This window comes from Ovis canadensis, chromosome 21 (genome assembly GCF_042477335.2).
Source record: "Ovis canadensis isolate MfBH-ARS-UI-01 breed Bighorn chromosome 21, ARS-UI_OviCan_v2, whole genome shotgun sequence".
NCBI lineage: Eukaryota > Metazoa > Chordata > Mammalia > Artiodactyla > Bovidae > Ovis > Ovis canadensis.
Genome location: NC_091265.1, coordinates 47,446,120 through 47,518,208, shown reverse-complemented (window position 1 = coordinate 47,518,208; position 72,089 = coordinate 47,446,120). Strand labels below are relative to the sequence as shown.

The window sequence follows — 72,089 nt, the reverse complement described above, 5'->3', positions numbered from 1 at the left end:
TATCAGTTATCTCTGTTATATATAGTAGTGTGTCAATCCCAGTCTTCCACTTTATCCCTCTCCTCCTTACCCTGTGGTAACCATAAACTTGTTTTGTACATTGTGACTCTATTTCTGGTCACTTTTAAGAAGCCCAGTTTCTATAGGTGATGAAAGAAGAGCCTGGTGACAAAGGTTTGGGGAACGAGTGGGAGGAGAGCGAGAAATGTGGCTGAGAAGAGAAGGTGAGAAGTGAAATAGCAGTTTGTGTGGGAAGCAGATTTGGGGAGAGTTTCTTGAAGATAAGGGAGACCAGAAATTGGAAGTTTTATTCTCACCACCACTAAGTGTTATCTAGAGTTTCAGGATAAAGCAAAGTTTGTTGATTAACTGACTTTGTTGATATCGCATCTTCAATGATTATTAAAATTTGTGGTGTTGTGCATGAAAAGATGACACCTAAGGGCATAGGTTAGAAAATACAATAGGGATCTAAAGCTTTATACTGTTTAAAAACACAGTTAAATCCTCTACAGATGAACCTTCAAGTTGCAAACTTTCAAAGGCGTGAGCATGCATTTGTATGTCCAGTCTCTAAGTTAGTTCGTGTGTCTGACGTGCATGGTCAGGTACGTGCATCCCCTGCAAGTGGTTGCGCTTTTGTTTACTTCCCTGTACAGCACTGTATAGAGTGGGCTTCCCTGGTGGCTCAGCGGTAAAGAATCCACCTGCCAGTGCAGGAGACACAAGGTCAATCCCTGGTTCAGGATGACCCCCTGGAGAAGGAAATGGCAACCCACCCCAGTGTTCTTGCCTGGGAAATCCCATGGACAGAGGAGCCTGGTGGGCTACAGTCCATGGAGTCACAAAAGAGTCGGACACGACTTAGTGACTAAACAACAACAGCTGTATAAGGTACAGTATTGCAGCATCTTTATTTCAAGCCCAGGATGTCTGGAAGCAGTCATAAAAGCAGCGATGATGTAGCTGGTACTACTGTACTTTTCAAGGTTCTGCACTGTAAGATTAAAAAAATATTTTCTTTATTTCTTGTGTTTTTTTTTTTATGTATTACTTGTGTGAAAAATATTATAAACCTATTACAACACAGTACTATATAGCTGATTGAGTTAGTTGGGTACCCAGGCTGACTTTGTTGGATTTCTGAACAAATTGGACTAAGGAACGAAACTCATTCAAATGTAGGAGCTTTTTATTCGCTTTTGCATAACTTACAGATGATTACAGAACTTCAGAGATGCTGGTGAATCGAGCTGTATCCATTTGAACTATCCTAATTTTAACGTTAAAATGCCTACCACATCGAACAGCAAGGTGCTAAGCATGGGTGAGCTAGAGGGTTTGGAGAAGAGCCTGTATTCCCTTTCCCGAGCTCTCATAAGAACTCTTGAATATTTACTCAACGGGATGTCATAGTTTGATTTTGTCCAGGAATATTTAGCTCTACTCAGAGTTCATTAAACCCAGCTGTTTGCTCAAAGCACCAGCTGAAGGAAGTGGCAGAAGTGGTGACAGAAAGGCAGAATTAGAAGACCAGAACAGGTGAGAAAGCAAGTGTAAAACAAGAGGGGTGATCACAGTTTCACGCTGTTTATAGCGTTTGTTTACTCTTGAATTCTCCGAGTAGGTGATTTATTAAATAAGGCGCTTTGCAATTACACCACTGACTTCTTCACCAAAAGTAGGATGGGGCTGGTTTGAACTTTCTGGAAATCTCATATAAATTAGCATCAGATGCCTCTGCTGTCTTCTGACTGTGTGAGGTTTTGGACTCTGTCCGTTCCTACTAAGCTCTTTGGCTTCAGGGCCACTGACACACTCCTCTCACCATCAGCCTGGCAGAGCCCATCAGGGCTCAGTCTCTAGTGGGGTGGGCGAGGCCCCCAATCTCTCTGGTGACAAAGCCAAGTGCCACAAGGAATCACCATGCCATGTGGTGGCCAAATGTCGTGAGACCTAAAGCTGCTTGTGGTAGTCTGCTGTTTGCTAGGATAAGACTAATTAGGGAACAGGATAAACATGCATGTTGCTTTGGGATAAGTGGAGGACAGTCAACTGAGGCCAGGCTTTTAGCCTGTCTCACAGCCATGGCTTACCCCCAGGGCCCGTGTAAACACACACGCTCACTCATGCTTAATGAAAACTTGTCTCCAGCCCGAAATGGAGCCGGCAGAGAGTACAGAAGGCAAACACACAGTAAAATTCCTTTTCTCCAATTCTCAAATTCCGTTACACCATCTAAAGAAACAGATCCTATTATAACCTGTCCTTGAAAGTTGGATAACAGCAAGTTGAAGCAGCAAGTGCATTTCTACTTAGGATGTAAACTGGAGAAAATAGTTAAATAATTTCCCACGTGGAAAAATAGATCAGAATGTATGAATTCTTTCAAGGTTATTCGACAGTGGTGTTACTGTTTCTTTCTAGGGGGCATAGCTATTTTCAACAGTCTGATGAAAAACTATGGATAGTTTTTCCCAGACATATGCATGCATACTTACACACACACAAACATACAGACATACATATAGACGGAGAGAGAACTTTGGATGCTATTTCAAAGGGACTGTTCTTTCTCTGTAGCTTATTTATGAACCAATCTATGGGTTTGGGATAAGATGTCCTGGCATAGTATATCATGATTAGGCACTTGGTGGACATTATTTCTAATTTTTGTAACTATACTGAACAGTAGGGACCATGTGTCGTCAGTCTGACTCTTTGAGACCCCATGAACTGCAGCCCGCCAGGCTCCCCTGTCCATGGGATTTTCCAGGCAGGAATACTGGAGTGGGTTACTGTGCCCTTCTCCAGGGGATCTTCCCGACCCAAGGATCGAACCTGCGTCTCTTGTGTCTAAGCTGCATTGGCAGGTGGGTTCTTTACCATTAACCTCTCTTTTATAGAGGAGAAAGTTGAGGCTAAGGGAGAGAATCTTAGTTGGCAGGAAAGAGTATTTCCTAGTGTTTAGGAGCCCAGACTCTGTGGGCAGATTGCTTGGGTTCAAAGCTTGTTTTCCCTCCACCTATCAGTTAGAAAATTCTGGGTGAGTTTCTCATCCCTTGGTGTCTTTCCTTCCTGAGCCATTAGTGAGCATAACAATGGAAGGTAACTTCGTGAACTCTTGCTGTTGCTGTTTAGTCATTGAGTTGTGTCCGATTCTTTTGTGACCCCGTGGACTATAGCCTACCAGGCTCCTCTGTGCAAGGAATTTCCCAGGCAAGAATACTGGAGTGGGTTGCCATTCCCTTTTCTAGGGGATCTTCCTGACTCAGGGATTGAACCTGGGTCTCCTGCATTGGCAGGTAGATTCTTTCCCACTGAGCCACCAGGGAAGGTCCCATAAGGTCTTATGAAGATTCAATAATACAAGACATGCCAAGGGCTCACTACTTGGCACGTAGTGAGCACTAAATAATTGTTGTAATACCATGGTTAAAGACCACAAAACTAGTAAGTAGAGGATCCAAGAATCAAACTAAGTTCTGTCTCACTGGAGCCAGACCCCTAATGCCACCACACACATTTTCAAACTTGTTTTATGTTTGTCCTTTGGCAAATCATATGTTTCCCAATTTTAGTTTCTGTATCCCTAAGATACAGATGATGATAGTAATAATAAAGCATCTTCTTCCTTTTGGGGAGGATTATATAAGACCTGGCTTCCCTGGTGGCACAGATGGTAAAGAATCTGTCTGCAATGTGGGAGACCTGAGTTCAATTCCTGGTTTGGGAAGATTCCCTGGAGAAGGGAAAGGCTGCCTACTCCAATATTCTTGCCCGAAGATTCCATGGACAGAGGAGCCTGGCGGGCTATAGTCCGGGGGTTGACAAAGAGTTGGATAGGACTGAGTGACTAACACTTTCACTTTCACATATAAGATACCAGTAAGTACAGTTGGGTAAACTGTTAGGCACTGTGCCTATATTCATTATGATTAAAAAACCAATTTGCGGACTGCCCTGGTGATCCAGTGGTTAAGACTTCACCTTCCAGTGCAGGGGGTATGGGTTTGATCCCTGGTTGGGGAACTAAGATCCCATATGCCTCCTGACCAAAAAAATCACAACATAAAACAGAAGCAACATGGTAACATATTCAATAAAACTTTAAAATACAAAAAAGAAAAAAGAAAGAAAAGAATTTGACTCAAAGTAAAGAGTCTTATGTTTTCCCTTCTACGTTTATTGTAAATAAATTAAATTTGCACTCACCTCCAAATCTACTTAAAAGATACAAATCACTGGAGGTGATCACAGTTATGAAATGAGCACTCCATCATCTTAATGTCTCTCAAAGTGGGATAGAAAGGAGAGGTCAGCACTGCTCTGGACCTTCAATAACATTTGCCTAAGGTAGGGAGAAAAAACAAAAAGTGCTTTTATTAGAACAAATATTAGGGAATCACATTTATGTTTATTCCAAAACCAAGAGAACACAGTAGTATCCAGCAAGTTCATTATGTTGGCAGAGAAACTTATATTTTGTTAAACATCGAGTTCATTGTCCTCAGCTGGAATGCATGATTTCAGTTGGTTTTCAAAAGGTCAGTTTATTTCTGGGAGTAATATTTCTGCAATGCTAAGAATCGGAGGCCAAAAGGGGAAAGAGGACATGGCCTGTAGAATAGATTACATCCCTTTCTGGAGTCCCCGAGGGAAGCTTAGAAATGAAAGCTTAGCTGTGCTAAAGTGGAGACTTCCACAACGCAGTGGAATGATGATGTTGCAAGAGACTCATTTAATCAAATTTAGTTCTATCTTGCTCACAGAGTCTAATTCCCTTAGATATCAATTCAGGTCTTTCTGCCAATTCTTGTCCATCAGCCCCTCTGAAAAATAATTCCATTTGATAACCAGGTGTATGCATGCATGCTAAAGTGCTTCAGTCATGTCTGACTCTTTGCAAATCTATGGACTGTAGCCCGCCAGGCTCCTCTGTCCATGGAATTCACCAGGCAAGAATACTGGAGTGGGTTGCCATGCTCTCCTACAGGGGATCTTCCCTACCAAGGGGTTGAACGCACGTCTCCTGTGTTGCAGGCAGATTCTTTACCGCTGAGCCACTGGGGAGGCCCCAACCAGTCGTATATTGGGTGCCTAATACGTACGAGGTGTGTACACTAGTCCAAGAGGAAAGACACTGTTTCTTCCCCAAGTTGTTCAGCCTGATGGAAGAGATCATGCTGCCAAAAGCCCATCTCAGGACTTGCAGTGTGGTAGGGACGCAATACATCTCTGCTGAAGGGTTGAATTCATGGCAATAAAAGTATAATGTGCTATAGGAGAAATGTTGCTGGGAAATGCACTGTTTTTGTGGCAGGTGGTCAGGGAAGAATTACCAAGGGCAGCAATATACGCACAATGTTGGTAGAAATGTAGGAAATTGCTGGGTGAGAAGTGAGTGGGAGTTGGAGGGGGAGAGTGAACCTGCAGATTGGGCTAAATGCCCACCAAGCAGCAAGATATGCCGGAACAAACCATCACTGCGTTAATGTTCTCCATAAAAGAAAGTGCAAGTTTATGCTGTCCTTCAGAGGAGTCCCATGAATCTTCACAAGATTCATCTCTTCCTTTTTTTGTTTTTTGTTTTGGCCACGCCACGTGGTATGCAGAATCTGAGTTCTCTGGAGTACCAGAGGAGTCTCTTTTATTTTTTCTCTTTTTTCATCTCTTTCATTTGTCCTTTTAGCACTTCACATCCACAGGAAACTATTGACGTTCTGTCCACGTGAGCAGAGAGTTTCGGTTCTATGTCTGAGTCGGATATTAAAAGCCAGTCCCCACTCCGCCCCAAGGGTCGAGTTCACACCCTTCATTTCCCCACCTACGAGTTCTTCTCCTCGATGCTGCCCTCTTCCATGAGTGACTAAGGGCTGGGAGGTCGAGTGGCTGAGGCTGGGAGCATCACAGAGCTGGGGCTGCTGAAGGGGCAGGCAACAGGGTTGAGCCAGCACTCACCTGAATGGGGGCCAAGTGGCTGCTGGAACCAGCATCTTCAGGAAAGACAGGCAAGAACCACAGTGGCTGGTCTGCAGCCAGAATACCTGGCCATAAAGTGGATGAAGGAAGGGATCCAAGACGGGAACATAAGTGACCTACGGGAAGTTTGCAGAGGCCATTGGAAAGGATGGCAAGTGTGGATGAATTTCCTGGGCTGGTCTGGATACTTGTGATGCTTTGGAAGAATTGCCTCAGGCCTCCTTCAGGGATGGAGGAGATGAGTAAAGGGATTAATTTATACACTGGATGGTTAGAACCTCTTTTGTGAGCTTCTATGCTATGGTACACTGTGAGTGTCTATCAAGCTAGTAATCAGTTCTTTTTTTTAAACTTTCTATTTTGTATTGGAGTATAGATTAACAATGTTGTGTTAGTTTCAGGTGTATATCAAAGTAATTCAGATCTATATGTATATAAATGTATCTATTCTTTTTCAAATTCTTTCCCTATTTAAGTTACATAATATTGAGTCGAGTTCCCTGTGCTATACATAAGGTCCTGGTTGGTTAGTCATTTTAAACAAAGCGATTTCTTAATGCCTGTACCCCTAACAGCAGGAACTGTGGCTGCTGGACCTTTCAGACTGTGTTAGCTCCATAGGCGCTCAATCAGTATTATTGAACAATTCATGGGATGGGTGGGTGGCTGGCCTGGCTCTCTCGTCTAGCCCTGCAGGTATGTAATTGGTAGCTTTGTTGAGATGGGAAGGAGAGGTGAAATCTTGATTAAAACTTGGATCCGTTGGAGCTCTTTCCCCAAGGAAAGGAAGCTGCTGCCTTTTGAAGTGGTACTGAGGGACCTGAAGAGAACCTTGCCCATTCATCGTTCTACCAGAGAACATGATCCTCCCCTGAACTTCCTGCTCCCACAGATGAGGACTGGGGGTTTTTCTTTGTGTAGCAGACGCTCAGGAAATGCCTGTTGACTTGACTTTTCAATGTGCCATACAAGAAAACAAAAGGCAAGACATTTGAGATTTTTCTGAAATGAAGGAAGCAATTTGGATAAAGGTCATAAGAAGGAAGAGGACTTTTTTTACTAGCACAAATTTAGATTTGGAAGTTAGCCTCACCCTCATTTCATTGATACGTGTGGGGATCCTGAGACCCAGGGGGTGAAATTCTTCTCTCATCCACACAAACACATAATGTTTGTGTGTCTGTGCAACACATCAATGTTGGTTTTTATTTGCACACCCAACGCTTGAACCCAACTCCCTGATTGCCTCTTAGATTCAGACTTTCTCCTTTCTCAGGAGGAAGAAGGTAGGCATGCCTATGACCAAATGTGGAGAAGGTAGCTGAGTAAGAAGCCCAGAATATGCACCTTATTAGCTCTGATTTCCTCTTCACTTTGAAGTCCTCTCCAGGGCTTTGAGAGGTTTCTTTTATTCATCCACATGCAGCTCTGTACCCCCAGACAGCTCTCCAGCTCCACACACATACGTATCTCTGATTCTAAGACAGCTTTGATGGATGTCCGTGAGACCACATGTTCTGCCATTCATGGTTTTCCCTTCTCTTAAATATTTATAAAGGTTCACAAGCAGAAATTAAAGTCCTTCAGATTCAGAGCCAACTAAAAATAGCACCTCCATTCCTTGCCAGGCAATCTGGCATCAATCAAGGCCATCGGAAAGATGCTAGGGAGGAAAGAAGAGGAGCTGATAACCTTTTTATCCAGTTTTTTTTTTAAGTTATCCCCCTCTGTTATTAATAAGTTAGCAGGACAGACAGCTTGGGATGCAACCCAGATGTTTTCTGGGTTCCCACTGCTGAAGATAGCTGTTGCTTCAGGGTTTTTCTGATAAAATGTGTCCATGTGGAGAGAAGGCTTTTGAACTAGCTAACTGCCAGAGGAGTCTAGTTGTTGGGCAAGGGTAAGGATGGGGTGGAATCTTCAGGATGGGGTGGGGACCCTGTGAATTCTCTAGAAAACCACTACTTCTATTTATTGGGTTTAGGCTTGCTTTGGGTCATGTATCTGGAGAAGGGAATGGCAACCCACTCCAGTATTGTTGCCTAGAGAATCCCATGGTCAGGGCAGCTTGGTGGGCTACAGTCGATGGGGTCACAAAGAGTCGGATGCGACTGAGAGACTTTTACTCACTCGCTCACACGCGGGGTCATGTATATGGAGCTGTCGTTGACTCAGTAATAGCTATTTTATAGCTCACTTGTCAGTACTGGGCTTCTTTTCCAGTCTTGCAGTTTCCCAGGGCTCTAACATTGGGAAGCTGGACAGTCATCCCATCTGCTCTGGGGCTCCCCCTTCACTGGCTCTGGCAGACAGTTTTGAGGTTTTCCCTTGGGATTCAGGTCCCTTCCTCTCTCCTTGGGTGCTGATGTAGTTGGTGAAGGCCCTTTTCAGAGAACTACCAACCCTAAATTCCAGCCACCTTTCTCTGAAACATTATTTTTGGATTATGATGCATTCTTTTTTATTTTTTTCTGCTGCTTCTTGAAATTTTGGTTTATGTGTTCAAAAGTTTTGACTTTTGATACATTTATTGCTAACAAGGCTTTTAAGGGCAGATTTGCAAATTTAATGTCTTGAATTTGACTCTTAGATTTGATCTGAATCAACTAGTCTCTGCGAGTGTGCTAAGTCGCTTCAGGTGTGTTCAACTCTTTGAGACCCTATGAATTTGTGGCCCACCAGGCTCCTCTGTCCAGTGGATTCTCCAGGCAAGAATACTGGAGTGGGTTGCCATGCCTTTGTCCAGGGGATCCTTCTGACCTAGGGATTGAGCTCATATCTCATGTCTCCTACATTGGCAGGAGGATTCTTTACCTCTCGTGCCACCGGGGAAGCCCACTCTCGTCAGGAAAGTGCATATAATTATTACTACTGCCTGAATGGTAATAAAACAGCAAGGACAGAGAGTGATGAGTACAGAAGAGAACAACCCTAGGTAATAGCTTGAAGTTTTATCCTGTTATACAATCGATAGTACCTTTCTCTTATCTATTTATTCCTTTTAATTCAGAAATAGTCACTGAGAAGGAGAAAGCAGAAAAACAATTCTTTATATGTGGATGGATATGGGTCTGCAAGTGGGGAAAACAGAGAATTTTGAAACAAATTCAAATCTGAGCCAGGTAAGTGACTTTATTAACCATCTACACCGTCCATACTGTGCACTTGGATTTCCTCTCAGGAACGTTTATTTCTTTGGTTCCAGCTGAATTGACTGAAGGAAAGAAGAGGTGCTTGCAATCTTTTTCACTATTTCATTTTATATATATATATATATTTATATTTTGGTTCAGAAGCTGAATGCCTTTCATGGTCACAAATAAAAGTGGAATAAGTGAGGGGTTCTTAATTATACCCACTTCCCATTTTCCATTACATGAGCTGTTTTAAGCCAGAGAGCACGTGGTTGAGACCTTATCTTTATGGTATTTTCTGTTTGTTTCCCTACAATAGAAAAAAAGTTTACCTAAGCTTATAAAATTCAGGGAAGATATGGGTGGGTGTGAAAATGCGTTAAAAGACCTAGAGAACCATTTCCTTGGGAGAAAAAGTAGTGTGGTTGTTATTGATAAAGCTAATCACGGAAATATGCAGGCTTGAACATATTAGAACTTTTCTCTGTGTCTCCTACTGTCCCCTCACTGATGGATTTCAGCTCACACCACTCCTCAGTGCCTTGGGGTTGTTCCACAACATTACGTGATACTTGCTTTTGTGCAAATACAGGCTTCTATCGTCTCCTTGATGTAGATTGGAAGAGCTGTTTATTGGTTTCACACAGGCCACCTCTCGTGTTGAAGACTCTTAGAATTACTGCCTTTCTCTCTGGCTTGCCTTCAGATTTTTGAAGCAATGTCAAGCAACGTCAGTTTCTTCATGCATCTGTAGGACTCATGAGCAGGTTACGTTCATTTTCCCAATTTTACTGAGAAATAATTGACCTGCATCATTGTATAAATTTAAGGCATACAATATAGTGGTTTGATTTATGCTTATTGTAAAGTGATTACAATAGGTTTAGGTATTCATCAACTCATATAGAAGTGAAAAACTAATTCTCCTCATACTGAGAACTCTGAGTCTACTCTTTAAACAACTTGATACATACCACACAGCAGGGTTAACTATGGTTGCCATGCTACACATCTTAGCATTTATCTTATAACTGGAAGTTGGTGCTTTTGACCACCTTCCTCCAATCTTCCTCTTCCCTCCATTTTACCTTTTGGTTATGTGATCCCTGGATACTTTCTTCTGCTACAGAAACCCATCCACTCGATACACTGTTGTCATTCATTCGCTCAGTCGTGTCTGACTCTTCTGCAACCCCATGCACTGTAGGGTCCTCCGTCCACGGGATTCTCCAGGCAAGAATACTGGAGTGGGTTGCCATTTCCTCCTTCAGGGGATCTTCACAACCCAGGGATTGAACCTGTGTCTCTTAAGTCTCCTGCATTGACAGGCTATTTTTTTTTTTAACCTGGGAAGCCCCTTCTCAACAGTTAACATGTATAATCCTTACTCAGAATTCTCTTGTATCCAGATCTCAACAGGAAACAAAAGGAGTACTTGAACTGGGCAGTTAGAGTGGAGCAGAGGACAGCTCATAAATGTATGCGCAGAGTGTGGGAAAAGCGCAAGAAAGGTCACAATACTATCGGCTTCATAAGAGTAGGCTGTTGGCCTCCCCAGAGGGGTGAAGGTGCTAGTGGGTTCTGGAACTCAGGCACAGAGAGCTGAAGTGGAGGATGATAGACCCTCAGCCCTGCTCCTGTTGACATCACAGGAGTAAAAAGAAATCTTTATCGGGATTTTCCCGGGGGTCCAGTGGTTAAGACTTCACCTTCCGATGCAGGGGGTGTGGGTTTGATTCCTTGTCAGGAAGCTAAGATCCCACATGCTTCACAGCCAGAAAACCAAAACATGAAACAGAAGCTCTGTTGTAACAAATTCAATCAAGACTTTTAAAATGGCCCACATAAAAAAAAATCTTAAAAATAAAAAAAGAATCATTATCTTGGCCTCATTCTCCTCTTCTGTATGAGCTCCCTGATGATCAAACACGAGAGGAAGTCTGAGGGGAGGTGAGCATTGGCAGCAGGGTGCATGGTTCAGCCTTCCAGGGCACAAAATGGGGGAAAATGAAGGGGGAAAATAAAATCCATCTTCATTCCAGCCCAGGGATGGGATGTTCTGGCCTTGAAAAGTCATTTGGCAGAGATATTTACAGTTTCCAGAAAACACACGTGCTCCCCAAATTTCTCAACCCCTTGTTGCCAGGTGAGGTCACGTGGCTAGTTCTGAAAAACGGACAGTGAGTGGACGCTGTGTATGTTACCTCTGGGCTGAAACACATAAGGGATAGCATTGGACCCTGCGGCTTCCTCTTTCTTTGCTCTGCAACGTGGAGGCTGTGTGTGCTGTAGAAGAGTGTTGGAGAAATAGGCTGGAGCCTGAACTACCTCCCGAAGGGGAGTCAGCCTGGAGAGACGCTGGACCTGGAGCAGACTTTGCGTAGTTAGAAATAAAACTTTGTGGGTGGGCTACGGAGATTCTGGGGGCTAATTTCTTCCTGCAGAATAACTTATTCATCCTGACTAACACAGCTAGGAAACTTCTGGCCTCAAACACTGACCTCTCAAAAAAGAAATTGACAGGTACCAAATACTGAAGAAGACTTTACCAGTATAGGAGGCTGTGTGACGCATTAAGAAAGAAGATCGACCACCGCCAGCTGGATACTTCTCTCCGCGAGATTGCCAGCGGCGATTACTGATCCTTGCGTTCTTATCCCTCAGTTTGTTTGATGATCCTGTTTCTGAACGTGCTTCTTCCCCAGTTTCCCCCTCCTCACACTTCCCATCCAGATGTAAGCAAGTTAGGTTCAGAAATCCCACCCTCTTTTTTTTGAGGTTAACAGTTACTATTTTCTTTGTTTAAAATGTATTTTATCAAAGTATAGTTGATTTACAATGTGGTGTTTATTTCTGCTGTACAGCAAAGTGATTCAGTTATACATATGTATATACTCTTTTTCACATTCTTTGCCATTATGATTTCTCACAGAATATTGAATATAGTTGCCTATGCTATACAGTAGGACCTCATTGTTTATCCATTCCGTATATAATAGTTTGCATCTGCTGATCCCAAACTTCCCGTCTGTTCTCCCAGTGCCCCCTCCCCCTTGAGGACTAGAACCACAAGTCTGTTCTCTATGTCTGCAGAATCACTGCCTCTTGAAATATACCTGTCAAATTAACTTCTTGATGATACCCTAGAAACAGATTATCAATATGAAATCATAGAATCTCCCTACAGACTATGGGAAGAACTTGGATTTTGCAGCCAGCCCTCCCAGTGTTTGAGTTTCATTCCAGTCACTTATTAACTCTGTGACCTTGTGTATATTATTTAACTGAGCTTTAATTTCTTTTTCTCATCTGTCAAATGAGGTTTTATTATCACTTTTATCAAAGTAGGATAAAACCTACTTTGCAAGATTATTGTAGGCATTTAAAAAGATAAGACATAGAAAACAGACTTATGGTTACCAAAGGGGAAATGGAGGGGGAGGGATAAATTAGGAGCTTGGGATTGACGTAGACACACTATTTTATATATATATATATATATAATACCAGCTCAATATTTTGTTGTAACCTACAAGAGAAAAGTATCTGAAAAAAATTGTGTAACTGAATCACTTTGCCATACACCTGAAACTCAGGCAGTATTGTAAATTCAATACACTTCAATTGAAAAAAAAAGAAAAAAGAAAATAGCACAGTGGTTGCCTGATATTTAGAAACTAGATGATTGAAAATCTTTATTTTCAGTTTGTGAGAATTCAGCTGAGTTTGTGGCTGACGGTAGTTGAGTTTACCGTAACATCATCACAAGTCTTTACCTCATGTTTGGTTATGTTGGTTGGGCCATGTCATGGAGCTTTGTGGGCTTCTTGGAAATGTAACATAGATGTTTTAACCTTGTGTGCTAGTTTAAAACTGCTGAATTTCTGAGAGCATCATTCCTGTTGGCAAGTTGACTGCAAAGTTATAGCTCCTGACTCACTGCTCTCAATTGAGAGGTTATGGAGAGTATTCTATAATGAATAATGTTCTATTAAAAATGCAAAATACTGTTTTATTGAGGCTATTTGGAATATTGGATTAGAAATTAGTTTGAGAGCCAAAAGATGTGGTTGCTCCCATCTCTCACAAATTTTAGACATGTAATCATTGCTAATGGAGAAGGCAATGGCAACCCACTCCAGTACCCTTGCCTGGAAAGTCCCATGGATGGAGGAACCTGGCAGGCTGCAGTCCATGGGGTCTCGAAGAGTCGGACATGACTGACCGACTTCACTTTCACTTTCCACTTTCATGCTCTGGGGAAGGAAATGGCAACCCACTCCAGTGTTCTTGCTTGGAGAATCTCATGAACGGGGGAGCCTGGTGGGCTGCTGTCTATGGGGTCGCACAGAGTTGGACGCAACTGAAGCAACTTAGCAGCAGTAGCAGCAATCATTGCTAAATCATTTTTTCTCATCAGTTCCTAGTACTATTCTCTTTATTAAAACGTGGAAACAGGCATGTCTGACTTGCCTACATTCACAAGGTTATTAGGAGACTCAGAGAAATAGCACATATGCCAGGCTTTGTAGAATGATTTGCTATCTAGCATAGCGCCTTGCATGTGACTAAATATTTGCTGAATGGCGAAGGTTGGATAATTAAAAACTGAATCAAAAGAAATAGAACAGACTCAAATTACAGTCAGTTTCCCCTGAGGATGGAGAAGCAAACATAGATAGCCTCAAGCCTAGAATATTTAAGTCCTACTAACCTGGCTGAACTTAGTGACTTAGAGCTACAAAATTCCACACTGGAGAGAACTTTGAAAGTCAACAAATTCAATCCTCTTTATCCATGAGTACATCAACGGGAAGGTGGCTTGTGGATAGTGGTAAAGTGGGAGTCCCAGCCTTTATCTTCTAAATGTAAGGTGAGTGCTGGATTCACGCCACCACTTGGCGTCCTTCTAGGCTTGGTGATATCCCCTTGAGTCCGGAGACTGCAGATTCTAAGGGAAGGTGTCTGATTCTTGTGAGCACACATACGGATGAGATTCAATTCACGTGCTTTGCTTTAGATCCACAAACAACACAATCCTTAACCCACACACATTTTGTCCCAAATAAACCCCAAGGGTGTCTATGGTTGTATTCTGAGAATTCAAGGGTGATGGGGAGATTTTACCATTCTCTCAGGCTCCTCCCACACTCTCAAGGTCCCCAGGCTCCTCTTCAAATGAATAGAGGCTTTCACATGTTGACAAAACCTGTTCCATGTGGTCTGGTGTTTCCAGGCATAGACAGAGATTCAGGTGCAGGGATGATGTCACCTTCTGTCACAGGGCTGTCATAAATGCACTCTCCATGGTGAATCACTCTTGCATGAGGGGTCCTGAGACAACACTGCGGCTTGCTTCTGTCTCAGACTGCCCCATAGCCCGTAGGGCTAAAACTTCTGTACCCATAAAAGTTGCTGCTTCTGACAGCATCAATCTTGTTGGCAAATAGGCTGTGAAGTTACCGCTCCTGACTCACCACTGTCAATTGAGAGTGTGAAAGTACATGTGGGTGTGGACACAAGATCATTTGCACCACGCCTGGAAATGGATTATGAATCGGACGGCGCTCTTTCTTGCCATTGGTGGTTCCTTACTATAAATTGGAAGCAGCCCAATGCTGGATTTCAGTATAGCTCTGGAGTATTTGCTACCTGGGAAACAGAAGTTCTGCTCTGTGGGTTCTTTACTTCCTTCAGTGCTGAAGAATGAGGGGAAAATTCAAATTTTTCTTTACCTTCGATAGGATTCCAGATTGTCTGTTCCAATAAAATGCCATGACTTGATTACAAGGGTCTTTACCCTGAAGTGTGGGTTGCACCTGGGTCTCCAAAGCAGAATGCAAGTTGAAAGAATTTCAAACATCCTCGTGGAAAAACAGGTTCACTTTCATTTACTTGTAGGCGTGGGTGTCTTTCATGAAAACATCACAAACAGTTATTCTTGATTATATAATTGCAACAGTACTTTCTATAAAATACCCCTTCTTTGGGTCAAAATTCCCCTTTGGTGTCGATAGGTTTGACATGATAGATGGATAGTGTGTGTGTGTGTGTGTGTGTGTGTGTGTGTGTGTGTGTGTTTGGGGGAAATAAACGTAAAGCTGAACATGGGTCCATTGGGTGAAAAAATTGATGAGAAATGAAGGACCAGAAAAGGAGCAAGGTAGATCTGTGTGTTCCTTATGCCTGGAAGAGAAGAGAGGTGGATTTGAAGAAGTGTGGACATTTTGGTTAAACTGGACAGAAGGTAGATCATTGAACAATCCCCTTTTCTGCTCCCCATCTAAATATTATGAAAACACAATAAATCCAATTCCACTTTCAGCTTTTAACCTTATTTAAAAATTTTTTCTTCTTATCATTATTTCTAACCTTTTACTCAAGTGACTTACTGGAGCTGAGGATAATAAGCTGGTGGTCTTTCATTTTCCCATATTTTGTGTCCCTGGGATCCAGTAGCTATGAGTTTTACTTCCTACCTTTGCTCTCCAGTTGCTGGATGATCTCAGCAACTCTCAGGATCTCTCTTTGGATCTGAAAAAGAAAAACCAATGAAATGAATCTACATCTCAAGTGTTAGGTCCCCCAAAGTAGCAAATTTCAACATTCCCCCTGACAGATAAGTCTGAGGTGAGGCAACTTTATCGTCCACTTTGCAGGGAAACAGGAAGTGTAAAGACAAGGACAGAAAGACAAAAAAGATGAGAGAGTGAATCACACCTTCCTTTAATTTTAACTTTTCAGCAGTTTGAGAATTAGGTGAGCACGCATGTCAGTGCCTTTGGTAGGGACACACGCAAGAGAAAAAGAGCCAGCTTGCGGTGAGTATCTTTTGACAAGAAAAAAAACAAATTCAGGTATCTGTGGTAACACTGTTTGTCTCCTTGTTTATCTCCTGAAACATCCCTTGATCTACACAGAACCACCAGAGAAAAACCACTGCCCCAAATAGGTCTTAGAGAGCTGACCTGAAAATTGAGATGGAAATTCCGTGACTGGACCAGGGTGCAGTGTGCCCAGGGTGATCTTGGTCGTTGTTGGATGCCCCTCCCATCTCAGATATGCACGCATGCTTCCTACTGAGTTTTCTTCAATTTGGGAAAGCTGGCCCGAGCCCTAATTCAGAATCCACCCTCTTTACTCTGTTAACCAGGTCAGGCAATTCACAGAAATGACTCCTGACAATAAAGGGATTATACAAAATATCAAACACATTATCTAATGATTACTCTGCTGTTGAGAACAAAATCTGAAATTCCCTGCAAAGAGTCTGAAAAGATGTTCCTTTGCAGGGTTGAGGCTTAGAATTCTGCCCCTACTTAATAGATGGGATGTGGAGTGCTGACATTTTAGAGCTGAACGTCACCAAAGGCTTAGAGGAGAAAAACATACATGAAGCCCGCTGATTTTCAGTTCTGTGGTTGCATGGCCTGGAAACTCCCATAACTGTGAATTTGATGCCATCCCCCAAAGGGGAGATTCTAGATCTAATATGAATGAATGCTCCCCAAACTTGTTCTGAAACAAACAAACAATAAAGCCCAAAGAAACACACATCAGCTTAGTTTTACTACAGGCATGTTGTCCGGAGCAGAATTTAAGGTTTTTGCAAGTGTCCAGATAGATTCTTTTCCTAATTTTCCCTGAGTCTACAAAGCCATATTCCTTCCACACATACCTATTTTGTGCCTGTTCTGTACCGAGTTGTGATCTAAGGCGTTGGGTACCCAAGGTAACGTGATGATTCCAGGGAGCTTAAAGCTGGCATTATTTTTCTTTCTATAGTGAAGAAAACCCACTGCAGTTTCTGTACCCTTTTCCCTGTCTTGGCCGCATGGACCAAGTTTCACCTTGGTCTCCCATAACTGCCACCATGATGTGAGTGACTCTTAAGTCATTTTCAGGACTTTTGAAATCTCTCCTAAGCTGTGGTCTAAGATTTTCAGCTTTCTGCTGTTTGCACTTACGTTCATCTCAAGCTCAGATTCACTGACACTGTACACGGATCTTCCTTTCTTGCCTGCCAACCAGATCATTCTCATAACTTTTCTCGTTCTCTTAAAGGCACAATATTCCCCAGCTGCCTAGCTGGGCTCCCCTCTGTGGGCCCTTACATGGCAGCATGTCAGATGGTCCTTTTAATTCAGCCTCCCCTAGGTGTTCCCCATCACCCCTTCACTCCCATCACCATCTCATTCTGGTTTGACTTATTATCTCCTGCCAGCTCTGTGGTAGTTCCTCAGTTTGTCCCCCATTTTCCCCTCTCTTTTCTGTTTTTGGCTCTGCTTTGTCTCTTTTGCACGGGCTTTCTCAAGATGCTTCAGGTGGCCTTAGATGCCCCTAGGCATGTGGGATCTTTGTTCCCCCACCAGGGATTGAACTCATGTCCCCAGCTTTGGAATGCAGATTCTTAACCACTGGACCACCAAGGAAGTTCCTCCTCTCTTTCTTCATCTTAAACATAACGCTCACTGCCGATTGCTTTTAACAAAGCATCGTTTCTTCAGCACTCAGCCTTCTTTATGTTCCAGCTCTCACATCCATACATGACTACTGGAAAAACCATAGCTTTGACTATACGGACCTTTATCAATTAAGTGATGTCTCTGCTTTTAATACACTATCTAATTTTGTTGAATAATCATTTTGCTCCTATCGACTTTCTTTTGGCCACAAATAAACCCTAAACTAAGTATTATTCTTTTTTATGTCTATCTTAATTTCATGGTGTCTAGCCAAATATCTTGCCATGTTAGATACTCCAGACTATTTTGTGAATTAAAAAAAAACAGAGAATTCCTTAGTCAATTGATTAATGGGAGATAGTAAGAGAAGGGGTAGATTAGGGCTCTGTGGTCAGATGTCAGGCTTCAAATACATGCTACTAGCCTTGTACTCTTTGGTTGTTCAGTTGCCAAGTCGTGTCTTTCTTTGCAACCTCATGAACTGCAGCACGCCAGGCTTCCTTGTCCTTCACTTTCTCCCTTAGTTTGCCCAAACTCATGTCCATTGAGTCATTGATGCCATCCAATCATCTTATCCTCTGTCACCCCCTTCTCCTCCTGACCTCAGTCTTTCCCAACATCAGGGTCTAAGTTGGCTCTTTGCATCAGGTGGCCAAAGTACTGGAGCTTCAGCTTTAGCATCAGTCCTTCCAATGAATATTCAGGGTTGATTTCTTCTAGGATTGAATGGTTTGATTTCCTTGCAGTCCCAGGGACTCCTAAGAGTCTTCTGTAGCACCACAATTCAAAAGCATCGTTTCGTCCGCATTCAGCCTTCTTTATGGTCCAGCTCTCACATTCATACATGACTACTGGAAAAACCATAGCTTTGACTATATGGACCTTTATCAACAAAGTGATATCTCTGCTTTTAATATGCTATATAGGTTTGTCATAGCTTTTCTTCCAAGGAGGTACTTACATGTTGTTTAATCTCTCCATACTGCAGTATGAAGACCCATGCAAGGAGGATAGCGTTAATAGATTGAGGTTGTTGGGAAGAGCAGTTATGTTCATTTATGTGGAGTGTTTAGAATAATGCCTGGTGCAGGGTGGACACTCAGGAAGCTCTAGTTAGCAATTTCTACTACTGTTGTTTCAAGCGTTGGAATTCAGAGAAGAGCAAATTCCGTGCAAACTGGAGTAACTGGAAGAAGCTTCCTGCAGAAGGTAGGACAGGAGTTGTGATCCTGAATGATGTTCGGGAGGAGAAGGCGCACTGCCCTTTGCTTTCCTCGAGATCACAGAGCGAGGCATGCGGCGCAATAGGTCATCAGCCACAGAAGTGGCGCTGCTTTTCAATCCTTTTGTTCAATAAAACAAGGACTTTTTAGGGCGTTTTTATCTCCTCTGCACCTGGCCCACATTTTCAGTGAAGACCATCAGGACGCAGAGTCCAGGGCCTCCTCCCGGTGCCAAAACCCCTGCTCTCAGCCTTGCTCAGTCCGTCAGCCCAGGAAACATCTGCGAGGGCGGCTGCTCTGTGACACATCTCAGCATCAGCCAGACTGGCCGAGGGCGGCCTGCTGGGCTCACCTCCTCCGGACCACAGCGGGGAGGCCCAGGAAAGAGAGCTGGGAGGCCAGGCTTGTCACCTGGACACAGAGGGCTCCTATGACGTGATCCTATTGTTTAAAGAGCAGCCGTCTAATGCTTTGTTCCTGTTAGTAAAATAAATAGAGCCTCCCATTTCTATGGAAATGCCTGAGCCGCCTGCCCAAAACAGGCCTGATGGTCCCACCTGGACGCAGTTGCCTGGACTCTCTGTGAGGAGCAAGTGGGAGACTAATGACTTGCACAGCTCTGGCCTGATGAATAGCTTTGGAGGGAACTTCCTGGAGTGGGCGGGGGATGCTCCACCCAGGCATCTTGATTGCAGAGGCTATTTTGCAGCTTTTTTCTTTTTGACTCCCAGAGGGACAACCAATTGACAGAGACAGATTTTCTTTGGAGGCTGTTCATGGCTCACTCACCTTTCACCTCAACACCCATCCGCTGGGCCAATGCACCTCCCACTCCATCAATGCTCCCTCATTCCATCAGGGCTCCCCCCACTGCATCAGGGCTCCCTCCACTGCATTAGTGTTCCCCCCACTCCATCAGTGCTCCCCCCACTGCATCAGTGCTCCCCCACTCCATTAGTGCTCCCCCCACTCCATCAGTGATTCCCCCCACTGCATCAGTGCTCCCCCATCCCACCAATGTTCTCTCCACCCCAGCAGTGCTCCCCCATTCCATCAGTGTTCCCCCCACTCCACCAGTATTCCCCCCGCCCCATCGGTGCTCCCCCCCACATCAGTGCTCTCTCCACCCCATCAGTGGGTTCTCCCCAAGGAAGCCTCATCTAGGAGAGTGTCTGGGTGGTACTCTCAGTGGCCTGGTTTCCTGCATCCAGCCTGCTTTCTGCTTCTCTTCCAACTCTTGTCATTCTTACTGTGAATGGGTTCAGCCACAGCTGGAGATGAGGAAAGATTTCTGTGTTCAGAAAATCAATTCCTTCTCCATCTCCAGCATCCCATGCCTGTGAACCGCAGGGGGAAAAGTTTTCTGTTTCCAGTGGCCCTGGAAACCACTAGTTTTCCTTGTGAGAAAGGTAGAACAGAGCTCTGTCTTCTGAGTTGTTTTACCTTGTCTCTGCTCATGGACTATGCCAATCAGTCCTGCAATGCATTTCCTAAAGGGTATGAATGGCAGTGCCAGGGTGGGATGGCCTGATGGGTTGGTCAGTAGATGATTTGTAACTGGGGACGAGAGAAATGAGGTCTGAGGCGCTTGAGCTGGGAGTTCCTTGTAAACATGTACCCAGTAGCCCATCACGCCCTTCTCTCACTGGGGACCCCTGTGATCCGTGTGTGTTTCCCTTTGAAATGGAAATGTGCACATGGCTCCAGGCTGGAGGCCAGGAACTCACAGCTCCAGGAGGAGGCTCAGGTTGAAAGTAGGAGAGCAGAATTCATCTGCTCTCTACTTCCACTTCCTTCCTCCACACTTTGTCTGAAGTTTTGTTTCTCTTCTGGTGTTCTCTTTCCCAGCTCACATTCTTTCTGGTGCTTAGGGATCCCGTCCCATTTTCAAAAGAAAATAAACGAAGCCACAGAACAGGCTTACCCCACTCTTAAAAATACCCAGGGGGTGGGGATGGGGGTAAAAATGTCTAAATCTTAAACCTAAAGTGTGATTTGGGAGATGGGTGCTCTATGCTCTGCCATGAATAATTCAGAGCAATAAGGAGATTCTCCTTTCTGAATGGCTTTAGATGAACTAAAAGAACACATTGGATGGGGTATCAGGCAGCAGAGCCAAGGCAAGGAAACTCAAGAAGACAGTTACCAGGGACTTGCGCAGCATTTCCTCCAGGTGAGAGATACCACATCTGAATTCAGAGGCTTTTACGTAATGGGGCTAAAGGTTGTTTTCTTTGTTAAAAAATTAGGGGATAGTTGCTCTACGGTGTTGTCTTAGTTTCTGCTCTCCAACCACATGGATCAGCTGTGAGTATCCACAAATCGCCTCCCTCTTGAGCCTCCCATTCCCTTTCCCCGTCCCAGTCCTCCAGGTCATCACAGAGGCGAGCTCCCTGTGCTGTGTGGCGGCTTCCCACAAGCTCTCTAGTTTACACACGGTCGTGTGTATCTGTCAGTCCCAATTTCCCTGTTTCATTCCCCACCCTCCACGCCCGCCAGTGTATGTGCGCATCTCTGTTTTTGCCCTGGAAATAGCTTCGTCTGTACCATTTTTCTAGATTCTACATATATGTGTTAATACAGAGATGTGAATGGACCTAGAGCCCATCATACAGAGTGAAATAAGTCAGAAAGAAAAAAAAAAAAAGGTTGTTTTTCAAAGTGCAGTCTTCATTTGGGGAGACTTTCTACTTATTCCAACTGCGGAATTCTAAACTTTTGGGGCCCCTCCTTTGGGTATCACAGTTGTAGTGTCCCTGCAGTCCTAGAGTTTTATAAAGCCCTAGAAGATAATATTTAAGACTAGAAAAAAGTTGCTGTTTCTCCAATTAAAAAATAAGACTGTAAATAAAATAATAAGTTTATTACTTATTATGCCAAATAATCTACAGCAATTCAACACAGAGATGACCTATAAGCTCTAGATATGTAATATGTAGGTACCCTATAATATGTTTGATGTATTATGATGTAGCGTCTCCAGTATTTAATGTTTAATTTGTAGGAAGTTAGTGTGATGACCTGGCTTCAGGCCTGTGTGATGAGACATCAGTTTAAAATTCTGAATTGCAGAGGAATAGAGCAGCATAATAGTAAAGGACTCAGGTCCTGGATTTAAACTCAGTTAAAATTCACAATTTTTAAATGACCTAGGGCAAATTCTTTACCTCTCAAGCTTCTTTTTCTCATTAATCAAGTAGAAATCAAAATAATTGCATTTCTTTTATAGAATTTTTTGAAGGAGAAAAGTCCTTTTGTACAGTAATTGGAACACAGAAAGCATTCAGCAAGCTTTTAATTGCAATTCTTGTTTTTCTGTTGATCAAAAATGGTTTGCCCTAGAGGATTGCTATTAGTACTCTTCACCCTGGGCTCTAATAGAGATTTAGGCTGCCTCTAGAAATCAAATTCACACCTAAAGGAATAAAAATGAACCAGTAGTGGGACTTCCTTGGTGGCCCAGTGATTAAGACTCCTCGCTTCCAGTGCAGGGGGCGTGGGTTCAATCCCTGGCTGAGGAACTAAGATCTACAAGCGACAAGGGATGGCCAAAAAGGTAAAAAAAAAAAAAAAAGAACCAGTAGTAAGAAGATTTAGAACGACGAGGTTCGGATCTTGATGACAATGCTGTTATCATTTCCAACTGCCCTATGTAATGTGAGCATCTCTGAATGACATACCTCGAAGCATGTCTCTTGGACCAGAAATCTCTCACTTGGCTGCTTTATTCTAGCACTTTTGGCTTAAAGAACAAAACTCCACATAAGAAATAAGCTATGTTTATTGTTGCTTGGAAATATTTGGACTAACAGCTGTTTCCATTGTCTAATTGTCCTCTTGAAGTCTAACAGATTCACTACACTATCTCATCACTTTCTCATTACACAGACGTCACAGCCTTCCTGGACTCTTTTTGGACCTATTGCCTTCTTTCTTTATCTGACTTACTCCTCTTCATCCTTCCAAACCCTGCTCAGATGTGTCTCCAAAAAAGCCGTGCCTAACTCCATCAGTTTGCACTGAGGACAGTGTTTTTCAGCTTCCTGTGATATCATCCAGTTTCTCTTATGTCAGACTGTGTCTGAGTTCAGTCAAATCAAAACCGATAAATGCATTACTCAATATCTGTGTTTGTGCATGCTCAGTCACTCAGTCCATGGCATTCTCCAGGCAAGGCTGCTGGAGTGGGTTGTGGTTTTCTCCTCCAGGTGATCTGCCTGACCCAGGGATCAAACCTGCATCTCCTATGTCTCTTGCGTCGGCAAGTGGATTCTTTACCACTGAGCCATGTGTTGTTGTTGTTCACTCACTCACCCGTCTCTGACGCTTTGTGACCCCATCGACTGCAGCACGCCAGGCCTCCCTGTCCATCACCAACTTCTGGAGCTTACTCACACTCATGTCCAGTGAGTCGGTGATGCCATCCAACCATCTCATCCTCTGTCATCCCCTTCTCCTCCCGCCTTCAGTCTTTCCCAGCATCAGGGTCTTTTCCAATGAGTCAGCTCTTCGCATCAGGTGGTCAAAGTATTGAAGTTTCAGCTTCAGCATCAGTCTTTCCAATGAATATTCAGGACTGATTTCCTTTAGGATGGACTGGTTGGATCTCCTTGCAGTCCGAGGGACTCTCAAGAGTCTTCTCCAACACCACAGTTCAAAAGCATCAATTCTTTGGTGCTCAGCCTTTTTTATAGTCCAACTCTCATATCCATATATGACTACTGGAAAAATCATAGCTTAGACTAGACAGACCTTTGTGGGCAAAGTAATGTTTCTGCTTTTTAATATGCTGTCTAGGTTGGTCATAGCTTTTCTTCCAAGGAGCAAGCTTCTTTTAATTTAACGGCTGCAGTCACCATCTGCAGCGACCTGGAGTCACCTGGGAAGCTCAATTAAATACCTGCAAAGTGTTGTATTAATGTTACTTAAACCTAGTCAGTTGCAACTTAATTCACATAGCTCTGTATGTACTATATTCAATGTGTATGATTTATGAGTATTTTAATATGAAACGTAAGAACGAGTCTCTGAAAATAAAAACCTCCCAGGCATGGAAAGATCTTAAAAGACAAAGCTATTAATGATCAAGCCCTTGAGAGTTCTCACAAAGAGTAGTATAGAATAGGGAATATCTCTGTAAGACTAGGGACAACACTGTCTGGGTTTGAATCAGTTTTCTGCTAGTTAGTAACTGTATGAGTTAGGTGAGTCATTTAATTTCTCTAAACCTCAATTTTCCCATCAGGAAAACTGGAAAAATAATAGTAATGAACATTGTGGTTTCTTCTGAGCCTGAGTGCCACATGACATTAATGACCACATCTAATGGACGGAGAGTTCCCAGGAAGCGCTCTGCCAGGAAGACTGTGTCACTCGGCAGACCACTGCATGTACCGGGCCCGGAACCCGGCCTGGGAATGCGGAACTTCTCGTTAGTGTTGGTTGACTGCAGTACTGGTACCCATCAGGCATTCAGTGAAGGGAAGTTCATCTGGGCTGTTCCACAGCCTCCTAGTTGCCTGTCTCACCTCACTTCATTTTTCACTCAAGAATCAGAATGTTTGCTCATTGCAAACTTAGTCCTAGGATTCCTTTTAGCCAGTTATTTCTTGGAGCTCCAGTACCTTGAGGATAATGTTCATGCTCTTGAGCGTGGCGTTCCGGGACGCCACCGGGAGAGCCGTGCTTCTCTCCTGCTCCTCTTGCGCTGCTCTTCTCTTGTCTCTGGGCAATGCGAGACCCCTCTTTCCTCTGCTCCTCCTGTCTGCTGTGTCTCCCAGCTCCCAGCCTACACCCTGGAGCGTGTCATCATGAAAAACTCGCTCTAATACTATTTCCTCTCTGCAGGTATTTTTGATATTCTCCTTGTCCATCCCAAGCAGTTTTAGGCTCTCTGCGTACATCACAATTTTATGTATGTGTGTGTGAACATATATGTATGTGATATATGTATATCAGGCTGTACCGTTTTCAGTGTGTCTGTTATCCCCTGCAAACTGTAAGCTCTAATGTTCAGTCTCAGAAGAATTACCTGACATCTAGTAGAGTGTCTGACATAAAGTGTATTATAAATAAATGTAGATCGAATCTTGCTACATCTCTTTATTGAGTGAAGGATTGGGTTGAGGGAATGACTTGACTCACTGATTGGCTGAATCAGTGAATAGTCTTATATGGTAAAGGCTTCTCTGGTGGCTTAGTTGGTAAAGAATCTGCCTGCAAGGCAGGAGACCTCCTGCAGGAGACCCAGGTTTGATCCCTGGGTCAGAAAGAACCCCTGGACAAGGAAATGGCAACCCACTCCAGTAATCTTGCTTGGCAAACTCCATGGACAGAGGAGCCTGGCGGGCTAAATTCATGGGGTTGCAAGAGTCAGATACGACTTAGTGACTCAGCTACCATATGGCAAGGACTGTACGTACAGTCTAGTTTGAGCTGAGGGCTGTTGGTGTGATTACACAAGTAGGGACATACTTATGGGTTTAATGAGAGTTTTATGGTGGATGGTGTTGTTCTTTTCCTCTTTCTAGTATTTATTGCTATGGCTGTATGACTAGCTTTTTAAACATTTATTTTTAACTGAAGGATAATTGCTTTATGATATTGTGTTGGTTTCTGTCATACAGCAACAGGAATGAGCCATGGGTATACATATGTCCCCTCCCTCTGGAACCTCCCTCCCACCCTATCCTACCCCTCTAAGTTGTCGCAAAGCACCAGTTTGAGCTCCCTGGGCCTCTTTATATAAATTAGATTAGGGTGAGGGGGAGAGGGGAGACTGGTCCCCAGGCCTGGTGCTTCTGGTCTACCTTTTCTTCCCACTTGCAAGTAAGGATGTGTCTATTTGGGTGAGAAGCTCTTTTCTGACATTTTACTCTCTTATTCTTTGGAAGCTAATTTGAGAAACAGGGAGAGCCCAGTGTCAGCAGCTCATACTTGCAACTTGCCCTGTTGCTGCCCAGGGGGGCCTTTTCCAGACACGGGGACATAATGTAGTTGAGGAGGTCACTGGGGTGGGCAGGAGGGTTGGGTGCAGATTCCAGCAGGCCACTTGAGCCCTCTGGACCTTTTCCCCCTCACTTATTAAAGGAGAGGTCACTGTGCCCTCTCCAGCTTGGACCTTCTAGAGTTCTGAGATGACTGCAGTGCTGATAAGTATGATCACCTGTTGGTGGTGACCTTAGGAGGGGGTCAGTGATGGGTTCAAGTCCTCCAGGCAAGCTCTGGCCCTCGTGGCATAAAATCAAAGAGGGTACATTTTGTTAATGTGCTTTATCTTGCCCATCAGCTCTGGGAACTCATTCCACTGGGTGATCACAGCGAGGCGGCCTCCTCATGTAAGGAGACTCGATCCCAGGAGCAGCTGCCCTCTGACCCCAAGCATTACTCACCCTGTCACTAGTCCCCAGACTGGCCCACTGCCTGTCGGGAGCTGCAGCTGGGCCAGAAATGAAACAGGATGCTTGCTGGGAGAGGGGGCAGGGTGGAGACCAATGGGCTGGAGGAAGATGCAGCCTGGACCAAACACACATACATGCTCAGCTTGAGGGCTTGAGGAAATGTGACTGCATCGTGATCTGGGACAAAGACGTGGCCAGACGGGCCCCTGGGAGAAAAGTGTCTGGATGCTGGTACCCAGACAGGAGGAAAAGATCGTAGCTGTGCCAAACCAAACAGTCAAAGCATGAGGGGCAGCCTTGCCTGATGGGTTGGTGGCTCCAGTCACCTTTGCCTGTGTTTCTCTTCTAATGCAGAGATCTGCCTGCAATAACAAACAACAGGGAGCAGCCCAGATCTCAGTTCCTGATGGGCTCCGTGGTGGGAGAGAGAACAAACATTACAAAAAGCCAGCCCGGGCTAGGGCCGCGTTTAACAAGGAGCAAGCTCATTCCAGTGGACGGAGCCTTGAATGTTCTCCAGCAGCTGTGGGTCTGGAGGGCTCAACAATAAATCCTTCCAAGAGGAGGTCATGCACTTTGGTAGACGTTACCCCAGGTACCCTATCCTGCTCCCAGAGACTAATGAACGGTGGGAGGAGGTGATGGGGAGATGCTGGGGACACAGAAGGAAGAAAGGTTTGAATAATATGAAGAAGGAGTCAGCGACCAAAGCTCTAAACCACCATGCTTTCAGGTTGGACCCGGGCTCTGCAACTGGCTCGTGACCTCGAGCAAGTTCATTAATCACATGGACTGAGCGTCAGTTCTCATCTTGCTTGGAAATGGAAGGAAATCCCTATTGAATTAAGTTTGAAAACAGACGGTGAACTGAGACATTTCAAATATGATAGCCACAGATACACAGAAGTACTGCTCTTTCCTTCACTAAAGTATATGACTGAGTTCATTCTTCTCACGTTGCAGACAGTTCTTCTATGGAGAGCAAAGACAAGAACTAGAAAAGAGAGAGATGCCATATTTGTGTAAAGGACATGTTTGCCTTCCCTGGTGTTTGCCCACAAGGGCAGAGATTTTGAGGGGGGCGTTAGAGATCACTCTGGCAGGACACACCCTCAGAGATTCTCTAAACTTGAGAATAAAGTGGAGATGGCCACCAGTTCTATATCCTAGGAAACAGAAGGAAATAGGCTGTGTGTGTTATCTCTCCAAGCCCAACCTCTTTGATTCGGGTGTTGACTCAGGACACCTGCAACTTAACCCAGAGACTGAAACACCTTCTGAGATCCCAGCTCACGACACAGAGGCCCTGCGCTCTTCCTTCTGGTTTGGCGCAGCTGCTCTGCTGGACTGAAGGCAGGGCTGAAGCAGTGCTGGCGGACTCTGCCAGAGGAGAGGCCAGAGAGATGCTCACGGAACACAGTAAACAGGACATGGAGGAAGTCAGGAGCTGGACTTGGGCTGTTACTGAGCCCCCCCACCTCCCCCCAGCTGCCCTGCTCATTGTCAGGAAACGGGGGAGCTGAGAGCCACTGAGCACACATTGATGCTGCGGGAAGTGGCCTTTATAAATACGCAGGGGTCAGGGCCAAGCCCGGCAAACAATAGGGGGAATGGTGATGGAGGGCAGTGGGTGTGGAGTGTAGGGAAGGCCAGGATGACTCCATCAGTGACAATAGCTGAGCAGGCAGTTGGAGCGGGGTGGAAGTGCACAGGGAGGCTGGGGGCTGGGAAACAAACAATGCAAATTGCCCGCGACCCTGTAGCCACAACAAAGGGCAGTGGGTTCTGTAAATAGTCCGCAGAGTGTCCCATTGTTCCTTCGAGAACTTCTCCCTGGCCCCTACACGTCGGAGATCTCTGTTTTGCTCTATTTACTGGAAGCTGCCCCTGATTTAGAGAATGCTGCTCCTTACCAGCGGTTTGGTCACATTTTCTGCCTTGAGTTCGTCCTTTTAAGCAAATAGGCACCAAAGCCAGCTTGGGAAGGCTGGTGTGGAAGGGACAGAGGACAACAGGCAGTGCTCCCTGACATGCTCTTTGATGTAATCTCTCTCGATTCACTTGGAGGGATAGATGGATGGATAGACCCATGGGGATGGATGGATGAGAATGTCACCCTCATTTGCCATATAGGGAGATACAGCTACCAAGTAGAACTTCCCTGGTGGTTCAGTAGTAAATAATCTGCCTACCAGTGCAGGAGACACGGATTCGATCTCTGCATCAGGAAGATCCCCTGGAGAAGGAAATGGCTACCCACTCCAGTAATCTTGCCTGGAGAATCCCATGGACAGAGGAGCCTGACGGGCTACAGTCCATGGGGTCGCAAAGAGTCAGACACAACTTAGTGACTGAACAACAGCAACAACCACCACGTGCAAAGATGGCTTTGTGGTTATGGCTCAAGTCAAAATTGTAAACTCAGCAGATCAAATGTTCTGTCCATCCGTCATTATTCTGTTTTCCAGGGCTTCGTTGTAAATATAATTACACGTTTAATTGGGTAATGAACTATTCCATGGTCACCCCTTTCTCTGAAATGGGAGCTTTTTGAAGGCTGATGCTAGATCTCTCCCGTTGATGTGGTTTTCCCAGGACTCAACATAGTTCCTCTTATGAAATTGGCCCTGAGTTAATATTCATTAACTAGAGGATGCATGCTTTTTTGCTGGTGAGTCCCCTCCCTGTACAGCCTATACTAGGAGCCAGCTGGACCCTGTGACCTGGGCTGGCTTTATCAGAGCAGCCTTGGCACAGGTCATCTAGATCTAGGAAGGCTTGACCATGGGTGTGTCCTCAGGGTGCTCTCTCAGGACAAATGGAGTTGGCTATGCCAGCAAAGGAGGTGCTCCTTAAATATCTTGTAGCATATATAATCAATTAAAATGGTGTCTGAATTGGGGTGAAATAAAAGGTATATGAAATTCAAATGGAGATTAAGCCACTTTTTATCTATTTAATAATTGTTTACAACATACATTAAAAAAAACATAGGGTTTGCCTTTTAGTGAGAAAATACTAAACAAAATGCAAATTTAGAGCTTGCTAAAGGTAGCTTAACTCTAACCTGAACCTTCACATTCTGCTGGTGAAAGTAGAAGCAGCCATATATTTCCTAGCAAGCCATTTTGTATAAGGTATCTCAAAAGCCTGAAAATATTCAGCTTCTTCAACCCAGCAGTTTTATTCCAGGACTCTTTCATGAAAATGCAGACAAAAAATTATAACCAAAGATGTTTATCATAGCTTTATAGTAATAATGCTTAAAGTAGGAAATAATTTTTCTAATAACAGGGGATATTAAATTAAATTACTAGTGTGAAAAAAGAGTAGAATATTATGATGCCACTGAGTTAAGTTAATTACATTAATGGTGTGCTGTGCTGTGTTCAGGCAATGGCACCCCACTCCAGTACTCTTGCCTGGAAAATCCCATGGACAGAGGAGCCTGGTGGGCTGCAGTCCATCGGGTCGCAAAGAGTCAGACACGACTCAGTGATCACTTTCACTTTTCACTTTCATGCATTGGAGAAGGAAATGGCAACCCACTCCAGTGTTCTTGCCTGGAGAATCCCATGGACGGGGGAGCCTGGTGGGCTGCCGTCTATGGGGTCGCACAGAGTCAGACACGACTGGAGCGACTTAGCAGCAGCAGCAGCAGCAGTGCTGTGCTCAGTGGTGTCCGACTCTTTACAATCCTGTGGACTGTGGCCCACCAGGCTCCTTTGTCCATGGGGATTCTCCAGGTAAGAATACTGGAGCCGGTTGCCATTTCCTCCTCCAGGGGATCTTCCCGACCCAGGGATTGAACTCGCGTCCCCTGTGTCTCCTGCATTGACAGGCAGGTTCTTTACCACTAGCGCCATGTGGGAAGCCTCTCAATTAAATTAATGATATCTTGAAAACTTACACATACTTTGGGTCAGTGATCATTATTTGACAAAATGAAAAAATGTAGGTGCAAAATATATAAGCTTATATTCTCCACTATGAAAAAATGCATTTAAATTTAAAAAAGACTGTAAACAATGTTTTAAACTACTAGTGGTGATGCTATCAAGATGTCAGGATAGTGGTTTACTATTTTTTTCTTGATATGTTTTTCTGCTTTTTATAAAAGTGAGAATGTATTTATAAACATGTATTTTATAATTGGTTTTTTGAAAGTTCTGCTCTGGTAAGTTTACTTTTTAAGTTCCAAATTTTCTCTGTGAACCTCTGGAAGGAGTGAAATGTCGGAGTGAGTCTCTCCAAAAAAAAAAAAAAAAAGAGGAAGAGAGAGGCTTAGTTGTTGAAGGAAATATCCTTTTGATTTGGGGGAAGATCATGAGGGAATCTCAATTGTAATATGGGAAGACATTCTAAGTGTCCACATTCTTTTTTTCCCTCCCTGCTGCTAAGCTGTGAGTGAAGAATGTGTTTAGCAGAGGCTGTGGAAAGTGGCAGCCACATGACAACTTGAGCTGAAGAAGGCATGGTCTCAGCTGCTAGAGGTTGTTGTGGTCTTTGATATGAGAAGGCTTTTGGGTAGAAGTCTGTTTTGATGGAAGGGTGAGAGGCAGGCACCATAGGATGAAACTGACAAACCAAAGTCACGTCAAGAAATAAGAGTTAACATTGATTGCATACCCACCACATGCCAGGCACTGTTTTGAGTATTTAGTATGTTAATTCCTTTTATCTTAGTGGCAAATCCATGAGCTGCATCCTATTACTATCCTCATTTTAGAGATTAGTGAGTGGAGGCATAACAGGCAAGTAATTTGCCCAAGGTCACAGGACTAGTGGATAAATCAGGAATTGAATTCAGGAGGTCTATCTGAGAGCCCTAGCTTTTTCATCATGATCTAATCCCTCACTGATAAAAGCTCTGAACAATAGAGAGGTAGTACATTAGTCCCAGGTGTTCACAGTTCTCATAGCCCCGGGACACATTCATCAGAACAAGAAATGACACTTAAATAGAAAATAGTATTGTAAAAGGAAATAGCTAGTGTTCCCTTAAAACCTCAAGTCCCATTCACTACTTGTTTGTTTAATAAATATTTATAGAGGGCAGGATGTCCTGGAAGGGGTGATAAAAGACTGACTCTAGAAAGACAGACACACAAGTAAGTAAATGGTGGCGGGCCCTGAGAGCCCCTGGTGGACTGACACGATTGATGTGATTACGTGGATATTTTAGAGAAGATTTGGGAGCCTGCAGGGAGACAGATCAGAAAGTAATACAGCAATCAGGTCACATGTACTGAGGGCTTGAAGTGCAGTCATCGGAGTTGAATGGAAAACACAGAATTGGTGACTATATAGTAGTTGGGGTACCATCAGGAAAGAGATGGCACAGTCTAGCTGGGAGTTGTTATAAGTTTAATATAGGGATGACATATGATCCAGAAGGATATATGCACTTCAATGCTCATTGCAGCTCTGTTTACAGTAGGCAAGACTTGGAAGTAACATAAATGTCCATCAACAGAGGGATGGATAAAGAAAATGTGGTTGTTGTTCAGTTGTGTCCAACTCTTTGTGAGTCCATGGTACATATATACAGTGGAATATTATGCAGCCATCAAAAAGAATGGAATTTAAAAAAACAAAATAATGTCATTTGCAGCAGCATGGATGCACCCAGAAATTGTCATACTGAATGAAGTAGGTCAGACAGAGAAGGAGAAATATCATATGACATCCCTTATATGTGGAATCTAAAGAGAAATGATGCAAATGAGCTCACAGAACAGAGACTCACAGACTTAGTTAGAGAAAGAACTTAATGGTTGCCAGGGGAAAGGATGGGTGGAAGGGATAATTAGAGAGTTTGGGATGGACGCGTACACTCTGTTATATTTAAAATGGATAGCCAACAAGGACCTACTGTAGAACACAGGGAACTCTGCTCAATGTTATGTGGCAGCCTGGATGGGAGGGAAATTTGGGAGAGAATGGATGCATATATATGTATGGCTGAGTCCCTCTGCTGTTCACCTGAAACTATCACAACATTGTTAATCAGCTTTACCCCAACACAAAATAAAAAAGTTTTTAAAAACATGTAAGGATGATTTGCAGAGTGTAAGAGTGGGGATTGAGCAGAACCCTGAGATTGGTAACATCAGGAGGCAGGAGGCTTTACTTCCTCAGAGTTCGATGAGCAACAGGGAGGGATGGTTATCAGAACCCAGAACAAGCCATGTGGAAAGGAGTCTGTGATGGGCTCTGGCCTTATGTCCAGAATATAGCCGGTCCACGGGGACCTGACAGGGAAGGAGAAGGGAAATAAATAAAACACCTTTTCTCTCCTGACTCCTTCGAGTCTCTGGGCAGTGCTCACTAAAGGCCAAGTGCAACTGGCAGGCAGACTTCAAAGGAGCTCAATGGTTTGTGTCACATAAGCCAGTCTCCTTGGGGGTGTGTTTGGGATGGGGAAGTGAGTCTGGATGGAGGGGCGTCTGGAAGGCGTCTGGTTCACTTACGTGTGAGCTTCCCGGCTAGCTCAGTTGGTAATCTGCCTGCAACGCAGGAGACCCCAGTCTGACTCCTGGGTTGGGAAGATCCCCTGGAGAAGGAATAGGCTACCCACTCCAGAATTCAAGGGCTTCCCTGGTGGCTCAGACAGTAAAGAATCTGTCTGCAATGCAGGAGGCCTGAGTTGGATCCCTGGGTTGGGAAGGTGCCCTGGAGGAGGGCATGGCAACCCACTCCAGTATTCTTGCCTGGAGAATCCTAATGGACAGAGGAGCCTGGAGGGCTACAAGCCGATGGGGTCGCAAAGAGTCAGACATGACTGAGCAACTAAGCTCAGTGTATACTACTGTATATGAGTACTGCTGCTGCTACTGCTAAGTCGCTTCAGTCGTGTCCGACTCTGCGACCCCATAGATGGCAGCCCACCAGGCTCCCCTGTGTCTGGGATTCTCTAGGCGAGAATACTGGAGTGGGTTGCCATTTCCTTCTCCAAGTATATGAGTAAGCACTCATATATGGTAGTGATGGTGTGGGTTGAATCTGTCACAAGTCCCTGGTTTCTCTGATGCTTCATTATTTCTAGGTCCTAAAATAGGGAATATAGGAAGATGTACAGAGCGAGGATGAATGTGGTGTGCTCTGCTTGGAATGCATTTTTGAAGTGCATGTGACAAATTCATGTAAAACATCTAATACACAGTTATTATATATTCAGCTAAGAAGAGAGGATGAGGGATGTGGAAACTGATAGTCACCATGAGTTATCTAGGCGAGTTAAAGCCATTGGGAGGTGGTTGGGGAGAATATGCACAGTGATGACTAAGGGCTGGAGGATGTCCAATCTTTATAGACGTGATGGAAACAAAGGCACCCAGAAGAAGCTCCCAGAGAAGCACAGAAGCTTCCAGATCCCCCTTAACCTGGCCACTGCCCGTGTGCCAGGATCCTTGGGTTTGTATTTCTGTACGTGGACTCCTGCCATTCCAAGGGTGTGGGATGTAGCGTGATGGGATCGTAAGCTGAGAAGGTTAAGACCTGAGCTTGTCTGCTGGGCCTCAGTATAGAAACTCACATGCTGACCTTTCCTCTTAAAGCCTTCCTCACTTTTTGGGAAGAGCACTGTTTGACCACATCCTACCTCTTGGGGTGTTTTTAAGGATAAATGAGATAACGTCTGTAAGGTCCCTGGAGAGGAAGTACCAGTGCAGATAAGCATATGCTTGGGTATTTTTAGCCGAGAGCATTGGGTGTTCAGGACGTGCCATTTAGCAATTCCTGGAGCCTTGAAAAGGAAAGAGAAAGGGGTGGGGAGACAGGGAATCAGAGGCAGACAACAAACATTGTTTTTCGAGAAATCCCTCCTACCCTGAGTGTAAGAATCCACGTCAAAGGAAGCAAACACCATGTGTAGATAGAACAGGAAGGTGACAGGCTTGCTTGCTGGCAACCAAGACGGGGTGATGCCAAAGGGCCGGTCCTGGCAGTTTGCTTGCCCTAGGGGGTGGAGGTCCAGTCGCCGCCTCCTCCACTGATAATGAAAGCAAGGTTAAGTGACTCTCTGTCCTGTACAGAATGGCAGGAAACACCTTCATCACCCATGACTCTTGGAGAGAGTGGCCCGGGTAGGGGTGGGGCGTGCATTTCCTGCCCAGATTCCAGAAAGGGTGCTCAGACTGTTTGGAGGCATGAACCTGCTGACCCAACAGATGCAAGGCTGTGGAGTGACTACGGGGCCTGGCCTGGCCCACCCATGTCAGTCCATATCTGCTTCATAAGCACAAAGCCTTCCGAACGTAATAACAGGAACCTTAGAAAGATAACTTACTTGGAGAAAGGTCTTAGAAGGGTTCATCTGACTGTTTCTTTCTTAAAAAAAAAAAAAAACTTTTATTTATTTATTTATTTTTATTTTTGGCTGTGCTGGGTCTTCGTTGCTGCGTGTGGGTTTCTCTAGTTGCGGTATATGGGCTTCTCATCCCGGTGGCTTCTCCTGTTGCGTGGCATGAACTCTAGGACATTCACCAGCTTCAGTAGTTGGGGTGCACGGGCTTAGTTGCTCTAAGGCATGTGGGATCTTTCCTGACCTGTGTCTCTTACATTGCAAAGCAAGCTCTTAATCCCTGGACCACCAGAGAAGCCCCATCCAACTGCTTCTTCTGTGCTCCTTTCCATGCTGCAGTGAGATCCTTATTTCAGAAATAATGCATGCCCTCTGTAGGCACCTACATGCCATGCATTGGAGAAGGCAAAGAAGCTTGAGTACCTGTTATGCCATTAGATCTGAATTAAACATTTTATACACATCATGTCATTGAACTCTACAAAACTTTAGTTTAGTTGCTGTTGATGCATCTTTATAGGTAAGTCAGCTGAGATAGGCATCTAGAGTTGACTTGAAATAATTAGATCCGGGTCCAAGTCCTATCTCTACTCTACATAGTGGAAGTGGCAGTCGCTCAGTCATGTCTGACTCTTTGCAAACCCATGGACTATACAGTCCATGGAATTATCCAGGCCAGAATACTGTAGTGGGTAGCTGTTTCCTTCTCCAACTCTACATAAGCAGTGTGGTATTTGGTAAGTAATTTAACCTCTCCAGGCTCAGTTTATATACAAATTAGGGGACATAACTTTCTTCATGAGATTATTATGAAAGTTAAATAAGATACAGCAGACAAATTTTGAATTTAGTTTTATATTATGTCTATGTTCTTTCCATGACTACCCTGTTAAACACAGAAGTCCAAAATGACACAGAGTACCATTAGGATGCTTTTCACAAGCTGCTTTGCCCCAAAGATGCAAGTTCATTTCAAAGTAAAATGAACGGGAGAGTATAATTTTATTCAGAACATGGTCATCAACTAACAAGTTTTTGTTTTCTTAAAGTGGAAAGAGTATGCCCTCTGTAGACACCTTCAGAGATATCTAGACAGGATTTTTTTTGATTGTGTAAGATTATCGCTTGGTTTGTGAAGGAGTGACAGACAGAACATATTATAAAGAGACTGGGGATGAAGCTCACATCACATGCCCAGATCTTGCACGTTGAGTGGTTTGATATCAAGACAGCAATCACCTGTAAGATAAAAGATTGGGTGATATACAATTTCCTTAGAAGATGGGAAGGTTTTAATCACACGAAGCTGTGAAACATTTGCCTTACCAAAGACCCAGTTCTCTTAACTACAAATGAAGAAATTAGAAGCCAAGTCAGTCTTGCTCAAATCCTAACAGTCAGCTAAGTGCAGAGCTAGGATGGGCATTCCTCACCCTTGACCCAAGGCTTTTTCTACTACATCATACACCCCTTTTTGCATTTTATATCTCTCAAATCTTAGCTTCTCCTCTCCCCTTTTCTGGGTATTTCCCCCTAAAGGGGTTTGTAATAGTGCCTTGCCAAGAGAAGTGTTCATAAAATGTTTGTCCCAAGAATGAACAACAGCATATCTGGAGGCATTTTATTCTAATGTTTTCTCAAATCTCTGACTGGCTCTCCTCTTTGGTTTGGGTTTGAGTCAGTTCACATAATATAAACAGCAGTTCACTTAGAAAATGAAGAAAAATTGTTGTTTTATTTTTTAAGGATTTTTTTTAATGAGGATTTGTTACAATATCGCTTCTGCTTTATGTTTTTGGATTTGGGGTCACCAGACCTGTGGGATCTTAGGTCCCCAACCAGGGGTCAAACCTGTATCCCCTGCTTTGGAAGGTGAAGTTTTAACCACTGGATTACCAAGGAAGTCTCAACTGTTCCTTTAAAAAAAAATGTTCCATTCTTCTTATACTCTCAGGATCATCTCTTATTTGAGGAATATTAAATATTTATCCAAAAGCCAACAATGATACCCCCAGTGCCAAGGCTCTGACAGTGACTGCTTCTTACCAACGGAGAATTAGATGAAATGACAGGGTCAGTTCCCAACAGGACACCAGGCGTTGGTGATGAGAAACTATTGCTGACCTGGGAGACGCATCAATTACTCTCCTGACAGTCCGAATGGAGTGGAGGAAGGGTTTCATCTGTGCCTAGCATATTACCTCCTTTCATCATTTATCAAAGCCTTTGATGTTCTTCACGATGTGAGTAGGAGGAAATCAAGGTGCTTTCTTCCAACCCGAGTTTGGAAATTCCATTTGTGCGAAGTTTGCAAATGACTGGGCAGAAGTGAGCGCTTCACATGAAGAGGAGAGGCCAGCATCAGCATATCCCATGTAACTTGAGTCTGCTCTTCTCGAAGGCCTCACCAGGATTCACTAGGCCCCAAGGGAACTTGCGGCCTATGGAGTGGAAAGGTTAAATGAGTTTTATCGTCTTCTCACAAAAATGACAATTCTTGTGTCAAGTTTCATTGGGGTGATAAATGTCATGGTGGGAAGGGACAGCAGTGAGCCCTTCGCCTTGCTCATCAGCCTGCCCTCGAGATGGCCAAGGGGGAGGACATGGCGGGAGAGCTGGAAGGGATGGCAAATAGCCCGCCGTGCTCTGGAAGAAGGGTCCCACCTGACAGTGACTGAGAGATCTCTAGTCTCAAAACACAGCTGTGTTGAGTTCCAGACCAATCCCTGCCATATAAATTTATGTCTGGATCAATATATGCTCCCCACCCATGAGAAAACATTGACAGAGACAGCAGATCCAGAAGTCTGGATACTGACATTGCCATCTTGGTTGAGTTCCTTTCACAGATTCTCTGAGTATTTACACCAGATATAAAATGGTTACCCAGCTTCCAAACAATTGCAATCTGTGAAATTAGTTGTCTGTGAACACTTTTTTTTTTTTTTTTTTTTTAGTAAGGAAGGGGTGGTGAATGCTTCATATGAGCCAACTTCGTGGTGGATACTCAGTAAATTTAAGTGAAATAAAAAAGGCGAATTGAACTTCATGTTGCAGAATTTGATTCCTCTCTTTAAGACTGTGCCACTTGAAATGTGATCCAGCATCCTCATTATCTGGGCAATTGTTACCCAAAGTGCCAAATCTCAGGGCTCACTCCAAACCAATTGGATGAGTATCTGCATTTTAGCCAAATCCTCAAGAGATGGATACGCACATTAAAGTCTGAGAACCTCAGCTTGAAGATGCTGAGCCCATGAGTTGGGTGGTTTCCACAGGGCCAATGATGGTGCTTTTTACATCTTTTAATCTCAATGATAAAGACCCTCCCAGACCTAGATAACTGAAACAAGCAAGCATCTCTGTAGCACAAAGTCAACTTGCATTCTTTTCTAGGAAAAAAAAAAGTGTAGCTTCTAAAATAACTTAATACTAAATCTCTCATTCCTCCTTTCAAATGTTACAATTCTTTATGTATCAACACGCCTTAGTCCCTTAAAAAAGTTTCGAGCTCTTGGAAAGTAAGGGTCATATTTCAGGTATTTCTATGTATCTGTACATTTTATACATAATAGCTGGTTTTAAAACGCTTATTTAATAGTCTCAGACCTTCCCATAAAAATAAGATATTCTCCCTCATTGCACTACACAGTCTCTGGGAAATAAAAATCAACATTTGTAACTATGTATTTCAGTGTCTACTTTCTTAATGTCTTCTCCCCCTACTAGATACAAAAATTTATACGAGAATAAGACAAGGTATGCCTCATTCACTTTGGTGCTATGTTTGCCAAGTAGATAAACGCTCAGGAGAAGCAAGCCTACAGTTACACATTTCAAAGGCTAATTAATCAAGTCATGATTTGCCTTTCTACTTCTAGAAGCAAAAAACAACCCAACTTCTGTATATACAATCTTTCTATAAAAAGATACATAATCTGTTTAACAGATTGAAAATATCCATCCATCGCCTCCTTGAAGACCTGAATTTGGACCCTTCTTTCTCCATTGAACTTCATCTTCAGAAAGAAATTGTTTTCGATTTTCTGAAGTAGAAACTCTCAGTTTCAAGTCCTGAGAACTGTCGGTTTTATTTTCCTCCCAGAACTACCCTCCCCAAAGGAAGCCCTGTAGCATTCATCCCTCTGTGGGGACACCTCAGTGCCCCAGTTCCTCTGCCATCCAGCCAGCCCTCCGTCTCCATTTTTGGCTTGTTTATGGGCACACGAACCGACCCTCTGGTGTGCTGAGACTTTGGGGTTAAACTTGGTTTTGGGGTGTGTGTGTGTGTATGTGTGTATGTTGCTCTGTGTCTTGTGGTGTTTCTTTGCAGCCCTTACCATCTGTGGGTGTTTTCTCCATCTGCCTTGGAACCACTGACTGTCAGCAGCCGCGGCTGTTTGTGCAGTTCTCTGCAAAAAATGGCTTCAAGTGTTACCTTGCCTGCTCCACTTTGGGGCGACCACAATGATGACAGGCACGAACCCCTTGACACATGCACGCCGCCTCCCCAGCGGGGCCGATAAGATCAAGTATGAGGGCGGCGAGCGGTCTGGCATGCTCTGTGCGTTCTGCGCAGAGCTGATGCTCAGCCCCCCGTATGCCTTCTCAGGGCTACTGGCGTTGCTAGGCTCCCCGGCTCCCCGTTTTGATCCCCCAGCCGGTGAGGGCCCTGCCTGAGTTTCCAGGGGGGAGGCCTGAGGGTGCATTTCAGACACAGAGAAGGGCCTAGAAAAACTCATATCTTGTCACTTTGGTTGTTTATTTTTTAATGTAGACATTTAAAATTTTCTTCTTCTGGCCACATGGCATGAAGGATCTTTGTCCCCCCACCAGGGCTCCATTGGAAGCCTGGAGTCTTAACCATTGGACCACTAGGGAAGTCTCCACTCTGATGGCTGATGTCCACCTTTGGCTATTTCTCCTCCTCTGCTAATAACAATAATGAAGACCAATTTCTCCCATGGTGAGCATTTTTACTGAGCCAGGTTCTATGCTGAGGCATTTATAAATATATGTATATAAATATTCCCTGTTGGCCACCTCTCCACCTCTGAGCTCACAGGCAGAACCCCACACACACCAGCATCTAAACCAGAGTGAGGAGAGCTGGCTGTCCTTGCAGCCCACTCTGGGGCTGCTGTAGCTGGTGGTATTTCTGATAGGCTTTTCAAGCTCTTATTTTTCTTCTAATAAGAATTCTGTCTGACTCGAAAGACAAGCAACCTGTGATGGAGGCAGGGTTAGATCGTAATAGTGTTGTGGGCAAAAATCATCTGGGTCTGATCTTTATGACCAAAGCCATACTCAGTAAACTCTAACTGACACTGTTGATGGTGCAACACTCAATATTAAGAATCTGATGACCCCGGACACAGGAAACCCTGAGAATCACTCGTACTTGGGAGAAGATGTAGGATCCAGGGCTGGGTGTGGTGGGCAGCTCAGGGAATTTTGTTCAGTTGAACTGAAGATGCTAGGTGGTGGGAATTTTTTTTTCACAGATGAGAAAATTGAGGCAAAGAGCAGAAAGCGGACTGGATCAGGATCTGCAGGGAGTTAGCCACGGAATCAGTCATCAAGAAAGTTGCCGTGGCAAGGGAACTGTTTTTCCCCTAACTGCAAAAGATGGCTACTCATGAAAAGAAGTTATTCATTTTCTTTTCCAGAAAGAAGCCGAAAAAACAAAATTATCAAGGGTCACACAGAAACATAGGGAAATGCCTTTCTTGAACATCTGTGATGTTCCAGGTTCCTCAACTCTTTTTTAATGTTTTTATTTATTTATTTATTTGGCTGCACGAGGTCTTAGTTGCGGCATGCAGGATCTTTTGTTGCGGCATGGGAATTCTTAGTTGCAGCATGTGGGGTCTAATTCCCTGACTAGGGATCAAACCTGGGCCCCCTGCACTGGGAGTGTGGGGTCTTGGCCACGGCAGCACTAGGGAAGTCCCAGGTTCCTAAACTTTGAATTGAGGTATTTTGAACTTTGTTTCATAGATGGAGAACTTGAAGGTTGAAGAGGGTGAGTAACTTGCCCAAGGTTGCCCAGACAATAAGTAGGGGGATTTGATAAGGGTGCTGCCATGTGTAACTATCACTTGGGCTGCCTCCCCACGTCTGAAATGCAAAACAGACAGACAGGCTCTAACTCGGCGTATTGAGAGCTCACAACCCATGGTAAGGCCTCTGGTCATCCATGTCCCAGCCTATGAGCTGGGCCCTCTTCCTTGGGCATCTTCCGGTGCCTGGGAAGTTGTAGCTGTTCCTGCGAGGGGGATGCTGAGGCCTTTCATCCATTGTCAACAGCTACCTGCTTCTTCCCAGGCTGAGCCACTCTTCAGCCACAGACGGTTGGCCCAATGTTTTCACGTTTGGTCCCCAGAGTCAGAGAAATAGTGTGTCCTGTTAGTAATTGTGAGAGTCCGAAAGACACCCACCAACCATCGCAGCAGTCTCGGTAGCAGCAAGGATGAAATCCAGCCCCCACAAACCAGGCAGCAGCATCTTTGATTGTAAAAAAGAACCAGAGCAGCAGGAGTTGTGATGGGCAGGATTTCGGAAGGCATGGGGAGAGCCCAAGAAGGGCAGTTTGGAGAGACTTCATGTCATGGTCTGTATGCGGGTTGGAAAAGGATTTCCAGACACAGCATTTCAGAAAGAAGTGAGTTTTTTAAGAACAAATGATGACATGCATGCGTAGTCGTGTCTGACCCCCCCAATGGATTGTAGCCCGCCAGGCTCCCCTGTCCATGGGATTCTCCAGGCAGGAATACTGGAGTGGGTTGCCATTTCTTACTCCACGGTATCATCTCGACCCAGGGATCAAACTCAGGTCTCTTGCATCTCCTGCTTTGGCAGATGGGTTTTTTACCATTGCACCATCTAGGAAGCCCATTAAGAACAAAGAGCAGAGATAAAGTGGGCGTTGCAAGCACAATGCCAGCTGACCTGAGAGATCAGAGAGAGCTGATGCTTTTTGTGGGTTATTAGCCAAGTTTTATAGACTCAAGACAAAGAAAATTCCTGCTGGAAGGGTGGCATTAGGTGATTGTTCAGGGCACTATAGGGTGAGAACCTGGCTGGACATTTTTACCTAATACAGCCTCAAGGAGCAGGATCATTTCGATCAGATGGGCTCATGACAGTGTTTGCGATGGGGCTCAGTCAGTTCCGAGAAGAACTTGATTCTGGGTTCCTCGTCTGTGGCCTTGTTACAGGCCTCGAACCTGTGACCTCGGTATGGGGCTCCACACTTAAGAAAGTTGCTATGCTTTGATCACTGGGTTCATCTTGTAAAGGGCAGCTCTAGCAAAGGGGGCCCCCCTGTCCCGAGCTTGGTGCATTGCTATCTCATCCCTTCTCTGTTGCCTCTGGGTCACCTGGCAGGCGGCCGCTTTCCCTCTTGCTGGGCTGCTTCCAATTGTTAGAATCCCAGAGTCCAAAGTTCCAACAATCATGTCAGCTTACTCAAAATCATGAGTTTCTCCAGGGGAGTTTTTGTTTGGAAAAAGGGTCAGGAATGGCGGGTTGGGAGAAAAGCGGGGAGAAAGCAAGGGGGCATCAACAACCCCACCTCCCTCATCTCCTCTGAACACCCAGCTTGCTCTGGTCACAGTTTCCTTTGCTTCAAGCATAATGAGTGATGGGACAGGAGCCATTCACACACACATGAAAGAACAGAATCGCTTCTGACTGCCTCCCAGATACCACTTTCCTCTCAATACTCCCCCTCTTCAGAGGAGTGGAAAAGTTAAGTCATATTTTCTGGCTTTCCGAAGCTTACTTTGAGTCATCCTAGGGCCAGACCTTTATTTAAAAAATTCGAGCTGCAAAAAATTGCAAAGCCTTACCCCCAAGGAGTGTGGCCATTCAAATATTTTCTGACAGGATGGTCGTGTTTTAGTCAGTAGTGCTGCGCTCGATTTCTAAATCATGTCCGACTCTTTGCAACCTCGTGGATTTCCCAGGCAAGAATACTGGAGTAGATTGCCATTTCCTTCTCCAGGGGATCTTCCTGACCCACGGATTGAACCTGAATCTCCTGCATTCCCACTGAACCACCTGGGAAGTCCTTTATAAAGTCACAGAGTTTCAAAGCTGGAGAAGCCCTTAGAGTCTTTTCCTTCTAATTCTGTCCCTTGACAAATGGTGAACGGAGGCAAGAGATGAAAGTGACAGGGCTGTCACACAGGAAATGACCGGCCCTCTGGCCTCAGACCCCCAGCCTCACATGCCGAAGACCCTTCTTTCTTTTTATGGGGTGTAGCATCAGAAAAGGAAGGCTTTATAGCAATGCAGCAGGGCTGGACATTCTTGTCACCTTCTCCTGCCTATTGTTCTTGTATTCAGTTACAAATCTGGCTCTGACCCTTGTTGAAAGGGGTCACTAAACCTAGGGAAGGGCAGAGAGAGCTACAGGCTTGGTCATGACCAAGTCAGTCCACGGTTACTTAGTTTCTTGGGACTGGAGCCTCTTTTTACAAGGTCAAGACATGGAAGTGGAGGGAAAGCAGGGGCTCTGGACATAGGATCCAGGGAAGTGGGTGGACAGCTGGCCACGCCATTAGTTCTGGGATCATACACAACCCCCGTGGCCCCTATTCAGCTCTCAGTGGCAAAGCAAAACCCACAGAAGAAATTGATTGTCCAGCAGTTTCAGTGTAGATTTCGTTCTGTCACTGACTAAAAGAGCCAGGAAGAAAAAAGATAATCTGAAAAACAGTTGCTAGGAATATCCTAAAAATAGTCGTTCTTAAATTTTAGAAGTTATTAAAAATAGGGCTTGTTATACCCCTGTACCCCCACTCCAGACGTTCTGATACATTTAAGAGTAGAGGCCAGAAATGTCTTTTTCTTGTTGGTGGTGATACTGGTGTGTTCATCTACTTGCCCAATGGTGGGGTTTTTTGTTCGTCTGTTTGTTTTCTTTTTTTTAGAGGTTTTTTTTTTTTTTTTTTTTGATGTGGACTATTTTAATGTCTTGACTAAATCTGTTACAATATTGCTTCTGTTTTAGATTTTGGTTTTTTGACCACTAGACATGTGAGGGGCTTCCCTGGTGGCTCAGAGGTTAAAGCGTCTGCCTGCAATGTGGGAGACCTGGGTTAGATCCCTGGATCGGGAATATCCCCTGGACAAGGAAATGACAACCCACTCCAGTACTCTTGCCTGGAGAATCCCATGGAGGGAGGAGCCTGGTGGGCTACAGTCCATGGGGTCACAAAGAGTTGGACACGAATGAGCAACTTCACTTTCAGGCACGTGAGATCTTAGCTCACTGACCAGGGATTGAACCTGTACCTCTTGCCTGGAAAATCCCATGGACAGAGGAGCCTGGTAGGCTACAGTCCATGGGGTCGCAGAGAGTCGGACACGACTAAGCGACTTCACTCACTCACTCACTCACTCACTTGCATTGGAGGCCAGGTCTCGTCCACTGGGTCCCCAGGGAGGTCCCCTAATAGTGTTTTTATGGCTATTTTAAAAATAAACCTTTTTAGGGAGAATCATTTTAGATTTACAAAAATGTTGCACATAGAGCATCAGGAATTCTTTGTATCCTTCATCCCATTTCCCCTGATGTTAATTTCCTTTTTTAAAAAAAGTTTTGAAAAAAAAAAAGTTTTGGTAAAATACACATGATATGCAGTTTACCACTTAACCATTTTTAAACATGCAGTTCAGTGGCATTAAATAGATTCACATGGTTGTACTAGCATCATCACCATCCGTCTCTAGAGCACTATTATCTTCCCAATCTGAAATTCTCTCCATTAAAGAACAACCCACCACTGCCTTCCAGCCCCAGAGCGACCCCTGACACACCACCATTCTTAAGATCTTACAGAAAAACCCAAACGAACTTTTTGGCCAATCCGGTACTTTCTGTCTCTATGAATCTGACTAGTCTGGGGACCTCATATAAGTGGAAATCAGGCAACATGTGCTGTTTTGGGACTGGTTTATCTCACTTCACATAATGTCTTCAAAGTACATCCATGCAGTAGCCTGTGTTAGAATTTTCTTCCTTTTAAAGGCCGAGTAATAATCCATACACACAGATAAACACACACACATCATTTATTCTTTCTTCTACCAATGGACTACTTGGATGGCTTCCACCTTCTGGCAACTGTAAATGGTATGTCTATAAACATGGTGTGCAAATATCCATTTGAATCCCTGCTTTCAGTTATTTGGGGATATTACCCAGAAGCCTAATATTCATTTGTTACATAACCGTGGCACATCACTCTTCACTCACCTACAGACTATTCAGATTTCACTGACTTTTCTGGTAGAACATACTCTTTTAATAATCTCTCCAGGTGACTCTGGTTTGCTGGGCTTTTAGAAACATTGATTTTAATTTTATTTTTCTAATGTGAGATTCACTCCAGAAAACAGGGCACTGTTGGGAAGTCAGTCTTGCACAGGGGGCCTGTATGCTGGATCTTATTTCATTCCAGTGCCTTTCACTGGACCAAATGTTCCCCAACTTTCAAAGAAGAATGCTAGAATAAATGGGCTGGAATTATCTGGAATGTGCTAGAGAGAAGTTCCAGGATGTAAAGTTCTCAAGGTAGCAATTTCCAGACAGCAGCTGGCAAAGGAAAAATTTGCCAGTGTTTCTAAAATCTTAGAAGCAAATTCAGTAACAGAAAAAAACTTTGAAAGGAATATGCCTGGAGGTTTTCTGTATTTCTTGTTTGTCTGGTGTTGTCTAAATACAGGGTCCATTCAGACATGTGACATCTGCCTTCCATTGCCACAGAGGACAGCAGCAGAAGAAATGTACCTTAGTTGCAGCGGTTGAGATACATATTAGCCTTGAAGCTCTTTCTGATATGAGAGCAGGTGACCCAAATCATTCGGGCCCTGATTTTGCATTCCCAAGTGAATGAATCTTCTGTAGTTTCTCAAGTAACTAATGCTAATTTTATTTTTTAATTTACCCAACACACGTTTATTAATTAGTAAGTATATACCTGAGCTTTACTAGGTGATGAGGATGCAGACGCTGCTTCATAGAACCTCTGCCTTTAAAACACATGCAGGTTGGTAGAAAAAATAATGGTCCATGTCAGTACCCTGGAGAGCAGCGGTTATTTCAAATTGCAAATGATTTTTGCTTGAATTAAGTGTGGTTTTGACTAAATGTCAAGAGTTCTTGCCTGCCAGTGCAGGAGCTCTAAGAAATGTGTGTTCCATCCCTCAGTTGGGATGATCCCCTGGAGAAAGGCATGGTAACCCACTCCAGTATTTGTGCCTAGAGAATCCCATGAACAGAGAAGCCTGATGGGTTACAGTCCATAAGGTCGTGGAGTCAGACATGACTGAAGCACCTTAGGATGCACGCACATGAGTTCTAGGGTCCTTTGACAGATACATTGGGTCCTTACAAAACAGCATGGGAGTATTTTTCTATAGGAACCAGCCCCAAATAGCCTTACCACATGGAGCCTTTGCAGATGAGCATTGAGACTAAGTATGATGGAGAAGAGCAAAGGTCTAGAAACATGTGAACCAGCTTCATTAGGGCTGCGCCAGGCGTGTGGTACTCTCCAATCATCCTTTTACTCAGACTTTTCATGAAAAGGATGTAGGAGAAAATGTAAATTGAACCTGGGGTGGGGGGACTTTTTTAGGATGCAGCCCTGAATGTAGCACGTGCCTTTCGTGGCGGAAGCACATGAAGCCCGAAACAGGCAACCCAAGATGCTCCAGGGAGGCACTAAAAACAGAGAAGCAGGAAGTGCTCAGCAAGAGAGGAGGACCTGGACTGAAATCTGGTTTAGATTCTCTTAATCTCAGTGGCTTGGGAAAAGCCCTGGAGGGTCATTAGCTAAGCGAGGGGCGGTCATGACCTCAGCACTAACATCTTTGCATCTTTTTGGAGTGGTGTCAATTCCTGGGGACCCCCTTGAGGCAGCCCTGACTCAGAAAGAAACTCACCAGCTACTACATCACATCATCTTAGACCACTTCCTGAAGGGCTCTGGGTTTTCCCTAGAAGGCATGTACAGGTCCTGTTCAAGCATAGATCCTGCCAGGAACAGACAGGGGATCAAGAGGTAGGCAGGCCAATTTGAAACTGAGGTCTTCTACATAATAAACATACACACCACAACACACAAATGGAGCAGATAGCTCTAGAGATAGGGGGATAAAGCAGAAGTCATGCCTTCCTGTGTGTTTCTGTATATACACATATACACATGCAGGGGCTTTCCAGGTGGCTCGGCGGTAAAGAAATCCACTTGCCAATGAAGGAGACGCAGGTCTGAGCCCTGGGTCAGTAAGATCCGCTGGAGAAGGAGATGGCAACCCATTCCAGTATTCTTGCCTGGGAAATCCCATGGACAGAGGAGCTTGACAGGCTACACAGTCAGACACAACTTAACAGCAACAGCAAGACGCATGCAGATACACCCACACTCACAATTTATTTAGTATCTGTGCTTTCTAATATATATGTAAAAAGTAGATTCCGAAGTAGAAAAATAATCCCTCTAGAAGAGGGAGAGAAAAAGTCATTCCATGACCTAGGTCAGGCTTTCCCAACTTTCTTTCAAGATAATTATGCAAAAGCAGAATTCTGTAATCAAATAACCTTAGGAGAGGCTGGATAAACCAAATTCAGGCTTTGATTGCTGGGCCTCTTAAGATGGTTAATATGCTAGTGGAATCGTAAATCTCTTTTCTCATACTTGTTGCCGTTAGTTGTGTTTTGTGAAAAACATCTTCAGAGGTGGTCTGCAGGGCATCACTTTGGGAAATACTGACCTGGTCTGATGCAGCTGCCTTATTAGAACGTTAGCTCTGCCAGGGCAGTCTGGCAGGCAAGGCAGTGAAAAGAAATATGATGGGTCATAGTTTTTTCATCAAATAGAAACCTATCTTTCCCACATACTCCATTGAAATGGATTTTTGGATGTAAGGAGGTCATTGAACTACAAAATGAATTATCTAGTTAACAATGGCTTAATGGAAAATGTAGAATAATAATAATTATATTATTAATTACAGTAATAACATTATTATTATTATATGTATTTCAACCATATTAAATGTTGTGCATAAGCTAAGAACGTGGCCTGAAACTTTAACTTAGGAAAAGACATTTTGTACTGGGGGAAGGAGAGTAGGCCTGTTGCTTTCCAATAATCCTATGTAATAAAAATGATTAAATTTAGAATACCTTGAATACTCATTCATTTATCTATGATTTGGAGAGGAGTTGAAGTTCAACAATTTACATTTCAAGTCTGTAGCTGGGTCCACAGCTGTTTTGTGTTTTTTTAATATCATGTAATTTTTTTTCATTTTTAAAAAATTGAATAATAATTGCTTTACAATATTGGGTTGGTTTCTTCCATATATCAACATGAGTCAGCCATAGGTATACATATGTCCCCTGTGCCCTGAAGCCCCCTCCCATCTACCTGAAGTAAGTCAGAAAGAGAAAGACAAATACTGTATATTAACTCATGCATATGGAATCTAGAAAGATGGTACTGATGAACCTGTTTGCAGGGCAGCAATGGAGATGCAGACATAGAGAGCAGACTTGTGGACACAGTAGGGGAAGGAGGGGCTGGGATGATAGCATGGAAACATATATATTACCATATGTAAAATAGATAGCAAGTGGGAATTTGCTGTGTGACGCAGGTGGCTCAACCCAGACCTGCTTTTTGATTGAAGGAATAATTTGCACACATTTTTAACAGGATATGCAGATGACAATGTTTGCACATTCTATTAGACATTTGAGAAGGTGGCCTCTTCTTTTACCAAATAAAAGACCTTTCAACCCCTCCAAGGATGAACCCATGGGGAATCCTGCAGGCAAGACCACAATTCTCTTCAGAGCCATCTCAGATCATCTCAGATGCTCAGAGAGATGCTTGAGTGGATGAACAGACGGACAGGGGTGGTTGGCAGAATAACCACAGCACCATGGCATCGAAGTTAAGGAAGAGAGTTTCCCTTTTTGGATGGCAGAGTTTCTTAGAAAGTAAAGAAGTGCAGAGAATCTTCATCACAGCTGTCTTATCCCCTTGATCTCCTTTGTCTTCATTAGCACAAACCATTTGGGACAGTTAGAGTGAAAGTCCTGATAAGCAAGAAATCATCACTTTCAAACTAATCTAGCACATCTGTCGTGAGATGGTGATAAACAAGAAAGGTCTAATTATTAAACAATCAATAACATAGATCTGTATTTGGAGCCATACTACGAGTTCCTCCCTAACTAACTCTCCCACCATCCTTACCAGACAAGACACACAGGCACACACAGAGACTTTAACCAAGCAGAGTCTGTTTCTTTTTTCTTTTTTTTTTCTTGTACCCATGGTATCCTGTGTTTCTGTTTATCAGAGAACTTCCCACATGATGTTGAAATGAACTGTTTATGCGTTCACTAAACACAAAATGTTGCCCTCTTCAAAGATAGGCTCAGTATAATCATCTTAAAACCCTACTGACCAGTGGAAAAAGTTCTTACGAATGTGTTGAGTATACTACCTCTAGACAAGTCCCATACACACTCATTTATGCCGTACTCACTGATGAATTTGACAGATGTTTTCTTCCTTGAAGTAATCCACTCTTTTTTAGATGAGTAGCCAATGAGAAAATAAACTTTCAGTCCAGATTGTCAAACAGAGGTAACACCTCTAAAGAACTTTTATCTTTCTAGGAGAACTATAACTTTGAAACATGACAAGAGTAAAAAAAAAAAAAAATTGAGACAAACTAGGTCAGTCTTGTTTGTGAACTCAGCCAAATCCAAGAAAATCGGAATGATTGTGTGCCAGATAATAGAAAAATAAATTAGTCCTTTTGTCATCATCTTACTCCCAAGTCCACTCTATGTTCTACCAAAATTCCTCTGTTTCATACCTGGTAAAGAACAGAATTAAAGGTCCATGTAAGGACTGCCCTGGTGGTCCAGTGATTAAGACTTCACCATCTAATGCAGAGGGTGCATGTTCAATCCCTGGTCAGGGAGCTATGATCCTGCATGCTTCGTGGCCAAACCCCCGCCAAACATAAAACAGAAGCAATATTGTAATAAATTCAATAAAGACCAAAAAAATGGTCCACATTAAAAAAAAAAAAACTTCATGTAAAAGTGAATTTATTTTCTAAAATCTTCCTTCCTTACCTGCAAGTAATATGAACTCCTTGGAAGAGAATTAAGAGATTGGGCTCTTTACATTTTGCTTGCATCCTTAAATTGCCCGCACCCCCCCAAATATTTTTAGGCATGAGAGTATTATATTCAAGGACAGCATTGTTCAGTATAAATATAATTGACCCACATATGTAATTTTAAATTATCTAGTAGCCTTGTTTAAAAAGTAAGAAAAAGCTTTAAGAATATGTTTCGTTTAACTCAGTACATCCAAAATGTTATTTTAACGTGTGGTCAATAGAAAACTGCATCATGAGGTATTTTGCAATCTTGTTTCTGTATGGCTTCTTTGACATCTTGTGTATATTTTATATTCGCAGCACATCTCAATTTGGGCTGCTCACATTTCAGAGTTCAGAAGCATGTGTGCAGGTGGTTACTATTTTGGACAGTAGCAGTCTGTAAAACCCATCACATCAGAGCAAAGATCTCTGTTTGTTTTTTTTTTAATGGTATTTATGGTTTTGTTGAGAATATATTAGTACCTGAATTGGTGAGTCTAATTGTGCTGAGTTGAGATACAGTATCTAATAACAAATATTTATTGAGTTTTTAATGTGTTCTTAGCTTTGCTCTAGGCATTGAGAATGTGGTTGTGAAAAAAAAAGTCAAAATTTCCTCCCTCATGGAGCTAGTGTTCTGTCAGTAGGAGACAGACAATAAAATAGACAAACTTCTTTAAATATCAATAAATGGTAAGGAAAAAGCTTAAAGTAGGTGAAGAGGTATAGAGAGTAGTGACCAAAGAATTTATGTTTAAGGAACAGCTATCAGGCCAAGTCTCACTCAGAAGGTAGAGTAATTGGTTAAAGACTCTCATGTTGGCAGTATTTCAGGAAAATCATGGTCTTGGGTAACTTTCCATTTTATTTTAGTAAAGAAGATTGATGATGCAATGTATAAATTAACTTTCTGATTAAAGTTTTTTAATTAAAAAGTTTTATGTATCTATAAAACTGAATGAATTGGGACAAAAATTCTCTCATTCAACAAATAGCTTGGGAAAGGGAACCACATGCTAGTGTTGGGGATGCAATAGTGAGGAAAATAAACAGTTTCTGCTCTTCTGGGGTTTGCATCCTAGAGAGACAATTAATGTACTAATTACATATTCATGCCAATAAATATGCAATTAAAACTGGAGTTGGTACCATGATCTCATACCATGAAAGGACCCAAACCAGACCTAAGTGACAGTGGACAGAGGCGCCAGTTCCCTGAGCCAGGACTGATGGGAGAAGTGGAGAGAACATTCCTGGAGGAAGGCACAGGATGTGGGAATGTTCTTGGCAGTGAGCCGAAGAGTCAAAACTGTAGCTTGTCTGTCCAGAGGGAGGGGACGATTCTACAAAATGAACCTGAGATTTAGGCTGGGATCCACAGGAACTTGTAGGCCAATTTCCTTCACAAAAAATCCACCTTAAGTGTCCCGGTCTATTGTGACAATGGCTAAAAAGAATTTTCAGTTCTTAGGGACCAAACTGAGAAACACTGAGGGTGATCTTCCAACGGTCTTTGGACAGGACAGGGCTTCCCTGGTGGTTCAGGTGATTAAGAATCTGCCTGCAAGGTGGGAGATCCGAGTTTGATCCCTGGGTTAGGGAGATCCCCTGGAGAAGATAATGGAAACCCACTCCAGTATTCTTGCCTGGAGAATTCCATGGACAGAGGAGCCTGGTAGGCTATAGTCTATAGGGTCGAAAAGAGTCACACGTGATTGAGCGACTAACACTTTCACTTTCTGGACAGTAAAAGATATAAAAGACCTGCCAGGGAAAAATGAAGGAAAGAAATTTACAAAAAGTTTACTTACAGAGGGTGGAAGTTACTTGCTCTGGGACTCCGTTTGATGCCGCCAGTTAGTCCAACACACTCCACTCTGTCCATTGCCCTGTCTGCAGGCTCTTCTGCCTTCAACCTATGACTTGGTCCATCCCGTGGCTCCCAGACCTGAGGTGGGGGCAGGGGTGGAGGTTATGTCACCAAGAACAAAGGGGAGATAGGTCAATTGTAAGAGATAAAGATGGGGTGCTGGAAGCCCAGGCGAATTTCTGGAAATAATCCCCAGTTCTTTCACTTGTTCTTTTATTCTTGTGGGACTCTTAAGCCAGATCCATAAGAACTTTTTGTGTGTGCTAAGTTGCTTCAGTCATGTCCGACTCTTTGTGACCCTTTGGACTGTAGCCTGCCAGAGTCCTCTGTCCATGGGATTCTCCAGGCAAGAATACTGCAGTGGGTTGCCATGCCCTCCTCCAGGGCATCTTCCTGACCCAGGGATTGAACCCAAGTCTCTTGTTTGGGTCTCCTGCATTGGCAGGTGGATTCTTAACCACTGTGCCACCTGGAAAGACAAGTTTCCATTGTACCCAGGGTTTATTGAGACTGCACCTTCATTTGTTGCTGTTGTTTTTGTATCTGTCCAGTAGAGTGTAAGCTTCCAGAGGGCAGGGCATTGCCTTGTTATCCCTGTATCCTCGATGAGCAGAATGCAGCCTAGTGTATAGTAGATGCTCAAGAAGCACTGATTAAATACATGCTTATGTAGCTAAAATTTAATTAGCAAATGATTGAATGGCCAAATGTATCAATTTAGCACTCAGTTTATCATTGAGTTGTCATTTGTCACTGAAAGTGTTTGAAAACACCTTGAAAACAACTTTGAAAGTGTTTCATAGATTCGAGAGGAAAGAGAGAGAGAGAGGGAAACGAAATTGAGAGCATTTGTGTACCAAGATATGGTTTTCTATTTTTGTTCCTAAAGTCCTGGGTAAAGTTCTGGAGACCTCACCCTCAATTCAGTCTCACACTTCCACAGGCTTGAGACGTGCCGAAAGTATCAGCACAGTGACCCACTTTCCTTTGACAGAACCACCATACCAGGACCTTATGACAGAATAAAAGCGTATCCTCTCCCACACAGAATCCACGCCAGGGCAAGTTGCGCAGCTTTCTGTACGGTGTGATTCCGCAGGTCCTCAAGGTGTTGTCAACAACTGATCTTGTCTGCCAGCTTGCCAATAGGTATGACATTTCTGCAACTGAAATTGTTCCTTTCGCATAAGATGGTATCTTCCGAAATTACACACAAAGCAGGTCCCCAGGATGGATATCACGTTCAAGGTTAATGAACAGGATGGCTTGGCAGAATTAGTTCCTACCGCTAAAGAATGCGCCTTAGAGAAGATGCCCTAGGAGAATGGGCCACAAGAAGGTTCTTGGTGACGAATCTGATGTCGGGAAATTTGAGCCTGAAGTACTGAGAGCAGGTGGTGATGGGAGACTCAGGTGTGAAGCTTAGCTGTGTGTAGTAGCTCAAAGGCTCAGGGGTCCATTTGAAAAAAAAGGGGGAACGTGGATCTGGATGGACCCACTTCTCTGAGTCTTCACAGCATGTTCTTGCTTGCTCTTAAGTTGGGTTCTCAAGGTTAGTACACGTTTTTCATGATGCGTATGAGATATTACAAGACATCTTGGTTTCTCTGTTTTCTTGCAAAAGTGTAAAACTCTCTCTTTCCAGGGTGTGTCTCGTTGCCACAATTGAGAAGTGTAACGTTTGACAGCAGTAGCACCTTTGATAATAGAATGGAACTTTGTGGCCACTTATCTCTTATGATTGTGCTGAAAGAAAACAAAAAACAGGTTCAATGTTATGCAGGAAAGGCCTGAATCAAGCAACAAAATGTTTTTTGGAAGAGATGATTAACATGGCAGGGTCACAAGCTTTCATTACCCCAAGCAGAGGAGCTCTGCTAAATCCTGTCCTGTGAAGTGCCTTACCTTTTCTACTGCGTGACATGGGAGAGACTCTGTGTGAGCATTGTCCCCTAAGAGCAAAGATACTGATGAGATGTCCAGTGTAATTAATTAGCACAAATAATTGAAACAAGGGACTGAAAACTTGGGATCTCCATTCCCTATAAATTTCAGGTTAATTACCTGAATTGTCAGCCTTGCTCTTTCGTGTCCGATTCTTTGTGACCCCACGGACTGCAGCCTACTAGGCTTCTCAGTCCATGGGATTTTCCAGGCAAGAGTCCTGGAGTGGGTTGCCATTTCCTTCTCCAGGGGGTCTTCCTGACTCAGGGATCGAACCCAGGTCTCCCACATTGTAGGCAGATGCTTTACCCTCTGAGCCACCAGGGAAGCCCTAAAACCCACTGCTGTTGCTGCTGCTAAGTCGCTAGTTCCTGCTAATCACCTATTTGCTTATCTATGCCAGCCTGGACTTGGGAGTTTGAGGAAGACCTAATTTTCCAGATACTCACCATGTGGTTTTTTTTTTTTAAAAACTTACAAGTGTAGACTCAAAACAATTTGTTGTTGTTGTTCAATCATTAAGTTATTTCTAACTCTTGACAACCCCATGGACTGTATCACGCCAGGCTTCCCTGCCCTTCACTACCTCCTGGAGTTTGCTCAAACTCACATTCATTGAGTCACTGATGCCATCCAACCCTCTCAATCCCTGTCACCCTCTTCTCCTCCTGCCCTCTGTCTTTCCCAACATCTGGTTCTCATCAATCATTTGTCTTTCTCTAGAACTTATTGGAAGCCCAAGAAGTATTTTTTTCTAAGGAAAAAAAAAAAAAGATGTCTAATGCAAGGAGTGAAAAATGAGCTTTTTATGTTTTACACTGACCACAACACACAGTTGGGAAAATTTGAATAACTCTAGCTCAATGTGGAAAGGTGCTTCCAAACCCTATGAAGTGCTTTCCGATGTGTTTTCCTCATTTGATTCTTCTAAATTTGTGAAAGAGTGCTTACCACTTGTCAGATATGAGATACTGGGGCTCAGAGAAGTGGAGCAGTGAGGAGCAAGGCCATGCAACGCAGAAGGCTTTGAGCTGACACCAAAACTTGACTGCAGGTTGTGTAGCTTCAAGCCTCACCAACAAGAGAGACAAAGATGTCTTGGCCACCCAAGGGTTTCTTTTGATGCATTTTTAAACTCCAGGCCAACAAGCAGACAAACAAAACTCCCCACTGAACGCTGAAACATCCCCAACCAAATGCAAACAACCAAAAATGGGAATTACTTTTTCCTTAGAGGAGGCAGATAGAGATGGGTACCTGCCTGGTGGGTATCAACAACGCTCAGCTCCAACTGGCCCCCTGCTTCCCCTCAATTTTCCTCTATCAAGCCTCTGCTGCTGCTGCTGGTGGTGCTAAGTCACTTCAGTCGTGTACAACTCTGTGCGACCCCATAGACGGCAGCCCACCAGGCTCCCCCGTCCCTGGGATTCTCCAGGCAAGAACACTGGAGTGGGTTGCCATTTCCTTCTCCAATGCATGAAAATGAGAAGTGAAAGTGAAGTCGCTCAGCCGTGTCCGACTCTTAGTGACCCCATGGACTGCAGCCTACCAGGCTTCTCCGTCCATGGGATTTTCCAGGCAAGAGTACTAGAGTGGGGTGCCATTGCCTTCTCTGCAACAAAGCCTCTGAGGCTCTAATTAATCAGACTGAAGGTCTGGGAATTTATCACTCTCCCATCAGTATTGTTGCTGACGACTGATTTAAAGATATGAATCTCCTCGATTATCTAAGAGTTAGGGAGAACTGAATCCAAATTTCACTGACAGGGAGATGAGAACCCAGGGCAGTACCTAGGACTATGACTGGCAATTAATTAGACAGATAGCATCTTACTTTTGCAAAGGACCTTAGAGGTTGAATCCAATCTCCTTCCTAGTGCAGGAAGCAAGACAAATAGCCATCAGGCATTTGCTGCTGGGACAGGAATTTTCCTGTGTCTCCATTATTGTTAGTTGGGCCCTTGTGAGAACATCTTGCCTTCAAGGAATTGAATTCAAACCCCTCTTACGCTGTAAATCTATGTTCTGACCTCATTCTGCCCTCTGGCACTTTAACGAATATGGTTACTTGTCCATTTGTATGTTCTTTCCTGGATATTTGAAGTTAGCTGTCTTGGCTTTCTTAAAACATCTCTTCTCTAGCAAAACATACTCAGCTTCTCCAACTGTTTCTGTATTTGCTGATTTTCATGACTCTTGACTCTCTCCAGATGGTCCCTTGTTTGGATTTTTTTTTTTCTTCTATTTTTTTTTTTTTAAGTGAAATGTCCATAGCTGATTAGGGTCTGTTTTTCCTGCTTAATTTGTCCCAGTATTAATGTACTTTTAATACCTTTACTGGTCATGAGCTCACCAGTGGGGCTATGTATATGGTGGTCCGTGACAGGATCAGTTCCCCAGCTCTGTAACCCACCGGAGATTACCAAATGAGAACTGGTTTTCTTCATGTAATTTACCTCAGAAGCCACACTACGGGCAAGAGGACCAGGACGAATTGCCATGTGAAGGCCACAACTAACACACAATTGTCACTTAGAACCAGTTTTTGCTTCCATAAGCAAAACCAGCTTTTTTGTTTATCTAGGACTGCATCTCTCAAAATACAGAGAAAAACAGCTAAGAGACTAGTTTACCAACGACTTGACAAACAGCCTATGAGGGAGACTGACTGACATTTGGAAAGTTGGTAAAAGCCACCAGAGTCAAAGCAAATTCTGAAAAAGAAAAAAAAAAAAAAAAGACTGTGGCTGCGCTCTGCTCAACCAGGCCACACCTGTTTTCAGAAACCACCGAGTGTTCTGCAGATAAACAAAGATGCCAGCTCTGACAGTCTCTAAGGCAACGAGATACAGATCACCCCTGCACACGGACAAGATAGAAAGAGACACTGGTGACAAAACAGTGAGCCCAGTCTTCAGACTACTCAATGGTGTAGTAACAGCTGGAGTGAATCCTGTCCCAGGGGCTCGCCCCACATCCAGTCTCAAACCCTAAACTCTAGCTGTAATGGAGAGAACCCTACAGTTAGAGAAACACCTGCAGGATCTGGACCCCACTTCTTAAGCAATCATCTCATGACTCACGTGAGCCTGAAAATGAGCTTCTGGGGAAGGAAGACACGATGCATCTCTTCTCTGGGTTCTCATTTCCTCACCTGCAAAATAATGTTTTGTTGTTGTTCACTTGCTCAGTCACATCCAACTCTTTGTGACCTCATGGACTGTGGCACACCAGGCTTCCCTGTCCATCACTCTCTCCCAGAACTTGCTCAGACTCATGGGTCGGTGATGCCATCCAACCATCTCATCCTCTGTCATCCCCTTTTCCTCTTGCCCTCAATCTTTCCCACCATCAGGGTCTTTTCCAGTAAGTCAGCTTGTCACATCAGGTAGCCAAAGTATTGGAGCTTCAGCTTCAGCATCAGTCCTTCCAATGAAAATGATGTTTATGTGGCTAAGATTCATGAGGGTCTGCACTTGGTGGTAAGCCAGTGAATCTGGCTCCCTAATGAGCAGGTTGGATATAGGAAATCACCATTAAAATATAACAATGTCTCTGATTTCGGAGCATTTATGTCTATTAAAGTTGGATAATATCAGGCTTTCCCTTTTTGTGATATTTCCAGCTTGAGATATTTTAAAAGGAGTAAAGGAAAGAAGTGGTTTGCAAGAAGTTGGCAGAAACGAAAGATGGGTCCGGGAGCTGGAATGGGGGCTTGTGTATTGTCTTGAAATCATTGTACTGGGGTTATTTATGCCTGCTTTTCTCGGTCCCTAGACTTTGAGCTGCTATGTCTTGTCCACGGGTGTCATTTCCACTCTCTTGACTGGTATGTTCCTCGCCTTGTTGGTACCCAAGAGATAACTGTTGAGTTGAATCACTGTGTTGCTTTGAGGAGATTCGGCTTGAAGATCACGCGGATAAACTGGAATCTCATGGCTCAGGATATGGGAAACCACACTGCAAAGTCAAAATAATTAATAATTTAATGAACTTTGAAAAAATATCGGAATAATAAATGTCAATGACAAGTATTAGTTTAGGGAGCCTAATTATAAACAGCAGCAGAAATAGTAACTTAAATGATCAGCTGATCAAATGGCAACCATCTTTAATTAAAAGGCCTGGCTGATTGGGATAAGAATTGTTAAGTGGAGATGACTGAGGGTCAAAATGTATAGAACTAATTATTATGGTAAATATAACCAGCTTTATATCAACACCAAGGTGTACAGTGGAGACATCAAAATAAAATTCTAAATCTCACCCTGTCAGTATTTATTTTATAGTTTATTGTCAAAAACTTATAAAATACAAACAACCAAAGAGACAAAACCGAAATTCACACAAAGTCCTACCAGCAAGAAATAAAATAGCTGTTTTAGTATTATGAAGGCATACATATTTTTTTAGTTTGTTTCTCTCTGCAAATATCACGATATATATCACACATTCATACAAACATTTTTGCTTTTTGTTTCTTTAAAAGTAAAACTGATACATACATTTGTTTTGTAATTACTGTGTCGCTTAGTATAGCAGGGCATATTTTCATGTTATTTAAATATTCTCTACTTTTCATAGCTGTGTATTATTTCATTATATTTATGTATCATACATAGTATATTAATGGACATTCAGACTGACTCCAAAGTTTTTCTTCCTCCAGTGCGTTTTGGTTGTGTCTGGTCAAAACTTCTGCAAATATTGTCTTCTGGAAAGTTGATGCATTTTATTTTCCTTCTAGCAGTATATCTGGGGCCTGTTATCTTCTAATTTAAGAGGAAGTGTGGCTATCACTTTAAATGGCATGACACACATCTTCCTAATAATTAAAGAGCCTTTGCTATTAAACATGAGAAGAATTTAGAGCAAGTGACTTAGTCATCAGATTGCTCTACATTGATTAGGCCCCCAAAGTCGATGGTTAGAACTCTCCAACACTGATTTTTAACATAAGATTTAAAATCAGGTCAAAATAGTATTACCCCAGGAAATTTTTACATCATCAAGAGTTCAATGAATATTATCACCCATAAGAGAAAAATTTCTCAAAGATGTGTTCTTATAATTAAAAAATGAGCAAAGAGAATTGAGGTGAAAATAATGAAATATTAATCAGTCTTCAGAGAGTATTTCTGCCTGGTGGTTGCACGCTCCCTGTGGTCTTACCACTTTTGTCTTCTCTCCAAATACTTTCTATAAGCATCTTGCCGGTGGTCCATGCCCCAGAGACTTCTCCGGCTACTATCTCAAAATTTCTCTTTTCCTCTTCTGCTGTGAAAGCCAGAATGACAGTTTAGCTGGTGAGAACACAGGACTAGTGAGTGCAAAGCTGCCTGATTTGGGCTATTTAGCTTCGAGTAGGACAAAATAAATCAAAGCAGGAGACGTAAGAGATACAGGTTCGATCCCTGGGTCGGGAAGATCCCTGGAGGAGGGCAGGGCAACCCACTCCAGTACTCTTGCCTGGAGAATCCCCATGGGCAGAGGAGCCTGGTAGGCTACAGTCCATAGGGTCACACAGAGTCAGACATGACTGAAACAACTTAGCATGAATGCATGCAGGACAAAATAAAACACTTCTCTGTAGACCCAGACCATCTATCTCTCACTCATAACAGCTCAACAGGGAAGAAAAGATGGCTGTTGGATGGCTCAGGACAACTTGTCGCAACAGCTAGGAAAAATACTTATTGTCGAAGCCTGACTTGCACTGGGTCAGGAATATGATCACATGCAGAACACAGTAGCTTTCTCCCTCCACAGTCTTCCTGCAGGTCTTCCTGTGAAAATCCTTTGAAATATGATGACCAGTCAAAAGCCTATAGCTGGCAACCATACTGAGATAGAAACAGAGCATAATTCTTATGGTCAAATGCCCCCATTTGTAAAGGGGAAAATCTTTACTTGAATTTGAAGACTGTTTCATTTCTTTAACTAGTGATGTTCGGCTTGTTGTTTAATCACTGAGCTGTGTCCAACTCTTTGTGACCCCATGGACTGTAGCTCACCAGGCTCCTCTGTCCTTGGAATTTCCCAGGTAAGAAGACTGGAGTGGGTTGCTATTTCCTTCTCCAGGGGATCTTCTTGATCCCAGGATTGAACCCACGTCTCCTGGGAGACCAATTCTTTACCACTGAGCCACCAGGGAAGCCCCTATGATGGGCTTAGTGTGAAATAATTAACTCTTAACTCTGACCTTTCTCCATGCTTGACTTCCAGAATACAGGTAGAGCTTAGAGGGGCTTAGGGGCTGAGGCCTGATTGTACAGACCTGAGTCCTAGCTCTTCCACTGTGTGGCCCTGGTGACTCTCTCAACCTTTTTGGGCCTCAGCTTCCAGGTTAATCAAAAATGAGTGATGACACCACTTACCTCCTAGGAGTGTCCTGAAGATGAAATCAGCAAACGCACGGAGCGCACTTAGACCAGTGCCTGTCACATGCTCACTGTTTCCTAAGTGTTAGGGGCTCCTGTGGCCGTCATTCCTCTATTCTGACCGGTGTCTGGACACATGGCTTTGTCTAGGATTGCCCTGGCAGCCTTGGTGTTGTCTCACCACAGCTCATGTGAGTCTAGGAATATTTACTGAGAGCTGTAATTCTAAACCCCGAAGGGCCCCAAGGCATGAGCGAGGGCTGTGGGAAATGTGAGCAGGGCACCAGAGAGTCATTGCTTTCACTTAAACGGTTGCTGTTTCACCAGCCTTTTCCCACCCATTAGCACAAGACACATCCACAGGGTAATAAGAAACATGCCTGGCAGTTGGGTCAACAGAGCAGAGTGGAATGGAGCCCAGCCACAGACCCGCCCGCGCTGTTCAGCCTGCAAATACCTGGGGTGCCCACCCCTTCTCCTTCCTCCTGTGATGAGACGCACAAGCCATGCACGACCTTGTGAGCGCGTGTGCGCACACGACTCCCACAACCACTTCAAGCAGTCCTGGTTTCTGATCTAGGGGAGCAGCTGCTTGGGTCAGATGAGGTGATTCCGTGATTTTCCTGGTTCCAGGCTCTGGGGAAAGGTGTGAAGGGAGAGGCTTCAGGGCAGGGCCCAGAACAAGGTCTTGCCTGGAACATGTAACCCCCCACTTCTTCTCCCTCAGGTTCCCCAGCTCAGGGAAGCCAGGGCATGAGAAGAGTTGGTTAACTTGGCCGTGTCCCCACCTCCTTGTGTATTATTCCCTTTGGAGCCACACACCATCTATTGTGCTGACAACGTCTGTCCCTGGAGGCCATTCCAAATAGGCTTAAGAACATATTGTTTCTAGATTTATGGTGACTGCAGCCAATCAGTTGGAAAGAATCCCATTACATCAGAAAACACAGTTGGGAATTCAAATCTCTTTCCTTCAATGTTTGTCAGGCAGCGTCTCTTCTCACCTAGGTCCAACTTCCTTTCTGATAGTAAATGAGACAGAGTAAGGCTGAATTTTCAGCCAGATCAATGGCCAGAGTGACCAGGGAGATGATAGAATGCTTGTGAAAGGCCAGCACTGACCTGCAGCTGACTTCTCCAGGAGAAATAGAAACAACAGACCTCAAGCCTAATCTTAGAGTTCATCAGAGCTCCACCGTTCTGCCAATGCAGGAGACATAAGAGACATGGGTTCCACCCCTGCATTGGGAAAATCCCCTGGAGGAGGGCATGACAACTACTGAAGAATACTACTGAAGTATTCTTGCCCAGGAAATCCCATGGACAGAGGAACCTGGAGGGCTACAGTCCATAAGGTCGTAGAGAGTTGGATACGAATGAAGTGACTTAGCACATCCTCATAAAAACTGTCAGCATTAAGAACCCTTAACCTCAGTGTTTATTGCAGCACTATTTAACAATAGCCAAGACATAGAAGCAACCTAAATGACCTTCAACAGAGGATGGATAAAGAAGATATGGTACATGTGTACAATGGAATGCTGCTGCTGCTAAGTCTTTTCAGTCGTGTCTGACTCTGTGTGACCCCGTAGATGGCAGCCCACTAGGCTCCTCTGTCCCTGGGATTTTCCAGGCAAGAACACTGGAGTGGGTTGCCATTTCCTGCTCCAACGCATGAAAGTGAAAACTGAAAGTGAAGTCGCTCAGTCGTGCCCGACTCTTAGCGACCCCATGGACTGCAGCCCACCAGGCTTCTCTGCCCATGGGATTTTCCAGGCAAGAGTACTGGAGAGGGGTGCCATTGCCTTCTCTGACAATGGAATACTACTTAGCCATAAAAACACAATGAAACAATGCCATTTGCAACAACATGGATGGACCTGGAGATTATTTTACTAAGCAAAGTAAGTCAGAGAAAGAGGAATATCACATGATATCACGTATGTGAATCTAAAGGGAAAAAATGACACAAATGAACTTCACAAAGCAGAAACAGACTCACAGAATTTGAAAACAAACTTATGGTTCACAGAAAGGTGATGGGGAGGGATAAATTAGGAGGTTGGGATTTATGTATATACGCTACAGTGTATAAAATAGATAACCAATGAGGACATGCTGTATAGCACAAGGAACTCTACCCAATATTCTGTAATAACCTATATGAGAAAAGAATCTGAAAAAGAGTACATATATGTATATGGAAAGCTGAGCTACTTTGCTGTATGCCTGAAACTAACACAACATTGTAAATCAACTGTACTCCAATATAAAATAAAAATTAAATTAAAAAAGAACTCAATACTTGTTTTACACTTCACCTCTACACAAAGCTTTCACATTCATTATGTATCTCATCTTCACAAGCCCAATAGATGGACACTCCCAGCTTGCCAATTTAAAGGTGGTGGCTCAGATGGTAAAGAATCTGCCTGCAATGCAGGAGACCCTGGTTTGATGCTTGGGTAGGGAAGATCCCCCAGAGAATGGAATGACAACCCACTCCAGTATTTTTGCCTGGAGAATTCCATGGACAGAGGAGCCTAGCAGGGTCCATTCCATGGGGTCACAAACAGTCAGACACGACTGAGCAACTAACACACACACACACACATAGAGACGATCTCAAGGGCTTTCCTGATGGTTCAGCAGGGAAAGAATCCACTTGCCAATGCAGGAGTTGAGGGTTTGATCCTTGCTCCATGTTTCCACTGCATGGGGGTGGGGGGTGCAGATTCGATGCCCGGTCTGGGAACTAACACCCCACGCGCTATGCAGTGAGGTCAGAAAAGCAAAACAAAACAGAAGCATATACTAGAATGGGGAAATGGAGGCATGCATGTTTTAACAATTAGCACAAGGACCTATCCAAGGTCGGAGTGAGTCAGAGAGAAAAACTGAGCTCCTGGTGATCTGATCTGGTCCTAAAGATTCCCTGGGGAGAACCATCTCTGCAGAATACGTGCATGGCTAACACTTTGCGCCAGCAGATGTTTTATCAAGCCTACTGTACAATGAGGCCCACCCTGGCCTATCTATTCCTATCTGCTTTTATTATGCTTTGGGGCTGTAGCACGATAAGACCTCCCATATGGTACTTGTATTAACATTAAATAATGACCATTGTGTTGTGTATACTATCACCATAGAAATATTTACTTAGTGGAACACAGACACCGGTCAGGCATGGTGATTGAAAACAAGCTAATCATAAAAACCATTCATGCTCACATCTATTTATAAAATCTGTTTCTCTTGTGCCAGTTAAGTACAGGCTTTGTGCTAAACAAACACACGCAAACCTTCTGCACACCCAGGGACATGAAAGACAGCCCTTCCCCCCTCGGCCAGCCAGGCCCTGGGGTGTGGCCGCGTGTGAAATAGCAGGCGTGTTTCTGGGGCTTGACAAGTTTACTCGGAGGCTGAGGCTGGCCCATGCTTTCTGGGTTCCTTTCTTTTGTCCTGGTGCTGACGTCCCACCAGGGGCCATTCAGGCCTCGGGTTCTCAAACCTGGGTGTGCTCAAAAGCAGCAGGGCTACCTGTTGCAATCGCAGTTTCCACTGCACACCCGAGAGCCCCTTTGAGTTGTGACAAGCGGGGCCTGGGAAATGGATTAATAGGAAACCCTCTGGTGGTTCTGGTTTTGAGAGTCTGTTTTCTTCACTTGAAAAAGGGTCCTGTCCTCTGGGCTGTGAGAGCAGGCCCCTACCTGCTGCTCTTCCCTGCCTATAGCAGATGCTAGGGAGCTCGGAGCCCTGGCTCCTGGGGCTGCTTTTGTGTTTTTTTTTTCTTTCTTTCTTTCTTTTTTGTTTTTTAAGATGTTTTATTAGTTTTGGAACAAACTGGTATCAATCAAACTAGTGAATACATTTGCACTTTTGTTGCATATCCCAAATACTCAGATTCACTGATTCTTCACAATGAAATGATGTAGAAAATGGAACATCATATTGATGAACCTGAGGATCTGCTTTATCTTTTTGGTTAGCTTTTTGTTTTGTATTGGGGTATTAGCAATGATGTGATAGTCTCAGGTGAACAGCAAAGGGACTCAGTGATACACACATGTATCCATTCTCCTCCAAACTCCGCTCTCATCCAGGCTGCCACATAGCCCTGAGCAGAGTTCCCCGTGCTTTAAAGTAGGTCCTTGTTGGCTATCCATTTAAAATATAGCACTGTGTCCATGTCCCTCCCAAACTCCCTAACTGTCCTGAGGGCTGCTTTTTGATGTCCTTGAATTTTGTTTCAAGAGATACCAGCGATTTCCATTAACACGAACTCGTTTAAGAACAGCCAAGTGGCTGAGAATCTGGATTTGCAGTCAGTTTGTATCTGTCTCTGCAACTTACTAACCACATGGCCTCCGCAATGATGGAGCCCCTCCTGACACCATATATATATATATATTTTTTAACTTATAAAATGAGGATAATGATACCCCCTGCCCCATCGAGTTGATGGGAGCGTAGAGGTCGTCATGCTTATCTGGCACATAGCCCCTGTCATGAGCAGTTCTGTTTCAGAAATAGGTTGGGCAGGCCTTTCAGGTCAGGGCATGTGGGAAGATGCCACCTGAGAGAGCACAGTGTAAAGAAAAGGGCAAAGAGCTGACCCTGCCACCAAAGGACAGTGACTGGGGGCTGGTCCCTGCCCCTCTCTGGGGGAATCTATGAAATGTTACCTGTGACATGAGTAGGCAGGTCCGCAGCAGTCATGTACAAACGACCTGAACGGGGGAGGCCTTTAGATGTGAAGAAAGTAACAGAGTGTCTGTGGTGTTTATACGCTCCTGTTCATTGACACATAGTGACAAAAGGTTTTCACATATTCTGTAATTTTAAACTTTATGTTAACATTTATTCACCCCAACCCTATTTACATTGATTTGGGAAATAGGCTTGTTTTGCATGACAGATGTTATTGATCAGACAACAGACAGTGTTTGACCAGTCATTAACGACGCCCAGTAGTTACGACTGTTTCAAGTGGGGGTCACCGGATGCGATGGTTGTTTTTCTAAATCTCTCAGCCACACCACATGGCACATGGGATGTTAGTTCCCAGATCCGAGATTGAACTCGCGCCCCACCTCTGCACTGGCAGCCTGGAGTCTTAGCCGCTGGACCACAGAGAAGGTTGCTTTTTACTAGATCACTCTTGGTTAAGTAATGGGATCTGAAAGCCCAAATTGTGAAACGAATTCCCTGGGAGCTGCTTCGCTGTTTCTCCCCTCACTTCTGATTTTTAGCCAGGAAAGATTTGTCAGGTGGCTCTGTTTACTCAATAAATCATTTCTGAGCACCTAGTATAGGGAGGTGCAGTTCTAGAAGCTTGGGGCATGTCAGGGACACAAGCTCCACCCTTCCTAGTGAATGCATGCCTCTCTAGTCTCTCACAGGGGTCCCAGGTCTCGGAGGCTGAAATGCCTGGGAAGACCCAGGGGGAAGAAGTGAGGTTTGCTCAGGCCACTTGCTCTGTCCTTTTTCCCCTTCCACCCTTTTCAGTTACTTCTTTCTCTACCTTACTTTTTTTTTTTTTAAACAAATCAGGAGCTTTCATTGTGACTAGACACAGATCTTTCTCTCTCCAAACTTTAGTTTCCTCATTTATAAGTACAGAGGTTGGCCTCTCAGATGCCAAGCTCCCCTCTAGCTCTGTAACTGAGTCTGATTCACCCAGCAAAAACAAAACACCCCATTTACCTCAACCATCTTGTCATCCTCTCCCCATTTGCCCCAATGAACACTTTGTGGTGCCTTAGAAACAAGCCAACGATATTGATATACATATATATATATATATTTTTTCTGCCACACCTTGGAATCTTAGTTCCCCAGCCCGGGATCGAACCCAGGTCATGCCAGTGAAAGTGCCAAGTCCTAATCACTGGACAGCCAGGGAATTCTCAGTGTTGTTTGTTCGCAGAAGCTATGTTTGTCTGCAGAGCTTAGGACTACTTCTCTCTCTAAATGTCAATTTCTCAGTCCTGACAATAGATACTTAAGAACATCTTTATTCTTAGGCTCAGCCAGGGGACTGATGGGAACTGAGGCCAAGGTCACGGCATCAAGAGTTTCTGAAGTAGTTGAGTATTAAATGCAAAACAGGGGGTGAAAGTGCTCCCCAACCTGCAGTCCCAGTCACACTGTCCTTTATTTCTTTCACTGGTGTGGCATCCATGTGCCTGTGTGGACTAGGTTTCTAGCATGCGGTAGATGCCCAGTTGGGAATATTTGTTGAATGAATGAGCAGACTCTAGCCTGGTTCATTTTTCCACTTGGTTTTTCCCACCCTTCATCAGCTGGCTCTGCTTTGGGAAGGAAAACACACGCTATCAGGCAGATTCATCTGCAAAAATGATGGAGGGTGGCTGAAGCCCACCCCATCTCTGTGCTGGTTACTCCATGCTCTGCTTCCTTTTTGCTTTGTGTTCTTACACACGCCCTGTTCAGCATCAGAGAAGTCAGCCAAGGGTCTTCTAAGGGGTCTAGAACTTTATCAAGGGCTAATGTCCTGGCCTCATCCTTGTGGGAATTAAGTGGCAAACCTTCAGATGGATAGTAATACACTCAATGCACCCCCCAGGTCTGCCCATGAGAGCTGGTAAGGCTGGTCTCTCAGGAGCAGGGATCAAGTGCCTGCATGCATGTGGTCTTGCAACCGTGTGCAGAGCTGATTTGCCTGGGTGTGTGTCTACTGTTGCAGCCAATAGTGTCCTGAGCAGAAGCCTGCTTTTGTCGACAGTTCTGTGGATTCAGAGGACTTCCTAGGAGGCGCTAATGGTAAAAAGCCTGCCTGCCATTGCAGGAGGCATTAGAGACACAGGTTCGATCCCTGGTTCAGGAAGATCTGCAGGAGGAGGGCATGGCAACCCACTCCAGTACTCCTGCCTGGAGAATTGCATGGGCAGAGGAGCCTGGCAAACTACAGTCCATAGGGTTGCAAAGAATTGGACACGACTAAAGAGACTTGACAACATACTCTCCTGTAATAAGTGAGTGGGGTTTTGGGGGCACATAGGCTCAGCCCATGCTGACTTCCACCTGCTGCCAGGATCAGCATTGATCCACTTCGCGTGTCCTGTCTCTGGCACTTCCAGGGGAGCACCCCCCCTTCGAGATGCTCCCACCCTGGAGAGGAATCTGATACATAAACCCTTGGGGCAGGCCTAGTGGATGCAAAGTGGTTACATTAAGGATTGGGGTTCTGTTTATTGACGAGGTCACGGCCTCTCCTGGTTATGACCCCCGAGGGACCCCGGCATGGAAACGGGATTTGTAATGTAACACTAACAATAACACACTAGAGACAGCCGTGACAGGGCCCGTCTCTCCTACACGCTGCAGCTGGTTCAGGATGAGGATGGAGCAGATGGGCGGGCAAGCGGGCAGCAGACAAAGGAGCAGAGATGGAGTCGATGTGGCTGGAGGTCCCGGGGCCAGGAGTCCAGCGGGGTTTTGGGGATCCCTGCGGCTGGAGAGCTTGCCCTCTGCTCATGAGCCTCCGTGGGCCTGTCTCCCTCCAGCGTCCAGGGACGTGCTGCTGGCTCTGTACCCTCTCACCAGGCTCCCAGCTACCCTCTCACCAAACAGGCCTGCTCACGGAGCCACCTCCTTCTTGCTCCTCATCCTTTGTTTGTGGACGTATTTGTGTCTCAGGGGTCAGGGAGGGAATGGGTCAGGAAGAGTGAAAACCTGAAGTCCCAGGACATTCATGTGGATTTTTTTTTTTTTTTCGTCCACAGGCAACCTGGACAGAACTGGAATAGATATTTTCTACAATTTCTGCCCTGGCCTGTTAGGGAGAGGACTTGGGGGGCTGTGACATATTTTGATGGGGTATGACATAAGGGTTCTCTGAAATCCCACCATATGGGAAACCCCCTCTTCCAGTGTTTCATCAACGGCTTCTCTTCTGGGCTATGTGAGATGAGAAATCTGTGTGCCCGCGTGGGACCTGACTGGGAGGATTTTCCCGTTATCCAATGACTAGCCCTGGACTCTGCTATTTTTTTTCCGTCAGGGCTGTGCTTTACCTCTCACCCACCCAGCGGGCCAGAAGCACCAGTGAGTGGAGATTCTAGAAGAGCCTGGCATCCCTTCAGGGGTGATTTCCAGAGGAAACAGTTAAGAACTCTTTTCTTCATCGTGTGCTCCGGGATTGTCCATTTCCTTGAACTGAGGTATCACGGTCCTCATTGGCAGCATCTCTGTGGTCTCAGACGAGACCCTCCCTTCCTGAAATCCTCCAGGAGCTCAAGTTTCCAACTAATCTCCTTTTCTGAGGTTGTTTAACCAAGCCGGTGTCCCAGGTGTCACAGCAACCCTGCTTTTACCACGTGCTCTTGTCCTTTTGCCGGAGATGCCAACTAACTCAGTGCTATATTTGAAATATTAAAAAAAAAAAAAACTCAGAAGGGTATCCCTGGAAATTGCCTATACACATAGCATCATGTTGCATGGAGAGGTTGTAATAGCGTCCTGACCCTTTATCACCGAACTAGACACCGGCAAGCTTCACAGACAAGATGAGGGAGCTTCATGCCCAAGTCATTCTGTCATCTCACCAGTTTTCCACATTCACTGATTATAACTTGAACTGGAAGAGACTTCTCTGGGCCTTTTCCTGGTTACTGTGCAGAGATTTGGGCCACAAAGGGATATAGTCTGTGTCTTTGGTTGGCTAATCGTGAGAGGAGGAGCCGGTTGACCAAATGTGATATTTTTCATGATTTCTTTTTTCAAAACACAGCCATCTGTCTACATGAACTCACACCTACTTCAGCACTCAATTTCCATCTCGCCTGTGAACGTCTTCTAGACCACTGTGGTTCCATCTCTGCCTATCTGACCTGTATAGAATCCAGGCCTTGCGTCACCCTTTGCACGGTTGCGTTGCCTATCGTCCACTGTTTCATGTACACTCCCTATTTCCCTCGCGGTGGGCAGAGGCTTCAGGAACGCACATATCTCATCCTGGCATTGTTCCCAGCCGGTTGGCCCATCCGTGTTTCTCATCACGCAGACAAGTCCCAGGTCCACATGGAAGTGTCGTGATGACTTGAAGTGCAGTGTTAGTTCAGAACGATAGCCAGGGATTGTCTGAGAGACAGTCAGAGAAGAAAGTCCCAGATGACATGTCATTTAGATAATATTTGCCTAATCTTTTGCATGAAACCTACATGATGATTGTCTGTTTTGTGCATCAGTGTTTATCTTCTTTCGGTCACTCTCTCTCTCACTCTCTTTCTTTCTCTGTCTCCCCCATCCCTTTCGCCCCTCTCTCTACCTCCCTTTTTGTAAAAGTAGAGACAAAAGTTACCGGAAGTCTCAATTGTCAGACTTCAAAGTCTCTGCTAAACATCTGACATTTGACAGTGTGTCTCCCTCCCCTTCCTCCTCACCCTCGGCTCGCTTGCATGGGCACAGCCTCACAGAGATAACCATATCGGGCAGAATAAATGAAGCCTGTTTCCTTCTAAATTTGCTTCCTCCCACACATGGTTCGACTGTGTACCCTGGGGCTGGCAAGCACTCTACCCGAGACTTTTCCCTACTGACTTCTGGGTGGAGGTGGTGGGCTGGATGCGGTCAGAGACTCTTCATTCACCAGGCAGAAATCGTGGAGTTTTTGAATCAGAAAAAGATCCCACACAGAGTCTCATCGAACTCTCTCACTTTATAGATGGCAGAGTGGAGGCTGGGAGGAGTTCATCGAATTGTCTGAAATCAGAGTTAGATATGATCAGAGCAGGCCCTGGGAGCCAGAATGCTTTTATGACACAGGCTGGTCTTCTTTCTGCCTGAGCACAGAGACTCAGACCCTGTACATGGTGGAGTTAACACTCAAAGCTCAGAGGGTGGATTTCTCCAGTCTCCAGGTAGACTAAATCCTCCTGGGGCTTCATCAGGGTGAAGAGAGAAGTCCTGTCCTTGGCTCCCTGCCTTCGAGAGGACCCGGAAACCCAGCTGCCTACGTGCCTTGAGGTCCGTGGGAGAGGAAAGCAGCTGGTAGAAGGTGGTCTGTGCACTGGGGCCACCCATGTGCTCCACAGAACCACTCAGAACCTAGACTGGGGCCATCCCCTGTCCCCAGCCCAAGAGAGGGCAGTCACAGATGATTCTCCAGATGAAGCAAGCATGGCGGCAGCAGACAGGAAAGGAAAGAGGGGCTGCTGAGGCAGAGGGCTGGGCGTCTGAGGAGGAGAAACACACAGCTCCCCACTGGGATACCTGGAGTATCGCCCCCAACACGCTTCAGAAGACAAACTCCACTCGTGACGTTCCTTAAATTTACGTCTTCAGGAGGTTTTAGAATGGAATCCATAGAAAATTACAAATGCCTTTAAAAATAGTAGAGAGACTTCCCTGGTGGCTCACATAGTTAAGCGACTGCCTGCAATGCGGGAGACCCGGGTTCAATCCCTGGGTTGGGAAGATCCCCTGGAGAAGGAAATGGCCAGCCACTCCAGCACTCTTGCCTGGCAAATCCCATGGATGGAGGAGCCTGGTAGGGTCCCAAGGAGTCGGACACGACTGAGCGACTTCACATTCTTTCTTCTTTCCTCCTTAAAAATGGCAAGACTTTAGGAGGAATTGGAAGGTTGAATAGAGAGAAAAGCTGGGTGAGGAAAATGCAAAGAACCTGTAAAATCTTGACTTTCTCCTCTTGCCACCTCCCATGTGTGGACACGCACACACACACACACTCCCCCCAGCACAGGTTGGCAAAGCTCCTTTTCTCTGCCACTGTCTGGCTGAAGCAAACCTCTCACCAAGATCCACCCCCGATTGCCACCTGTAACAGGCACCCCAGCCTCAAATTGTTTCCTCCTCTCTGGGGGCTCAGCAGGGCTGGTCACACCTCCCAGCTGACCTTCTCCTTCTACCAGGCTTGGTGGCTCTGGCTTGCCACCTGCCTCGTGGGCACCTGCAGCCCTCCTCGCAGGTCAACTAGTTTTGTGCTGTTTTACTGCTTTCTCATCCCGCTCGCCCAGCCTCCAGGGTCCTTGCGGGGCAGGAGTACTTCCCACTCGCTCACCGCTTTGCCTGTGTGCTTCCCAGCCTACGAGGGCAATTTTTCAGAAAACTATTTTTAGAAATAGTAACCTCAGAATAAACACAGCACACCAGATGTTGGTGTTTTTCTGGGGCAACTGAGCTGAGAATCATTTGTTTAAAGAGAAAGGTAAAACAGCCAACCTTGCTGTGCAGGCAGGGCCACGGGCTGCGGATTGCTGGGTTTTACTCCCTCTAGTGACAGGATCTCAGATGGCAATGAAGCCACCTTGACTCAGAGTAGCAAGACTTTATTATGGACTGTATTTTTACATGAATTCCATTTTACATGATATTTAGGCTTATAGTTTAGCAAAAGTGAGGACGACCGAGCATGTGATGGATGACAAAGCATAGATGGCATCCTAATTTTAAGGGTGTGTGCATGTGTGTAAAGTCGCTTCAGTTGTGTCCAACTCTTTGCAACACTGTGTTCTCTGTCCATGTGATTCTCCAGGCAAGAATACTGGAATGGGTTGCCATTTCCTCCTTCAGGGGATCTTCCTGACCCAGGGATCTAACTAGCATCTCCTGCATTGGCAGGTGGGTTCTTTTACCGCTAGTGCCATCTGGGAAGTCCAATTTTAAGGATACAAAACTCAGTTTTACTCGATATTCAGGCTTTTAGTTTAATGAAAAGTAGGGTTAGATGGTATCATAATTTTAAGGGAACAAAATGATATTAGGGCAGTTTCTCTGCATCTTTTCCTTATTGCAAGAAAGACTGATCACTGTATAGAACTGTATTTTGAAAACGAGGCTATGGCACAACTGCTGGAGACCTTTGGTTACATAAAATGTTTTCCCTAAACAGAATCTGCCTGTAACAGGAAATGATTAGGGCAAATGCTGTGCTCTATGCCTCTTCCCTAAGCACGGGTCAGTTGTTCTGTCAGTTCCATGGAAGATAGGATAAAAAGGGACAGGTTGGAAGGTGCATTTGTTGGTCTAATGTTGGAGAGACAGAACAAAACAACAACAACAAAGCTTTCTGATTGTAAAGCAGAGACCAGAACTATTACCTGAAAGCACCAAGAGTGTCCCTTTCAGAAAGTTTCAAGCATATTTCTTAGTGAATTTGGTGCAGCGTGCAAAAAGACATCGAAAGGGAACTG

General features: G+C 44.3%; 1 long non-coding RNA gene across 1 annotated transcript; it reads right to left on the bottom strand.

The window, feature by feature from the left end:
• Nucleotides 1–35,348: 35,348 nt before the first annotated feature.
• LOC138426731 (uncharacterized) lies at nucleotides 35,349–56,699 on the bottom strand. The gene is made up of 4 exons (XR_011251731.1): nucleotides 56,617–56,699; nucleotides 51,531–53,335; nucleotides 36,556–36,950; nucleotides 35,349–35,748 (listed from the first exon to the last, which is right to left on the bottom strand). It is a non-coding gene; the product is annotated as an uncharacterized lncRNA (long non-coding RNA).
• Between the last annotated feature and the right edge of the window lie 15,390 nt (nucleotides 56,700–72,089).